The 68,739-nt window shown below is 39.8% G+C and overlaps 6 protein-coding genes and 2 long non-coding RNA genes across 27 annotated transcripts; 3 read left to right on the forward strand and 5 right to left on the reverse strand.

Annotated features, from left to right (window-relative positions):
* The first annotated feature begins 544 nt into the window (after positions 1-544).
* On the forward strand, positions 545-10,447 carry LOC103703905 (heterogeneous nuclear ribonucleoprotein 1-like). 3 transcript variants are annotated; one of them, XR_003385003.4, is made up of 3 exons: positions 605-1,024; positions 8,039-9,366; positions 10,020-10,447. XR_003385003.4 is itself a non-coding variant. In XM_008786951.6 (2 exons), the coding sequence occupies exons 1-2, from the start codon at positions 803-805 to the stop codon at positions 9,221-9,223; spliced, it is 1,407 nt and encodes a 468-aa protein (XP_008785173.3). In that variant the 5' UTR covers positions 545-802; the 3' UTR covers positions 9,224-9,651. The 3 variants fall into 3 exon arrangements, 1 of the variants encoding a protein (XP_008785173.3); XR_003385004.4 differs by having other exon boundaries at positions 8,039-9,361; XM_008786951.6 differs by lacking the exon at positions 10,020-10,447 and having other exon boundaries at positions 545-1,024; positions 8,039-9,651.
* A 1,705-nt stretch (positions 10,448-12,152) lies between these two features.
* LOC103703999 (protein unc-13 homolog) lies at positions 12,153-16,126 on the reverse strand. The gene is made up of 5 exons (XM_008787113.6): positions 15,632-16,126; positions 14,127-14,987; positions 13,570-14,031; positions 13,286-13,472; positions 12,153-13,188 (listed from the first exon to the last, which is right to left on the reverse strand). Exons 1-5 carry the CDS (start codon positions 16,124-16,126, stop codon positions 12,215-12,217), a joined length of 2,979 nt encoding a protein of 992 aa, XP_008785335.6. The 3' UTR covers positions 12,153-12,214.
* Positions 16,127-16,447: 321 nt separating this feature from the next.
* Positions 16,448-17,150, forward strand: LOC148703273 (uncharacterized). The gene is made up of 2 exons (XR_015988318.2): positions 16,448-16,582; positions 16,663-17,150. It is a non-coding gene; the product is annotated as an uncharacterized LOC148703273 (long non-coding RNA).
* Positions 17,151-18,636: 1,486 nt separating this feature from the next.
* Positions 18,637-21,075, reverse strand: LOC103704000 (uncharacterized). The gene is made up of 3 exons (XM_089923698.1): positions 20,829-21,075; positions 20,629-20,738; positions 18,637-20,425 (listed from the first exon to the last, which is right to left on the reverse strand). The coding sequence occupies exons 1-3, from the start codon at positions 20,910-20,912 to the stop codon at positions 19,576-19,578; spliced, it is 1,044 nt and encodes a 347-aa protein (XP_089779824.1). The 5' UTR covers positions 20,913-21,075; the 3' UTR covers positions 18,637-19,575.
* Positions 21,076-21,873: 798 nt separating this feature from the next.
* On the reverse strand, positions 21,874-23,073 carry LOC148703274 (uncharacterized). The gene is made up of 2 exons (XR_015988317.2): positions 22,537-23,073; positions 21,874-22,117 (listed from the first exon to the last, which is right to left on the reverse strand). It is a non-coding gene; the product is annotated as an uncharacterized LOC148703274 (long non-coding RNA).
* A 1,517-nt stretch (positions 23,074-24,590) lies between these two features.
* Positions 24,591-29,133, forward strand: CYN (cyanase). Of its 3 annotated transcripts, none has more exons than XM_088724078.2 (4): positions 24,591-24,951; positions 27,296-27,367; positions 27,748-27,856; positions 28,698-29,133. In XM_088724078.2, exons 1-4 carry the CDS (start codon positions 24,671-24,673, stop codon positions 28,824-28,826), a joined length of 591 nt encoding a protein of 196 aa, XP_088580204.2. In that variant the 5' UTR covers positions 24,591-24,670; the 3' UTR covers positions 28,827-29,133. The 3 variants fall into 3 exon arrangements, with proteins under 3 accessions (XP_088580204.2, XP_008785175.4, XP_008785176.2); XM_008786953.5 differs by having other exon boundaries at positions 28,707-29,133; XM_008786954.6 differs by lacking the exon at positions 28,698-29,133 and adding an exon at positions 28,431-28,643 and having other exon boundaries at positions 24,593-24,951.
* A 540-nt stretch (positions 29,134-29,673) lies between these two features.
* Positions 29,674-48,918, reverse strand: LOC103703907 (protein NPGR2-like). Of its 16 annotated transcripts, XR_015988322.2 has the most exons (12): positions 48,586-48,917; positions 47,221-47,539; positions 45,024-45,273; positions 41,739-42,955; positions 41,320-41,470; positions 36,673-37,018; positions 33,928-34,221; positions 33,806-33,849; positions 33,567-33,697; positions 30,756-30,825; positions 30,316-30,648; positions 29,674-30,228 (listed from the first exon to the last, which is right to left on the reverse strand). XR_015988322.2 is itself a non-coding variant. In XM_088724077.2 (7 exons), exons 2-7 carry the CDS (start codon positions 47,410-47,412, stop codon positions 36,702-36,704), a joined length of 2,040 nt encoding a protein of 679 aa, XP_088580203.2. In that variant the 5' UTR covers positions 47,413-47,539; positions 48,586-48,918; the 3' UTR covers positions 36,605-36,701. The 16 variants fall into 16 exon arrangements, 11 of the variants coding, with proteins under 11 accessions (XP_088580203.2, XP_026659175.4, XP_038982352.3 ...); XR_016395635.1 differs by lacking the exon at positions 33,567-33,697 and having other exon boundaries at positions 30,316-30,825; positions 36,673-36,808; positions 36,896-37,018; positions 48,586-48,918; XR_016395634.1 differs by lacking the exon at positions 33,567-33,697 and having other exon boundaries at positions 30,316-30,825; positions 33,928-34,206; positions 47,221-48,234.
* Positions 48,919-53,294: 4,376 nt separating this feature from the next.
* Positions 53,295-57,407, reverse strand: LOC103703908 (cyclin-dependent kinase inhibitor 5-like). The gene is made up of 3 exons (XM_008786959.6): positions 56,687-57,407; positions 54,086-54,289; positions 53,295-53,748 (listed from the first exon to the last, which is right to left on the reverse strand). Exons 1-3 carry the CDS (start codon positions 57,085-57,087, stop codon positions 53,679-53,681), a joined length of 675 nt encoding a protein of 224 aa, XP_008785181.4. The 5' UTR covers positions 57,088-57,407; the 3' UTR covers positions 53,295-53,678.
* Positions 57,408-68,739: the final 11,332 nt, after the last annotated feature.

A 68,739-nucleotide genomic window follows, 5' to 3' on the forward strand; every position in this document is an offset into this window, starting at 1 on the left:
ACTTGTTGATGAATTCATCTTGGCTTCTCAAGTTTCCACCTATTTCAATATCAATACAACAAACTTCTTGCAAGCATGCAAGGCAAGAATGGATTCAAGCTAGCCTAGGCCGGCTTCCGGTCAGCTTTTGAGATCGGCTCTAGGGATTTCGAATCAGGCTCAAAGTTGGGTTATAGAGCCCAAATCAAAATTAGGCCAAATCCAACCCAAATTGAGGCCGGTAACAAAGCTTGATCCAACCCGGCCCATGTTCCAGCTCTACTTCCCGTTCAATGTTAATTTATATTTAACCCAAGCTTAAAATTAAGCTTGAATAAAGCTTCAATCCAAGCTTGAATCAAGCTTGACTCAAGTTTAAATCATGTCCCTGACGATTTGAAATTTGGCTCGACTTGAGGTCGAACTAATGATGAACAAATCAATTAAGCTGGCTCGTCTACACCCAATCTCCAACTCCACACGTGCAACAAGCTGAAACCCGCACGTCCCGACCCTTTTAGGAAAACCCTATATCAGATCTCCGCGGTCCATTCCACTCCAACTCCCTCATCAGAAACACCATCGCCGTCCAATCCCTCCAAGTCCACCATTCGTTATCCTTCCTTTCTCTGTCCTCGCCTCTCCCTCTTATTCCCTCTCTCTCCTCTCAGATATTTCTGTCCCCCGTTGCCGTCATCGCCAGCTCGCCCCCAAAACCCTAATCCCCTTCCCTTCTCCATCCCTATTCTCGGAAGAAGAAACGAAATCCCCTTCGATTTCGATCTCTCTATAGAGAGGAGAAGGGAGCAGAGAAGAGGGAGCGATGGATTCGGATCAGGGGAAGCTGTTCATCGGGGGGATATCGTGGGAGACGACGGAGGAGAAGATGAAGGAGTACTTCTCCAAGTACGGGGAGGTGCTGCAGACGGTGATCATGAGGGACAAGATGACGGGCCGGCCCCGGGGTTTCGGCTTCGTCGTCTTTGCCGATCCTTCCATCCTCGACCGCGTCCTCCAGGACAGTCACACCATCGACGGCCGGACGGTGAGCTCTCCAGCCCTTCCGTTCCTTCTCTCCGATCCGATCTAGAAGCTCTGGGATTTTGTTTGAAGATTTAAGTTCGGTTCTTGGGGATGGTGGTTTTTCTTGATTTTAAAACGATGACGACGTCTGATGCGGCCATGATTTAGAAACAAATGATTTTCTGGATTTCTTTGGGGTTTTTATGTGGATTTGGTTCTTTGTTTCATGGATTATGCTGTTCTAGGGTTTTTGAGCAGTAAAACACCTGATCTGGTGTTGGTTTAATGGACTTTTTATGGCTTCCTTTGATTTTTCTTTTTTCTGAGTTGATCTTTTAATAAAAAAAGAAATTTCGTTGATTTCTATGTATTTGGAAGATAGCTCCATCGTTGTTCGGTAATTCTATCTTTGCGTTCTCTGGTTGGAGTTAGCAGTTGTTCTTGTCGCTTTAATGGTAATGGCCACCTCGATTTTCGTTTACCCCAATCGAGAAGTCGTCAGGAGTATTTTGTAGTGTTTGGAATTCTGTGATTTTGCGGGTATTTTTCCTTGACTCAATGAACGGAAAGACTTGATTACTTTTGAGTTCCAGTGGTTTCTTTTAATTACTTAAGTTGAACTCTCATTTTAGACTAATTCATTTGTTTGTGAGTTTTTTTTAATAATAGTGGATCTCCCCCCTCTCTTTCTCCCCGTTGATTGTTAAACTGGACTTTTTCCAATGAAAACTAGATATATGCTTCTAACCGTTTGGGTTGTAAATTCTCTTCTTCTTGCTGTCATTGGCTTTATTGCTGCATTATATTAGCAACAGAGATATCACTTGCAGGTCATCTAATCTATGTTTGATGGTGACTAACGTAGTAGGTCGACTTGGTTCCGAGAGTTTATTGCTTCCATTTAAGTTTTATGAATTACATTTAATATTTACTGGTACTTATGACTGTATGCTATTTTCTTTTAATGGTGGTCTTTGGTGAGTTATGGTGGCATCCTTGGAAAGTTGGTTCTTGAGCCTCTTCTATTTATTCAAATGCCTGTTATGAATAATTATATTGGAATTTTGGTAGTGTTTCCTGTGTTTGTTTATATTGTTTATCCATGGAATAATTGTCTTCCTTAAGATGTTGTTATCATCATTACTTTTGTTTATATTGCTAGATGTCTCACCTACAGTGAGATTTTGTAGTAGAAGTATGAGGAGCTGGCACTGAGTTTTGTAGTTTTTGAAATTCTTACATGGAGTAGACTGGTGTTGACATTAGGTATTGGCTGAATTTGGAAGAATAATTAATATCATGACTAGATATTCAAGTTTGGAATCAAGCTTCAGTTGTTCTACATCAGTCTAATTGCAATAGCAATTGGATGTTTAGGTTCAAAATTGGCCTGTAGAGTGGCCCCTAATCTAGCCTCCAAGTCATACGTAAAATTGACGTTTTAAATATGATTAAATCGAATCGACTACCACAAAAATTGTGCATACAATGTGGCATGTGTGACATTCTTTGATTTTACCCATTCTTGTACTAGAGTGGTTATGTCTTTGTAGCTAATATATGTAGCCTTGCTTTTGGTTTACCAATAGATGGTCCCTAAGCTTGCATGTTCTAGATGAGCAATTTAGCTAAATTTGGGCACCTAAACCGTGAAATGAAACCAAACATTTAACACTCCAAATGAGCATCATGATCATTTTAAACTAATTATGTAGTTCTTGCTTCTGTTTCCAAATGTGCTATATATTGAACCCCAAACCCGTCATCCTAAAAATTCCCTACATGAAATGGCTCAAATATCTTCACTGCTAAAGCTTTGCAAACATCATAGTTGTCCCTTCCTCTTCTCTTTATGCATACACAAATATATACTCACCTCTTACCTTTTTATTTCTTGATCTTCTGCAGCCTCCTCTTCTTCCAGTCTCTTTTTGCCTGATCACTCCATAATTTATCATTGCAATAGTGAAGTTGGTGCATTAACTATAAAATCCTCTTTTCCACTAGATAAAGTAAAGGAGAAATCTGGACCCTATGTAGGAGAGTCTAATAAGGGAATGGATTCATATCAACGAACTGGTTCGAAGGGATGTATGTGAGATTCACAGGATGATAGGAAATTATGTTGGAAAGAAGAGAAGTATTGTTATTAATGATTTTGTGAGAGACAGGATAATGGGGGAAGGGGGGCTGTGTGGGCAAGGCTATCATCAAGGCTAGAAAAGCAAGTGATTTGGGCAGATTGCTAAATGACTCAAATGATTGTCTTTTAAATTTAAAGAAAGACTAGTAAACATTCCTTGGTGTTCTATAGGGACCGTAGGCGATCAAGGGCCTGCCTGGCACGTAAGCATAAGGCTAGTGCACAGAGGACAAGATGATGGCTGCTTTAGCAGTAGCATTTATGGCACTCAAAAACAATGACAACTGGAAGCACATCTCTTGCACATGGTGGGGGCCATAGTAAGAGTCACTGCAGTGACTTTACTGATGGTATGAACAAAAATGAGGGCGAGGGGAAACTGATGGGAGAAGCAAGGATTGAAAGAGAGCACCAGAGCACCATCTTAGCACCTTACCCACCTCAAGGCAAGATAGCTTCATCAAAGTGCTGAAAGAGATTACCTAACATGCACCTCTTGGGGTGCTAAGCTACAAAAGGCTTGCACCTTCATGATTATGTGTTGTGTGTGTCTGTTCTGTGCTGTGGTGATTATGTGTTGTTTGCACTGATGTATCGTGTATGTCTACTGTGATATGTGTGTTTTAGTCTGACTGCTGGTGCGTATGGCTAAATTATTGTGGATTTGTATGCACGGTATGCTTCTTTGTGTTATGCTTCTTGTCAAATATGTTTGGCACCATGAATTCATTATATATGTGCATGTATGTACTTAGAATTGTAGATGCTCATTCACATAAGTACATGCTTGCATAGACATAAACATGTTTTGGGTCTGTTGTGTGCTGTGATCACTGTTTGTTGGTGTGTTGTGCATGTGCATGTACTGTGGTGTTTATGTGTGCATTCTTGTCTTTCAGTGCGTATGGCTGAAATTATGTATGTGGATTTACGTGTGTGTGATGCTTCTTTGTGTTATTTTTATTGTTAAACATTTTGACATCATGAATTTATTACCCACACATTTCTACACACCTATAGCCATAAACATAGTCACACATATAAGCATACGTGCATGCATTTGCATAAATACGTAAATACATGTGTATATGAGATAACATTGGGTGGGGAACAGATGCGTGGCACTTAAAGCATTGGGGAGAAGAAAGGAAAAGAACCAGGATAAAAACTGTAAAGTATGAATGATGAGGCTTGAGTAAATAATAATAAATCAAAAATTGAAGCTTAACAAGTAATTGTATTTGAGTTTATGACTGGCCTACTCTTGGTGCTCACATAAGTACCTGCCTAAGGACAGAAGCGGGGCCACTTACGGCATTGGCTGCTTGGATAGGTTGCCTGTCCAAGTCAAGGCACAAAGAGGCAGTTGCACTTAAGGCGATTTCCTGAGCTTTTGCTCAAGCTATTTCCTGGAACAAATATAATCTTCTGAAACAATAAAGGAAAAGAAAGAAACTGAAAACAAAGAAGAATATTAGAAGAGCTAACGAAATTAAGTAGAACACAGTTTGAGGAATAATTGCGGGGAAGAATTAAAAAAAAAAACTTGAAAAAATGGAGACAAATTTGAAGCAAAATAAAATAAAAACGGAATGAAGCAGGAAACAAACAGATAAAAGCTAAGAGAAGAACAAGAAAAAAGTAAAATAGGAAGAAGAGATTGAAGAAGAATAGAGTAAGAGGCATAAGAAACAGAAGTAGAGAAAATGTTGGAAAAAAGAAAGTAAAGGATTTCAAGTATATTATTAGAAGTGGAATTGTAACAACCCAGGACCTCACCCAAAATGGCTAGCCGGAAGTTATTATTTGGGTTCCTTGATCCTGTATAAGTTCCCAAGATCTACCCAGCGAATAACCGATGTAGGACTAAACACACGCCCGTACGGGTCCTTACATACTCCCCCCGTTCAAGCCCTGACGTCCTCGTCAGGCTAAGGGTTTATATCTATTCAAATCTAATCACAAACACCACGATTGGCCCGTGGTCAGCCCTAATAGATCCGTGCTGCAATGTCCCCTAGTCCACATAGGTTATGGGCCGGGTCCACTCTGATACCATTTGTAACAACCCAGGACCTCACCCAAAATGGCTAGCCGGAAGTTATTATTTGGGTTCCTTGATCCTGTATAAGTACCCAAGATCTATCCAGCGAATAACCGATGTAGGACTAAACACACGCCCGTACGGATCCTTACAGGAATAAGGGACATGGATCAGGCAGAGAAGAGGACAAGATATAGGGAAGAAGAAGAGAATGAAAGGGGAAGATAACTTGCACATGAAGGGATCTAAGTAGGAGCAAAGTGTCATTAAGATGCTTAATGTGAATGAAGGGGATGGAGTAAAAACTCAAAAGGGGAAGTGGAAAAAGAGGACAACTAGACAGGATATATAGATCAGCCGGGTACCATAAGTCATTAAGTCCTGATACATAGGATTGGGTTTTTGGGAAGGGTGTGTGCTTTTGTGTGTGTGCGTGGGTGATTTATCTTTTTTTCCCCCTTTTCATGTATATGTGTTCTTTCTTTGGGTCGGTGGGTGGGTTAAGATGGGTGAGCACCATAACCTAGCTTCCTGAATGGCCCCCATGGTGAATCTGCTTCCTAGTCATAAGAAGAAACTAAGCAATTTTCGGATGCCTGAAGTATAGGGCTGAAAACAGATCAGATATGGATCTGGTATCAATATATCCATATCTATTTAAGCTGAAGACTACAAATATGGATACCGATATTTCGGATACTAAAATTCATATCCATCTTTATTTTAAACGTATACTAATATAATTGGATATTTATAGTAAATGCAGAAGTGAATCGGATGGTTAAGTTAAAGATATGTTAATATTGTCATTTTTTTGTTAAAGTTCATGAGTGTTATATAAGACAAAAATAAGATTGTGAAGAAGACCAAATACTATGATATAGATTTGATAGCTATCTATCCATATCTATATCTGGCTTTCTTTAATGGATATGAATACCGATATAGATATTTTCTAGATGCTGAAAATTGTATCCATATCCTAATAGATTTAGACACTGTAACAAATATGGACAGATCATCCAGTCCATTTTTACCGCTAGTGAAGTGTTATTCACCGACTTTATAAATTCAGGCCAAGAAGGTTGCCGACGAGTAGGTTTCTAGGTGTCTGTTGGTGATAATCCTGCCATATGTTTGAATATGTCGTTCTCATGAATCCCTCTGTTCTCCAAGCAAACGCTTATGAAGATAATAGCTTTCTGCTTGATAGTGAATATCAATCCCATTTCTCAACTTAGTCTTTTTTGTGATCTGTTGATTTTTTTTTATATTATTTTTTCTTTGAGAGAGAGGGCTGGGGCATATGTGATATTGTAATTATCTAGGTCTGAATATTTAGGGATGCACCACCTAAAACTTGAACCCGTTATCAGTGCTTGTCACATAGAGGGGTCTGACCAGGGCAAGCTCTATGTACAATTTGGTATTGTTCCTAGTTAATTGGTCTTAATGTGTGAGGATGGCTTGAAGTGCCTTACCTAAATGGGATTTTTATTGTTTTATCATTGATATTGTCATATGGAATTGTGATTTACTTGAGTTTCTGGGCTTCAAATTATTTATTTTTGTAAATTTTCCCCTCCATGTGCGCTTCCCCCCCTTTTTTGTGTATATGTCTGTGGGGAAGGGTGGTCAGTTGTGGCAGTTCCATAGTTTGTGCCTATTTCTTGACATTGTTATCTTAATAAAATGGTTGGCTCTTTGATTGAGCTCACCACTAAAATTTTTACTGTGGACAGAAATTTTTCATCCTGCTGGTATCATAGAGCCACTTTAAGGTTGGCTCTTTGATGATATTTTTTAGCGGTCAATGAAATCGAAATGACTCATTATATGTCCCACATTGGTATATTTGTATGTTAACCTTTTTTTTATTTATTTTGGGCACACATTGACTTCAAGTTGAATTTGAGTGATATGGAGTAGAATATATTCTTTTATGAGCTTTTTTTTATAGTTATACTCTAACTTTATGAGGATTTTTTTTTATGGTTGTTTGGCTTCAGGGATGACTTGTTAGAAATGTTCTGATCTTAGTTAGTTGTTTATGAAATCAGATGGTGGCATGACATTTCAGGCAATCATACCTTTTTCTCCACCCTTTTAGTGATAAGTATTTGCTATACTTTGTAAATGTTCATGCATTGATAGGTAAGGTAACATTTACACGTATTGAAACTTCTACTGGAAGCATGAAGAGTTGACTATGTGCACGTTATGCTCAACATTATGTGTTTTGTTTGTGAAATGTCAATTTGTGGAATAGATAACTTCATTTGTTTTCCTTTATCATTTTACCATTGGTGACATTTCTGTAACTTGTTTACAAGTATTTGGTATATTTTGTAATTTACCCCATATCATATGAGTATGGGTTGTTGATAAGTAATTTTTTAGAAGAGACTCTTCCATGATGCATGGCTTATGATTGCTCTCAGCAAAGATAACACATTTTGGTGCATTACATGCGCTAACTAAATATAGCAGTATTTTCTGTTACACACCATGGGAACATTGGTTCCCAATGTGCTTGTTTCGTCATCCTAATTAACAGGTTTATGGGCTCTTCCTTCTTTTACATAATAAAAAGAAAGCCTTTTATATTCAGAGATATGCTAAAAGCTTATAAGGTGATTTTTTTTTTCAGGGGCTCATGAATTCCTTTATCATTGATATTTCATTTTATTTTTGCAAGTTATTCTCTCATGGTTTATTTTGGTAGTGTTTTTCTAACTCATGATTTACATATGCTAGAGCGTCGTTGCAAATTTCTTGCATGGTTTTAGATTTGTTGCATGTTGCATGTGTATCTCTTTAACTTATGCTTGCTAGTACCTTATTTTCAGGTGGAAGCAAAAAGGGCTCTCTCAAGAGAGGAACAGCAGGCATCCAAATCTGGAAACCCTGCTGTTGGCAGAACTGGAGGAGGACATGTTAGTGGCGGTAACTTTAGGACTAAGAAGATATTTGTAGGAGGGTTGCCCCCAACTTTGACAGAAGAAGCATTTCGTCAGTACTTTCAGGGTTATGGAGATGTGACTGATGTTGTGGTTATGTATGACCAAAACACCCAGCGCCCCCGAGGGTTTGGTTTTATCTCTTTCAGTTCAGAAGATGCTGTTGATCGAGTGCTCCACAAGACTTTCCATGAGCTCAATGGCAAACTTGTGGAGGTCAAGCGGGCACTCCCAAAGGATGCAAACCCTAGTGGCGGCGGCGGCGGCGGCGGCGGCGGCCGTCCAAATGCTGGAGGGCCCTATCAAACCAACAGTGCTTCTGGTGTCAATATGAGTTCCTATGATGCTAGAGCTGATACTGGTAGGTATATGCAACCAGCAGCAGCTGGTGGTGGTTACCCAGCATATGGTTCAACAGGCTATGGTACACCTGGATATGGGTATGGAGCAGCAAATAATGGTGTAGGATATGGAGGTTATGGTGTTGGAGGCTATGGAAGTGCTACAGCAGGATATGGAGGACCTGCTGGAGCCTATGGAAATCCAAATGCCCCAGCTGCCGGTTATGCAGGCGGTCCACCAGGTGCACCTCGAAGCCCTTGGAGCAGCCAAGCTCCATCTGCTTATGGCTCAGCAAGCTATGGTGCAAATTCAGGCTACGGGGCGCCGGCTTCATGGAATGCAGCAGGTGGTGGGGGGGCTGCTGCCCCACCCACTGGTCAGTCTCCTAGTGGGACTGGGTACGGGAATCAGGGATATGGGTATGGCGGATACGGTGGGGCTGAAGTCTCTTACGGCAGTCAAGGTGGCTATGGGGCTGTCGGTGCACGTGGCAGTGGTGGCCCACCTACCAATCCCACTGGTGGCCTGGGAGAACAAGGGGCTGGTTCTGGCTACATGGGTGGCGGCTATGGTGATGCAAGTGGTGGCTCTGGTTATCCAAATTCTTGGAGGGCTGATCCTTCTCAAGGAATTGGTTATGGAACTAGCCAAGTGAATGGGCCTCCTGGTGGGCCAGCTGGTTATGGTGGTGCCTATGGTGGTGCTCAGTCAAGGCAGGCTCAGCAGCAGTAATCATGATGGTGGGATCATAATTCCACTTGGGAATTCAGGCTCAAGAGTTGGTTCTTGAATTTTGTCACGTGGCCTGCATCACTTGGTTTTCTTGCCTGCTGTGAGGACTGGCTGTTGCCGAGGAAAGCAGTTTTCTGGGTCTGGTTGGAATGCTTAAATCCTAAGTAGTTTAGTAGTAATCTCTTTCTAGAATATAATAAGTAGCTGTTATGAGTAGTATACACCTTGCACTACTGCTTGCTTTTAAGTTTCCTATATTACATTTGTCGGCGTGTAGGTGTTTCCTTAAGCACTTATTTGGAGTTGATTTCCCTAGCTTTTCCTCTGGTCTTAAAGCTAGAGTAGCTTGTCTTAGACTTTCTATTGCTGTCTTTCATGGTTTCGAACTTGGTAGTTATTTATGTTAATTGTAATGGCATTAATCCTCAGAATCTGGCTATAGATATCTTGGCAATCTCTTTTGGTTTTGATTGAAACTTAGAACTATTTCACATATACTCTTGGGGCATGATATGGACAGTAGAGATGTAGACTGCCTTCAGTAGCTTATCGATATGCGACTGCTCTATGTTGTGATAATGATGTAGACTCCATAGCTTCTTTTATACGTGATAAGACTTCTACAAATGACTTTTTCTTAGCACTGCCATATGAACTAGAGATTTAAGATGTAGTGAGTAATGGAGGCTACTTTAAGGATGGAGTAAGAGCTAGAGAATTTGCCATTCATAGTAGTAGTTGAGACATTTGGCAAAGCATAATCATTTCTTTCCTCCTGCATTTTCCCTTTGTACAGGGGCTGCCGCTCTTGTTCTCTTTCCTCTCCACCAACATTGAAGCCTTTCACCAGGTGAGGTTATAAAGCACTGAGGAACCTCTAAGTCGAGCGCAGGAGGATGCTCCCAAATCTGCTAATTTGTTTTTATTCATCACATTGGAAGTGGCTCTTGACTAAATCGATTGTTGAAGGGTGTTGCCTTGCATGCCACAGCAGGTGGTTTTTTGAAATGGATGATCCCATCTCTTTCATTACCTGTTCGGCGGCCTCATTCATTTTTGCTGCTTTATACTGCAATATTTCTTTGAAGATTATCTTAGGGTAGGTCAATGAGACTTGTGAAATAAATGATTGAAATTTAATTATGCAAATCTTGTCTTAGTAGGCTTGAAAACCTGGAAACTTTTTCAGTTTTCATATACTCACAAAAGAGAGGTGGTTCGTGAGGTCTGGCTATATTTGTGTTTGTATATTTCTCACGTGCATCATTCTACTGAAATATGTAGTAGTATTAAGCATCTATGTAATTGGTAGGAGATGTGCGTGTTTCTGCGCGTAGGTCACGCATCCTTATGCTTGGAGTAACAGCATTGGTTAAAACTGATGGCAAGCATTTGTATAGGAGGTCTCATCTTGCAAGTTGAAATCTTGCACAAACTTCTGATATGCATTGATTAGGACTAGCTTCCATTCCTTCACTGGAGTTTTGTCTAGACTAGCTTCTTGGTAAGTCTTCTTTGTGAGGAGTGCTTCTTAGTAAGAAAGTTGATACTATTTAAGAAAATGGGATTTATTGCTACTGGCATTGTCACAATAGGAGTGATGTCGCCATTTTGTCACAATCGGGTGGCTGACAACTATCTTGCAGTCTTGTTTTTAGATATTGAAAACAGTCTTAGGATATGAAGTTTTAGTTATCTCACTATTTCACTTGACCGATACTTGGGTCTGTTTGGACCGTATAATCTTTAGAATTTTCTGTTGAGACATAATAAATGATTCTTGTCTGTGCTCGTGGAGTCAAGATTTCAGAGTAATGTTGTTCCATGTACCTAATTGTTGGACTCCAGCTCCGTGGACAAATTTTCTTCCTGCTGCCTGTCCAAAAGTCCTTTCCAACCTATTTGTATCGGTCATTGCCCTTTTTGTGTATAGGCCCCAGGCTTGCGGACTAATTTTTTGTCCTGCTGTTTATCCAAGTCTTTTGCAACCTATTTGTATCTCGCACTGCTCTTTTTTGACTTTAAGAATGTTCATGACGGTGTCTAGCCTGCCCGGTAGTGCACCACCATTCGGGCTCTGGTACCTCTTAATTCACCTTCATTTAGAGTCATCTTTGGAAGGGAACAAGTTGCTGATCAATGAGCTTTGGTCCTATCATTGAATTTTGAACTTTTAATGCTCATTGCAAGTGCTTTCTGAAATATGTGCCCTGGAAGTAAATCAGAAAATGAATTTGTTGTGGACATTACTCCTACCTTAATTTGCAGTATCCTCTGAAAAATGTCTTTGCAGTAAATCAAAGCATAAATTGGCTCTGAGCACATCATTCCTATATTGGTTCCTGGAATCTGGTCCTCTTTAGGCAATAGCACGCCATGATTGATGCTATAAGTAATGCTAGTCAACCTGAAAGGATTTTTTCCGGGTACTGTAAATTTGAGACGGAGCAGGCGTTCCAATATGTTTCCTCTCTTCCTGATCGTATAAAAGTTCTTGCGAGTGCTATGGCGTCAATCGCACGTCTCTTCTTGCTAGCTCCATGAGCTCGATGATGTCTTGATCAATGTTGTGGTGTGGTGGTCTAGCGTTGCCATCAAATCTTGCCCCGACCAGTACGCGTAGTGGTGATCGTGAGTTGTTAATGGAAGCAGGCTTTAAAACACTGATCTCTGGGAAGTATCGTGTGTTCATATTTATCTTCAATATTCGTGATTAATTTTCAACTTTTCCTTCTGTTCCCCCATTAAAATTTCCTTTCAAGCGGTTCATGTTTTATATTTTTCACCAAGCAGAGCGTTAGATTTTTTTCTTATCCAAAGGTTCTCGCAGGCAAGTCATAGAGAAAGGAGAAAAAAAAGAAAGAAAAATTAGATTCTATGTCCCATTACATGCACATTCACAGCACCCTCTCTCTCTCTCTCTCTCTCTCTCTCTCTAAAATTCGTCACACTTGGACGTGAATCTTAGCAATAGCTGCAGCTCTCACTCGTTCACCGTCTCTTTGGGAGCTGAAACGTTGTCTTCAAGAAGCGGTTGGCAGCGTCGTCGTCCCTATGGCACAACACCCTCAGTATTGTGTTGGGGTCGGTCCGGTTCCACCTCCCCGTCGTCGGGGGCATCGGCAACTTGTGGCCCGCCCCCCCGAGGCCGCTCGCTTCGCACGCAGCGATGCTGAAATCCTCAATCAGCCGCTCTGTTGAGAGGCCCATCAGCCCCACTATCCCCTCCGCAACCTCTGCCTCCCTATCCACGGCGTCGTCCGCCACCAGCCCCTCGCCGCACATACAAAACGATTTCTTCAAACTCCGCAGGTCCTCCAGTATCATCTCATGGTCGGACCGAATGAAGGCCCGCTCGCTCCCGCCGGCGAGCAGCACCATGAGGAATGCCTCGAACGCCGCTCTCAGTACCTCCCTCACTGCGATCGGCTGTGCCCGATCGATGAGGATGGAGATGAGGAGGGTGAGGTTCTGTTTCAGGATGCGGAGCCCCGGGCGAATCCTCGCATCGGCGACGTCGCCCAGGTAGAGGCCATCGTAGAAGGATCGGTGAGAGTCCAGGAAGATAAGGCGGTAGGCAGCCACCTCGGACACATGCTGGATGGCTGACTGGACGGAGGAGCGGGCGAGGTCGAAGTGGTAGGAGGGGGCGAGGCGGCGGTTGCTGTTGGCGGCGCGGCCGCTGGGAGATGGACCGCGGCCACGGGAGAAGAAGGATAGCGACTTGTCGAGTGAGTGGAGGTGGGCGAGGACATAGTGGAGGGTGTTGAGACGGATGTACAGCCGCTGCGTGCCACGGCTCGTTGACGGCTTTGGCTCCTGGCCTTCCGCATTCATGCTCGCCTTCGGGAGGTCGACGCCCGCATTGCAGGGGCTCGACGCCTTCTTCCATAGCCTGACCACTGTGGAATCCTGGCTGCATCTTGTTAGCGGGGGGAGTGGGGGAACGTAGGTTTGCTTGGTCCCTAGCGGCAGCAGCGGAAACAGATTAAAGAGATCGAACTATACTTGCTTCTAATTTTAATCTTTATTTCATCCTTCAGTCTAGAGGAAGCTTCTTACCGCACGACGCTACGAAGGAAACGTAGTCCTGAAAGAGAGTCTCCAGTCCATCAGCAAGGTCTTGGACCATGTCATCCCTGGCTCCTACTGGAATCTCAAAGAACTCATCCACTGTCACCTTGGCTAGCTTCATCAGATCCACAGCAGACTGGGCGTAGGGTTCGCTTTTGGACCTCGGGATCCAGCTCTGCGATACAGTAGATTGCACAAGTTAAACATTGGACAAATATTGTCGTGTTACAGTTTCACCCTGTACAAGGAATTATTGGATGCGAACAGTTCACCTCCGTTTCTTTAGCTCTCTTAAGGCACTCCTTTCCAATCCTTAGCCTCTCGTCTATCCAAGCCTTGAGGAGGTTCACAACAACGGTGTCCACTTCGTATGGGATCATCTCCCTCACGATCCCCTTCCCACCATCTTCGCAGTCCTCGGAATCCTCGACAACCATCTGAACTAGGAACTTCTCCAGCTTTCCAGCAGATTGGAGCACCCGAACCAAATCGTTTGTCAGGCAAGTGACCTTGGCCAAGTACTGCTTCAGCACGATACCATAGCAGTTGTGGATGGTCACCACCGCAGCGGCGGTCGGATTTGAATGCCATTTCCTTAGGACCGGGCTAAAAGTTTCCCTCTCGGCGACCGCTAGTTCTTCCGAATCTTTGGCCAGCCCTATCAAAATTTCACTCGGATCTTGTTCTTCTTCCACGATCATGCTGTCTGCAGCCCCAGCTCCATTCTCGAATATCTGTCATCGCATTAAAGAGCTTCGATTTGAGTCAATACATACATATATAGTGCGAGACAGCTTCAAAGTAGTTTATATTAATGCAGAACTCGCACCTTAGTGAATGCATTTCTCATGGAAGATCTTACGTAGTAATCCACCCGGTTTCCCGACGTGGTCGTGCCCACGGCCCCCATACTTGGAAGATCTTCAGCTATGATCCTCGTCGTTGAGAGTGCCAAAGAAAGTATGTTCTCCATGTTGCCCAAAGTTCCCTTGTCGAACTTTTCGTGATAATCTAACAACCGCTTCTCCGTCCATCCCTGGATCGCCGTCAGCACACTCGACAAGACCTTCAAATAGTTAGGCTCACGGTCGGACCTCTTTGCATCGTTGGCCACCTCGACGAGCATTGCTAACGCTGCACAGATCAGGTCCGGTTCGATTTCCCCGGTGATGAGATACTGTTGGAATATCACCCAGGTGAAGCACGCATTGTGGATCATCCTATTGATCCCCAATGTGGACCATGTCTTCTTCATCAGCTCGATAAGCTCATCGACCTCATCCAGGACCACGGTCTCTTCTCGGAGGTCGAAGATGGAGTGGAGGAGAGCTAAGTAGAGGTAGACGTTGATGGGGTAGCCATCGGCCCAATGGCACGCTTCGGCGGAGGAACCATTGGTGCTGCGCCATGCTAAGGCGACGACGGAGTTGCAAAGGCTGCGCATGGCTTCGGAGTTCTTGCTGGTGTCGATGGGCTTTTGCTCGCCTGAACGGATCACTTCCTGGAAACGGAGCGCGGAGGAGTTGAGCCGGTCCAGGGGGATCGGGGGGTATAAGAGGAGGCCAGCTTCTAGGATCTTGAGTTGACGCCTCTGCCATCGGTGGTACTCTTGCATGTCATTGAATTCAGACGGTTTTAACTGGCGGAGGAGCTCTAGAGGAAGAATGATCGTCTCTACTCTTCTACCAACCTATTAACACCAACAAAAAATTTGAGGACAATATTAGCGCACACAGAAACACACACACTAATGAAGAGGCATTAACGCTCCTCTTCTCAATGATCTTTCAGATGTATGAAGTATTAGCTGCAGAAGAGCACTTTCTAATTAATCTCTACATATTGATAATATTACTATTATATATTGTACTATGGATTTGCCTTCACGCAAATTAGCAGATTTCTGAAATGTTAAGAAAGATTATTCATTTTTTCCTGAAATTTGACAAAATATCACTCAAAAAAAAAAAAAAATCAATGTCAAGTAGTTTCTCTGTTGCTTCCCCATTATCTTATGCTTCGTGTATCCATTAATTTGCATGTCTTATACAATTTTGTTGTTGTTGTTGTTGTTGTTGGAAAAGATGAAAATTTTATGGGTTGGATTTTTATGATAGCAATTTCTTGCAGTACGCACATATGGAAACTTAATTGATTATTTTCTTTTTTTAAAAGATTAATTATTATTCTTTATGGTAATTCTTCATTCAAGTTTTTTTTATTCTTAAATCGAGACAATATAAATTTAGAAGATTTTGTAGAATTATTTAATAAATTTTATGGCCTGCTGCCAACCTGATGTTGAATCCGGATGACGAGAAGAAAATCTGTTACCTGGCCGACGAGGGTCCTCATGAGGGTCTTCCGCAGCCGGTTGTCGCTCTGATCGGTCACCCGCATCTGCTGCCGCATGATCTCTGCCGATGTCATCGGCCTTCTCAGCTTTCCCGGCGAGTTCGGCCCGCCGTTCCCGGCCGTCCCGCCCGACGGGTTCATCGTCCGCATGGGCGGCGGGCGCCTCGCCTTCAGCCCCAGCGCCTTCTTTATCCTGCTGTTCACCACCATCATCCCCGTCCCACCCTTCGGCCCGCCGCTCGTCGGCGACCCGTCCCCGCCGCCCTCCAGCGAGTAGTAATTGAGCCCGCTCCGGCTGCCACCGAAGCCGGGGGACGAGCGGCACGACATGAAGAAGAGCTCGTAGGCGGTCTCGCGGAGGTCGGACCACCGTAGGGTCTCGAGCCGCCCGAATGGGCTCTCCAGCTCGCCGTCGAAGTCGATGCTGCTCTCCGACCGGCAGGCCGAGGATGTGGAGTGGTTGCGGCGCATCATGGTGTCGCCGGCCGCTGCGGCAGCTCAGGCCACGGCCGTCGGGAGAAGAGAGAAGGAGGGAGAGAGAGAGAGGGAGGAAAATATCAAACGGGAGGGGAGAGATAGACAAGGGAGGGTGGTTTCCGCGGCACGCTATACTTTTTTTGTCCGGGGAGGGGGATTGGATGTGAGGAGGAGAGAGAGGAGGGAAGGTTGGAAAGGGGTTCGATGGGTGGCAACCCGTTTGTTTTATTGCCAACGGTTAAGGTGGGCATCGATGAGGTCGACGAACGAGGAACGAGGGGCCAACTAAGCAAGAGAAAATCTATGCAGAGACAAAGAGACCGTGGAGAGGAGGGTGGTGCCCCGCTGAGTTGGCCGCTTCTCCATCACTTCTCGCTGCATTCGCAGTGCCGGTTCTAACTTTGGTGCCGTTCCAGGAGGCTCCGTTCAAAAGCTTAGCCAAACGAATGGCAGGTATGCTTTTCTATTTACAGGAGGCCATTGGTCACTGTTTCATTCTTTCCTTTCTTTGTTGCTTCATGGATTAGTTTCAGATTTACTTGCAGTCGGAACAACATTCGTTAGATCTCGGTTCTCCTCAGAATTGTAATATAAAGGAAGGTTTTTCCCTCGTATGAAGGGTGTGTGCACAAGGTCTTCTGATGCATGGAGCTTTTGTGCATTAGATCCAGAGAAGGCAAGAACTCTCCCATCCTATCTACGTCGTAGCCATTACTTTCCTCAAAATATCTATATAAGCATTTTATGGAACCATGTGAATTGCTTGCGCTTTCTTGTGTTCTCTTTTTTTGTTCTTTGATTTTGTTATATTTGATACATTAATTCAAATGTTTTGGTGTTGTCACAAGGGCCCTTTTAGCTGAAGGCCACAACTGCACTGCAGAACAGCTCAACCTATCTTGTAATTAATCCTCTATCATGCTATGCTTTGATAGAGTAACCTCAAACACTGACAAAAATTTCGGGTAGTGGAAAAACGCCTTTGAAATTATTCAGTTCATAAAATTACAAGCCCTTGACATATTGAGGTTACGCTGTCACGATGCAGCTAGAATGCTACCTTGATGCATGTGGTTGTTTTAACATAGAGAATCGCCTTTGTGATGTCTCCTTATTTTTGTTTCAGACTAAGAGTTTCTTGCAAAAATTGCCTCTTATAGTGTCTTCCTTCTGTAACAAGGAGAACTAGAAAATTATTTATCTTAAAAACTCAGCGTATCAGGAGACATCAGAAAGAGGCCAATTCTGTTATCGGTAATTAAGCACGACTCAAATGGGCATGACCTAGATAAATTGCCTTTGATTCAAGAGTTGCTTCAACACAAAGGGAATATGTGCAAGTGTGGACAGTATGAAAAACTTTGAGATGATCAACTTACGCCAATGGCTTTCTTGTTATGATGTGCATAAACTCTTTTGGAGATCACATGATTCGTCGCTCACTCATTATCACCTGATCTAGGAGCTGAGGTAGATGAAGATTTGATAATGTTTTGTTGCTGGAAATTGGACCCGGGGGCAGTCTTCGGTCGAGGAGAGCGAGCGGCGATGAGTTCTCACGGTGGGGCGGCGATCCGTCGGCGAGCGGCGTCCTCCGTCTGGGGCAGTCGGAGAGAAGGGGCGGCAGGTCCTCCTGGCGAAGCGGCGATCCGTCAGTTGGCGGCGTCCTCCGTCCGGGTGCCTGCACACAAACCGGTGGCCGGGTTTTCCGGCGCCGGCCCTCCGACGCTCAAGTCAGGGAGGGGGCAAATAGTGTAGAAAGGGAGATAAATAATGTCTGTAGAGTGTATCAATCTTCCAACCCCCTCCTGAGAGGCCACGGCTCCCTTTTATAGGCGGGGGTCGGTTTACCTGCGATGTAACAGGGCGAGGCCGTAGTACGGCTCGGCATGTTGTTCAGGTCGGCGCATGGTCAGGCGAATCATTGCTCTGATGTCGGCGGTGAGGGCGTCGTATAACCAGAACTAGCACGCTGTCAGACGAATTATTGCATTGGTGTCGGAGGTATGGCCGAGATCGGAGACTTATCATAGTTGACTAGACTCTGCTGGGCTGATTTGCCGTGGAGAGCTGAGAGTCCGTAGATGACAGGAGCCATGCGCATTTATGGTGGAGTAAGCCGGAGATCCGCATTTATTATGGAGTAAGCCGGAGATCCGCATTTATTGTGGAGTAAGCCGGAGATCCGCATTTATTGTGGAGTAAGCCGGAGATCCGCATTTATTGTGGAGTAAGCCGGAAGGTTACAGCGACCATGCGCAATAAATGTCAGGGTACGGTCCTCGGCCGGACCTCTGAGGCGCACGGCCGTAGTAGGTGGCTGACAAGAGTAGACCTCGAACATCGGGGTTTTTCTTAGGTCGGAGGTCTCGAGGTCGGGCGTTCCGAAGTCGGACGCCGACTTCGGCCGTCCGGGGTCGGAAGTTATACGGCTTCTTAGGGGTATTTATGTCATTTTGGGAAAAAATCTTATTCCCCCCAACATGTTTAATTCCTGATATTGCAGAAAGTTGTGTATCAATGTCATTTACTTTGATCCTTCCATATAAGACCAATTGTTTAAGATATTTCATAACTCATTCTGGGATCTCTTCAGTTTCCTCCTTTTCTTTTCCTGCAAGGTCTTTAAGGTACTTGATTTTGTCATGTAAGCACCTTCTGGAATTCAAATTCAAGCTAAGAATCTAATTACGTAAGAAGGATCAGACCGGAAGGGTTGCTCCATAAAGAAAATCAAATATATCACATCCATGTGGAACACAGTTTAGTATGATATTAGGAGAACCGCAAATTTGGCACCCTTTTACGGTCCTCAAATTACACGCCCTAAAATTGGACATCTAGCTCAACTTGTTACAGACATTTATGCATACCATTTATCAAGTTAAGAATAGATCATTAGAAATGGTGCCTATGAAAAGGAAAAAACAAAATCGACTGATACATACCTCAAGAATGTGCACGATTTCAGTAATTGTTTGTTTCTCACACAGTCATGAATGAAGACTTAATGCCTTATTGACAATACAATGGCATCATAACCCATCAGACAGTGATAGAATATACAGTAGAAAAGTTGAATTCACACTGAACTTGTAGTTGAAGGATGGCTCAGGCGAGCTCTAGAGACAACTTTGCCAAGAGTTCTTCGACAAGTGGAAAGCATTACGCCATAAGCTGATGAGGAAAGGGGACAAAAAACTATGGTACTCACACAACAGTTCAACTCACATACTAGAATCCAGTCATCCACCATGAGCACAGCAGCTTGTGCAAGCATAAGCAGCACCTTTGATGAGAAAAGACGATAGTGCTCGCAATTCATATTTAGAACTATTGTTTTCTGCTACTTTAACATGCCTCTCTCTGTATGTGCTTGTGGTATTTGGAATCCCTTTGATTGTCTAGCCAGATTGGCAAGAAGAACCTGAATCACTTCTCTGGTTTTAATTTAGAAAAGCTAAAATAGATCCCTCCTCTTGACCAACTGACGATTCGGAGAAATGAGAATTGCTTTGCTGGGGCCTTTCCGTATCTGAATTATCCAATGAGACCAGCCAGTTAGAAAGGCTAGCATCCACAGGAATATCATGTTTAGCAGGGCAATTGGGTCTTGGATTTGAGCTAGCGAGCTTTCGGAACTCCCCGATCTCAAATGCAGGCTCAGGATTGACAGTTATCTTGTTCTCTGCATCCGAGTTGATATTTTCCTTCTTTTGATTCTTCGACGGAGCTGCGCACAGCTTAACTTGCCTCCACTGAGTGAGATTTTCTACAGGATTCAGAGCAGGATGGACATACCGGCTCCTGCCGCGTATACCTCTGGCCAGAAGGGGTGGCTGCCTATCAGGAGGGGAGACACACTTGGATTTTGGACTGTTAACTTCCTGGATGCATTGCTGTTCTTTCTCCATTGGTAGCGAAAGAAACGAAGCATTAGACTCTTCCTCATTTCCCTCTATTTCGACAGCATTATTATCTTCCTCATCTAAATCAGAGTCCTCATAATCCTCCTCCTCGTCTTCTTCTTCCTCCCCATAGTCAATATCATCATCAACATCACTACCCTCACAATTTTGATACCTATGGTTCAAGAGAGAAGCTCCCGACTTCGGAAGAGATTTATCTTCACCTTCCTCAGGCTTTCTTTCTTCTGTTATCACTTCATCCTCTTTCTTATCCTCTGATGAATGCTTTGGATCTTCGTCTATTAAGACCGCTTCGTACGTTTGGACAATCAAATCAAATGTTACTTTCTTCTTGCTGCTGCCACATCTCCCCTGCTCATGATTCTCTCTACAAATACAGAAGATAAAATATTAAATCCTAGCTGAACTGAAAGGGCAGGAACAGATCAAAGCCACATTGAGGATTAAGTGACAAAATTACCAGGCATATAGAACGCAGCAGCTGGAACCACACGCATTGAGAATAGTACCAATAAAGCACAAACATTAGTAAATTAGAAAAGAAGTTCGAAGGAACAATGAAAATAATACCTCGACTCCGGAGTTGAATCCACTGCTTCTGAGACGAGTTTCTTTGGAGAAAGATTCGGTGCGAGTTGCTTCGAAGAGGGGCTCCGCAGAGGTTTGCAACTCTCGCATACCTAAGAAGTGCACAGTAAGGTAGAAGGACTGACGGAGATTGTATGAAATGAAACAAAAACAAAGGGTTAAAACTCTGGAGAAAAACCTACCCGATCTACTGGTAGTGATTTATTCGCTTGTCTTCGTCTCTTTCCATCCTTGGCACCCCCAAAGCAGGCCAGGAAGCACCCCATGAGCAAGGAAAATAAACACAGCTCTCTCCCCTTACCTTCTGCTTGGAATGAATTGGAGAGAGCCAAGGTGCTTCCTCACCGGGGGGGAAATGGAGGATGGGATCAAAGAGAATAGGAGAAGGAAACAGAGAAGACAGGAAGAAAGCTTGGGAGGTTTTGCTTGGAGGAGAGACTTAAATTGTGGAGGACAAAACGGTGACTAGAGCGTTGAAGGGTTTCCAATGAGCTTGGAGAATTCGACCGTTGGGCAGAGCAATGTTGGGAAGGCGCGTGGAGTTACCGTGGCTACGTGCATCTCCCTATCAAAATTTGCCACGTGTCGTTTTAAATTTTATATGATTCGTGTCGTGTTTTGGGTATCGTTTGGAGGCGTAGGGAAAATGGTGGAGACGTGATCCGCGTCTGCGGGCCGGTTATTCGGTCCAAGACAGCAGCCGAGGACGTGTCAGCTTCTGATTAGTTTAGAAGCGGATTCCAGATCCAATAAGGAATTGCCACGTCGGCCCACGATAACGATTTTTTTTCTGTCGACGACTGCGTTCGGCTAGGAATTGTCATGGATTTTTTTCAATCCTTTATCAAAAAAGAGAGAAACCCGCTCATATTAAAATTATCTAGATCTAAATTCTACGAGCTTTTCTTTCGTCACAGGAAGGTAAGATTATTTATACGTTCAAATAAATCTGAGTTCAGCAAGAATCTCTCAAATATTATTTATTAGCCACGATTCTTTTTTATATTTTTTTTCTAAAAATTAAGAATTCATTTTTGGCCGTTCTTCCTCACTAGTTATAGTGGAAATTTCTTTCAAGGGCAACTATTACACAAGCCATATCATATTCATATATTACACTATCTTGAAGCCATACTCACAAATATCACTTTTTTTCGCGGCGCAAACTGCTTTCCAAACAAATATCACTTTATTGTACCCAAAAAAAAAAGAAAACCAATAGTGACGTATAGAATCTAATCATATTCATGTAAATGCGAGAATGACATCTAAAGAGAACCGGCAGGGTGGTTCATGTCGGAAAATTTGCTCCCATAGACAACCAGCAACTTCAAACATGACCAGGTGTTAAATTTTCTGCCATTTCTAAAGACAGCTGAAGCTGTAGCAATATTGTGTAAAAAATATATATATATACATGACTGTACATATACAGGAATCCAGATATCCATCCTCCAAGTCGCTTGAATCACTGCAAGTACCAAGAAAAATATACAATGGATGAGAAGACTATCAAGAACATGCCCATTTAGTTCTATATAACAAGGTCAGAATATTAAAAAAGTACTCTTAATTCTTTTTTGATGATTCCTTTCGAGTTCCAATAAATATATATATTAAAAATAATAAAATAAAACTCAAATCTATTTAAATTTAATTATAAGTATTATAATTAACTCACATTTGATAAGACTAAGAATCTTAACCAAAAAAAATAGTTGAAAAATATTATTTAAACCTTTTTAGTTTTATAAAAATATTAATTTTTTTTTAGTGAATAATCAATGTAGACTAAACACACCCCCATAAGAATTCGGGAATGATGGAAAAAAAAAAAAACCTATGATAAAAGAAACTGAAAAAAATGGACGGGCTTGGATGAGGACTAACCTGGGATGGAATTCCAAAACTTGGACGAGTTTGTTCCCATCGCAGTCGTTCCACAGGACTTTCCTCTTCCCAGATCTCTTCCCCTTTCCGGCCATCCCTCCCTTGGCAGCCGGCGGCAGAAGAGTTCTCGTCTCGTCTTCCTGCCGTTTCCTATTATTTAATACATCAACAGGCCCCTCAACAATAGGGGGCTTGCCCCTGCCGTCGGTTTTGTGGCTCCCACGGCGCCAATCCATTCTTCTTCACCGGAAACCTGAAAAGCTTCGTCTACTGCTCGATTTCCTCGAGAGATCCCATACCCAGACCGATAAAACGATCAAAGGGGGAATTTTTCCCTTCTTCCGGATAGGAAAGCTGGATAGGGATCGCTTTATTGCCAAAAAAAATCTGCAGAAAAAGCAGGAATTCGAGCGACGAATGGATCGAACAGGAAAGAAATATCCCCAAACTAGGAATAACAAGTAAAAAACCGACTGGGGACTAGAAGAAGAGAATAATTTAGAAAAAGAAGAGGGAGGAGCGGCGGGCGGCAACGGCAGGCCGACTCGAGTTTCGGACAAACCGAACGATCTTTTCGTTGGCGTTCCCGCAGTTATAGGCGGCGAGGCTGGCTATCTTGCGCTGTCCATTGGTAACGGTTTGACAAAAGCACCATATGTTGCTAGCCGTTGGATCCGCGACCCATTTCCGCATGATAGGATTATGGGATTGTCAGTCGTGATATGTTTGGCTCGGAGTTCACAGACACCTCGGCCCCAATAATGCGGCAGCTCCACATACGGTATTCTTTATCTGGGAGCCTCTACCTCCGAATTTTTTCAAGATCAATTTTGATGGCTCAGTCTTGGATGGAGGTAGGAGAGGTGGGGCTGAATTCATTATCAGAGGACCGAGTTCTTGTGCAGTGGCGGCGGGAGGCTGTCAGATTTTTGATACCTCGGTTTCTAAGACAGAACTGCGGGCGGCCTGGATGGATATGTGCTACGCGTGGCGAATGCTTCAGGCGAGTTCAATTTTATAGAGATCATCCCCTGCTCCGCGACATTTGGGAGATGGGGAGGGAGGATGTCACATTTCAAGCTCTGCATGTATATCGTGAGGCCAATAGGGCGGCCAACTGGATGGAGCTTATGTAGCGAGCCACTCAGGAGGTACCCTATGGCCTGGAGAGAAAGAGATGCCCAGAGCATTTCGGAACCTTTTGCTTTCTGATTTTCTTGGATGTATTCGTACATGTGATGTATGAAATACCCGTTCTAGCACAAAAAAAAAAAATTTCCATGTATATTCTCCTAAAATTTTTTTTCCATACATTTATAAAATACTATTTTTTACACAAATGCTCGTAATATAACGATTTTTTAACAAAAATCATATTTATTTTAATTAAAAATAAATTAGGATTTTAAAATTATTTTTTTATTTTTTATCTTGATCGTCTTATAAATATTTTTTTTTGCATATCTACCCATTATGGATATTTTAGTCATTTTAATTTGAAACCGTTAATTTTCTAACGACGTTAGATGGTGTGGATACATACGCAAAAATAAAAAAAAAATAGCAAAACAAGTGCTTTACAAAGGTATACATGCAAATATTATTTTTAGAAGGATATTCATATAAAATTTGATATTTAGAAAGATATTCATAAAAAAAAAATTATTGTAAAAAAAATTACTTGGCAGTTTACTGATAATTTATATAAAATTTAGTATTTCTTGTGTCCAAGTCTAACGTATGGTTAGCTCAACCTGGCATGACCGGAGGGAATTTTTTTTGTTGAAATTCTTACAATTATTAGTTAAAAAATTAGGAGATTTTTGGGAAAAAAACCGCAAAATTAGACAGATAATTCTGTAACCCCACAAAAAAATCATGAACAATACTAATTAGTCATCTCAAACGTAAAAAGCTACCAAGCTGATGTGTCACTCTTCTCTTCCCCCTGAAAGCGAATAGGAGAATTCCTTGTCATACGTGTAATGCCTTTGTGGGATCCCTTGCGTTGCCTTCTTATTTCTGCTTGCTTATCCTTTTATATATCAGAGTATAAACGAAATGGAGAGCTCCGTGTCGGTGGTAATCTTGTTCTTGTGCTGCTACGCTGTTCCGGACGGAGGAAGGGAAAGCGATGGATGCAGGACGGGCGATGGCCGACGAGAAGGTGGTGGGGCGGCTGATGGCGGCGAAGAAGGCGTCGGGGAAGTCCAACTCCCAGATAGCGGCGGAGACGGGGCTCACCAACGTCTACGTCGCCCAGCTCCTCCGCCGCCAGGCCCAGCTAAAGCCCTCAACCGCCCTCGCCCTCCGCTCCGCCCTCCCAACCCTCACCGATGACCTCGTCTCCAAGATGATGGAACCGCCTTTCCGCTCCTACAACCCCAATCTCATCCAGGACCCCGCCATCTACCGGTACGTCACCCAATCCCCTCTCTTTTTCCCTCTTATTCATTGATTGCTTCTTTCTATGCTCTCCATTCTTGGATCATTCGGTGATTTGCTGGTCCTGCGAGGGCTTGAATTTAATTAGGTCTCCTGTTTCTTTCTCTTGTTCCGAATTTGGACCTCGCATGCCCGTTCAAAAGTATCTTCATCGTTTCTTTCTCCGATTCCCTTCCCCCCACCACATGTCTATCTCTATTTTTTTGGGAAGAAGAAACCCGTTGTATGGATTTAGGGTCTAACCAGTTGTTTAATTTTGTCACCCTACTTCTTCTTGATTTTGCCCTTTTTGAGGCTGCACACAGACACAAAAGATGGATTCTTTGGGAAGAGAACCCATTCTAGTGATCAAATCTCGGCGATACCAAATATTTTGGGTTTTCATACCTGGTCCTTCGCTCCTTGCGTAACCTTTCATTAGATGCGCTTGGTTATTAGCTTTGTTCACGTCTCTTTTGGTTGTTTTCTGGCTTCATCAAGTCCGCTCTTTTTGTCTTTCCCCTTGCATTCTCAATTTCCTAGTTAACATTTACACCTCGTTCTCCGTCTGTCTTCTTGCCTCTCTGAATGGCTTTAGGATTCCCTTCTCTCATGGGTTTTTAGTGTCTTTGTCCTGTCATTCTTACATTCATACCCATATTTGATCATTATTGGTTTGCATTGTATCGTAACAAAGTCGATGGACGGTAAGCAGAGTATTTGATGATGTGCATGGAGAGTTAGAAATAAGTAGTTCTCTGAAAATTCTTAGCCACAAGTGATGATGGAAGCTTTGAATAGTTTGGCATTTGGGGTTAGGTAGCTTTCAAGGTCTGTGTGCCCAAAGTTTAAGAAAGTGATTACGTACAGGATTGGTAGTGGCTGTTTTATTAACTTTGGGGAGGTTCAGTTGATGTGGGAGTTGGCTCCTTGTTTAATGTTTTTTAGACTTCAAATGTTGGCATTACAACGATTACAAGGAGCCATTTGAAAGTGTTTCAAAGAGGCTGTGCGCCTCTAGATGTTACATGGAGGCCCTAAGTTTGTGAAGTTTTGAGGAGTGGTTCTAAGAATGTGGTGTGATGCCTACTGTTTAATTATCTGGTGGTTGTCATTTCATATGTATATTAACTATTTCAAGTTTTCCAAGGATTTGGAAGATCGTTTTGCTGGTTCAGGATTACATAGTTTCCCACGACATTTTGTGAGGATGGTTGCTGTGGGCCGTCTTTAGGATCACTCAGTATAATCCCCTAAAATTGTCCTCTCATTTATCTGTGATTTAAGTTGTTTGCCAACTCCATGTTTGCATCCCTCTCAATTGCTTATAATAAGGGCATCTTTGGTCTTCCACAACTTTTTATGTTACTATTTATTAATGGTTTTGGTGCATGATGAAGTCCATATTGATGATTACTGGCAAAACTTCAGGGTCCTTCTTAAGTTCTTTCTTTTACCTAGGAAGCCATTTATCTTCTTTTTTTTAAGAAGAAGAAAAATAGTATCCTGGCTAGCTGCAAGCAATTCTTTGAACTCTTTTGAGAATCCTGGAAACTGTAACATAGATATGGAACTTCTTTTGCATCATGTTCAAACTGTTTCCCAGCCATTAAGATACTTAGCTGTGTATTTTTATCTTATGTCGCCTGGTCTATCTAGAAGAAGAGGAACATTCACCTGTCTAATTTCTTTGACAGCTATTTAGATGTATCAGAATTTGTCTGATATACTATTAATTACTGGTGATTTCAGCTCTTAACTGGTGGATTCTTAGATGCTTTTGGTGTTGCCTGTTGAGTTGCTGGTTTGAATCTGTCCTTTGGTATTTTCTTTGTGGTCGCTTACTGCCGGTTGATTGTTATACTCCCTATGCATATGTTGTCCGATCCATTGGTCATGCAGTAGCAACTATTTGTGCTGAAAAAGTTTTGGCATTCTTAGATGTTCAAAACTGCCTGCCTCGCGCTAGCTCTTTATTCTCCAGGAGTGCTGCTTTCAGGTGGCGGTTGCTCCTTTTTGTGAATTAATCTGTCTGGCACTAGTTTTTTAATGCTGTTCTGCATGTTTTCCTTGGTGCCGTAATTTGTGGTCCAGTCCTTTGTGTTAATGTTGGGTTCATTCCCTTGTCATTGAACATGTATGTCTCTTCCTTAAATTGATAAAAGTTGAAAACTCTTAAATCAATCAGATGGTCATTCTTTTCAGCTAATATTTTGCTACGGAAGAGTCGGTTCTAAAAACCATCTGGATATAACATTAATTTAATGTATTTTGCTACGGAACTGTTAAACAGTCGTTGCTAGTCTTTTCAGCTAATAATCTGTGGATCTTGCAGATTGAATGAAGCTGTTATGCATTATGGAGAGAGCATCAAAGAAATCATTAATGAGGACTTTGGTGATGGCATGTAAGTTGATGTACAATTTATGCTCTTCATTGCAATTTCAAAGACAATGGTAGTAACTATTGAATATTCTCAAAAAAATGATTTTAACTATTGAATGACCAAGATAAAGCCCTATCCGTATAAATATGAAATTATATATTACAACTGAACATCAAATCATAGGAAAATTATATGATATCATGATGTGAAAATCATAGCTTTTATATTTTTACAGACTGCAATGGCTCTGACAGCTTGGCTTGGTAGATGAAGATTCAATTTTATCGTTTTCTCTTAGAATATCTAATACGGGAGGGTCAGGTTTTGATTATGTTTCATCATAATGATTCACTACATAAAGAACGACGATTATTTGGGTGATAGTTTTACTTCTTTTTCAGTATGTCAGCTATAGACTTCCACTGTTCGGTTGACAAGGTTCAAGGTGTTGATGGGAAGGACCGTGTAGTTATTACATTTGATGGGAAGTATCTGCCTTACAGCGAACAGGTCAGTCCTCTTTTTTTTCATTCTCTCTCTCTCCCCTCCCTCTGTGTGTGTGTGCATCCCAGTGTGGCATCCCAGTCTCTACAAACATCCAACTGCAGTTTGTTGGCTGCTATGTCAGCTTAACCTACAAGATTAGTGTCATTGGAAGCTCAATCACAATGGTGATATTAGAACCTGGCTTCTCTCTAGTTTCAAAATGGAGAATGCGCTTTGCACATGCTCTTTATGTATAGTTTTAAAAGTACTCTTCTTAAATAAAAGAGCTGTGATAAAGGAAAAAAAAATGATAATTTTATATATTTTATTTCCATAGAAAATTAACCACCTAGAGAAAAAGGAAGAATAAACGTTTTCCTTTTATTGGTATATATTCATATATCTAGAAGTGCATGCAAAAAATACTTCAGATTAGTCCATGCTATTAATTTGTGAAAGACAGTTTTTTCTTTCACCGAGCTTTGTTTACTTCTTCGTATTTGATTAATTAGGTCCGAACTAGTATGCCAAATATTTTGGTTTGTATGAGGTTTTTCTGTTATAATACCAATGTTGATCCTTATTATTTCCCCTGCAGAGGTCTGAGCATATGGTCTCAAGGTTGAAGCATTGATAAATTTCTTAATCTAGTTTGTATGTTTGCCATTCATGTATGTCTGTCATTCATGTATGTCTGTGTATGATTTGGCAAATATGTGACTCTTTCCTTGGGATAGAGCCATTGCTGTGCCAACATGCGTGTATTATGATTCTGTAATTTGATGAGCAGAACTTTTCAGTTGTGGGAACATCTCGCAGGGCTTTTCTTTTCTTTTCTTTTCTTTTTTATTTGTTGTGCTGGAAGATCTTGCAGGTTAAAAGACTCCCGCGCCAAGTAGAACGCCTGATCCACCGAGCCACTTCCCCATCAGTGGTTTTTGTCAAATTATGGATGGCAGCAGCAATGGCAAGGGGGCAGCGCATGGTTTTCTGAGGGTTAATCTCCATAAAATAGGTCAAGACACAAGGTTTGCTGCTTGATACCAAATCCTATACTGGTATCATTTTATTACAGTATTAGTATCGGTACCATATGAGACTACGTATCAATTCAGTATCAGTACAATCAGTATGGCAAATCTTATTTTGAGAGGCTGTAATTGGCTTTGCGCCTTCTAGGGATGACTTTGGGACCAAAGTAGTGGGTTGGCTAAGCCGCTTCAGGTGTGTTAAGTCTGCAGATATCTTCTAATTTTTTTAAAAAATAATAATAATAAAGAAGGCCTGAGGGTCTCTGATGATATATATCATTTATTATTTATCTATATTTGCGAGCTTGATCAAGCTGACTGCAAGTTACCTCACATTTTAGGTTCAAGCTTGGCCTGTCCGCCAATCGCATGAGCTCTTCGTGAGCTCAGATTAGCTGCTGATGAATGGATTGTGGAATGAGAAAGGTAAATGGGGGCGGCGGGGGGGGGGGGATAAATCCAGGCAAGTGATTGTGCGATGCATCGACTTGAGCCCGGACGAACTCCCTCTTGAGTGACTCCCACCCTCCCACCATCCTAGAGAGGTTTCAGTGGCTCACGGAAAAGATCAAGACCTGGAAGGCGCAGGGAACGAGGCATGAGAGATGGACCAAGCCAAAGAGAACATCCAAATTTGAGAGCCTTGGGGTCAGTCGAAGGTACCAAAATGCATCCCTTTTTACGGCCATACCGTAGCTTTCACAATATGTGCGATTTGTAGATGCCTTAAGCCCAGACCTGCATGTCTTTTACTTCCCTAGGCTTAAAGAGCAGGTGGAGAGAACAACTGGAAATACCATCTTTTAGAGCAGCTACCTCCCTAGGTTGTTCTTTCTGAAACCCCGCTACCACCCTGGTCGCCTATGGCGCCACCAGTCTTATCGTGCAATTAGCTACACTTTAAACCACTCAGATCTTTCTGAAATACCACTCAGATAGCTATACCTTAAACCAATAATGGCCTCCCACTTCAGATCTTTGGGTGGGTCAAGCATGTTTCATCTATGACTGAAAAATCCCGTCAATGAGGATAAAAAAGGACAACCGAGAGAAATCATTGCCTGCGTCCGGCCTCGCATTGCCTATGCTTCCATGGGACTTTCTTTGTCCTTGTACAGCAAATCGCAACCATTCCAGCCGACGGAAGCACGAACCATAAAAAATTCACCATACTTCACAATGACATTGGGTAGATGTGAAATGCTGCATGAATAGATTCTTCTAGGGAGGCAGTAGCCGGTGTAGCTCATCATGGAAGAAAAATAAATATGGCTTGAATGTTCGCCAAAGTTATCGCCAAAATCCTCTTAGTGGAAAATATTTTGGCTGTGAAGGTACCACCAACGTGTCCAGGTCTGGAATTACCTTTAAAATTAGTGAAACCATCAACCCTTCAAATTAAGAAGTGAAACCATCCATCCTTTATATACAACAAATGAAGTGAGGAATTACCTTTAAAATTCAAAATTAACGGACCATAACATGCAGGAATGGATCTCCTCCAAATTCTTAATCTGGCCGTCAGTATCAACCACGTCCATGATGTCAGATTCAACTTTAACGAACTGATATCTATTCCAAACGAGCCTGAGACCACTCGTGAGAAAATTGCTGAATGATTCTCAGTATCACAGATACATCGCCATCAGCTCTTCTTAGCAAGTACAACACTCCAAATGCTTAATGGTTCATCCTTTCTTCTTAATAATAACTGCCTCAAATATCGAATCGAGAGAAAATATAACTACCAAGTCACCCAGCTGGCAATGCTTTTGAACTCAGATCCTGATTGACAGATGATGAAATGGAATCCATATGGATTAACACCTAAAAAGCACCATGAGGAAACGGACAGAACTTACGAAAGTTTCAGCACAGGAAGGGGTACCCACAAATAAAATAAACTAATAATGTGATGTTTTCATCTTCTGTACTATAATAAGTTGCCTCCGTACACTTTGCCTGCAAAGATTCACAAAGGAGACCTGAAATCTTAGCAACAAAGTTCTGCAATTAAGAAAAAGTTTGATGAGGAGACACGGACATATGTAATAAACAAATGCAGAAATAGGGGATACGGATATTAAGAAAAAAAGGAACATGAGAATCATTTGGTACAAGGATAAAAACAAAGTGGATCAAGGATAAAAACAAAGTGGATCCAAAATAAATCAAAATCATGCAAAGTTGTTCAATGTGAAGGTATTCAAAAACAAAACTGCAATAGATTACAACAAAATTTTTAAAAAAAGTTCATAAAAAAAAATCTAATTTTTTCTTGATATGATATTTATGTTGTTCTTCTGAAATGTCTCGATAGCATATCCCACTTTCCCAGTAGTTTCTACAGGCTATCAATCAAGATAGCTTCAAACAACAAGAAAACCACCTTTTATTGAAAAAAAAGGTTTTTTCTTTGATATTATTTACTAAAATAAATGGGAACTTACTTCTTAGACTTCTCTTGCCATCTACCCACTTTTGTAAACTCTATACAAGCATTACCAAGCAGAGAAAATGAGGGGAAAAAAAAGAGGCGAAAGAAAGAAAATATCAAAGTTACTCATGTTCTCTTGCACTTAAAAATTGCAGAGAATGTAGAGAATGTGGACATGAGAGGTTTCACTGATAAATGTACCACTTGCCTTTGTTATTCTCTCAACATTAATATCTTTTAATGGAAAACTAGTAGGGCAGTTGGAAAAATTTTGGCTCATTATTGTTTCTTTATTCTTGTCCCTAATTTTTCTTTCCAGTATCAAACAATAAAAAAGATGATTTCACTCTAACTTTTGGTTTCACTTTCTCCGAAACCAAACAGAGCCCCAGTGATTGGCATGCCAATAGTTATCTCACAGAGCCAAATTTTATATTCTAAATGAACATTATGGAACTCAATTACAGCAAATGTCTATCAGAAGAGTCTATACCATACGGACGAGGAAGTTAAACCAGCAAAATATCTCCTGATATTTGTGGTAATTATCGATACTGAAAAAGCTTAAATTTAAGTGACCTGAACATAAAACTTGACAAAGCATTAAACCTGACCTACATCCACGGGCAAATATACATAAAATGAACGGAACCATGTTTATGCAATTCCAGTAACAGAAGCATAAAGGGAATATATAGCATCATCCTAGATTTACATTTTGGATCAATCACTGACTCATTCACTCGCTCACTAACTTGCATCTGCCATGGCATTTTCAACCTCCCAAGTGCCACATGATGGGCCCTGGTTACTTGCAATGCGCCTTGACTCAAAGCAATGGCCTCAGTGGTCCAAACCTGCGACATAGCTAGGATACAAATGACCTAGCAGGTGGTTGAGTTGGATTAGTTAGGATCAAAATGGACCTATTTGGTAGTTCCTCTTTCCTTTTCTAGTCGAAGATAAAAACCTTTAATAATTTTTCGGTTTCTTAATTCTTGTCTCCCACCCTTTTTTTCTACCCAATTCAGCAAGTCCCAAATGACTTTCCCTATAATTCATTCCACCGCTCTTGTAGGATGAGTGGCGTTTTAGCAGAACATAATGCTATCTTCCTGATGCCCTCGCTCAGAATGTGAATACAGAATTTGCCATTGACGGACAATGACCTTTGATCCCATGGTTCCCATCTGACACAAATAAGAATCAAAGTTTTTTTAAGTCATGGAGAGCGTCCCAGCCATCCCTTCCGGTTCCTGTGAGAAAATAGGACTTGGATGGGGAAGGATTCCAAAACCCATCCACATAGGAAAAAGAAAAAAAAAAAGATAAAAAGAAAGGAAAGAAGAAGTAAAGGAAAGAAAAAGAAAAGAAGGAAAGAAGAAAAAAAGGACAAAAAGAAGGGAAGGAAAGAAGAAAAGGCGAAAAAGGAAAGAAGACTAATGAAAGAAAGAAAGAAAGAAAGAAAGAAAGAAAGCGAGAAGGGAAAAAAGGAAAGAAGGAAGAAAGGAAAGAAAGAGTAAGAAAAAGAAAAGAAAGAAAGGACGGAAGGTAAAAAAGGAAAAGAAGAAAAAGAAAAGAAAGGAATGAAGGAAAAAATAAAGAAAGAAAGGAAGGAAGAAAAAAGAGAAAAAGAAACAAAAAAAATAAAGAAAGGAAAGAAGGGGAGAAAAAAGGAAAGAAAAAAGGGGAGGGTTGGAGTGCTCGACTGGGAAGGCCACCGGGATAGGGCGGGACAGCAACCTATCTCGTTTTGTGGAGAAACCGAGACACCCCATCCCTCAGGATTTAAAACCTAACGGTCACTTTTACTTATGGTGCTTGTTTATGGCCATACCGTAACATGGTTGTGGTTCCCAATCTGCGGAGTTGTTTGAAGTGATTTTTGGTAGTTTGAGGCTGCATAGCTGCCGCTTAATCCTGACAAATGGGTTCAAAATTTTGTTTTAAATGTCCTAACTACTTTTTTGGTATGACAAACTGACGTGAACAATCAGTGCAGAAACAGAACTTTTCCCTGCTTCTCATCTTTTTGTTATCTTTGTTCTCTTCTCGCTTCCACTTTGCATGTGTGAATTTCTTATTTCTACATGACTGATACATTAATTTGACAAAACTTAGATAACTCCTATCTTCTTTCTTTCTTTCTTTCTTTCGATTCTTTTTTTTTTTGGAGAAAGGTCTTTTTTTCAAACAGGGTATCCTATACCAACTTACATAAACTGCAAATATCAAGGAATATTTAAAAATCAAATGCCCATTTTACCTTCTTCCTCGGATCAAAGTTCCTGTTATCAGCCCAATAAATGTTAACTCACACAGTGCCTTTGACAACAAGACATAATCGGGTCAAAGGCCTTGCTAGAACCTAATTATGAGTACACATCAAGAAGATACCTGCTTTAATATGATAATTGGATTAGGAAATTTAAGATATGCACATCAGTTATGGAAAAAATTCAGGTATACCAATACTTAGAAATAAGTAAGATAACAAATTCTCACCTAAAACTGCATGTAAATTGTTATCTCCTTCTTGGTACTTGAATCTGCAAGCAGGAGACATGGCAATTACCAATGCATAAAGAGATTGAAGCAGCATTTACTATTAGAAAAATAAGGTGCACCTTGTGTCTGATCTAGTTCCAAATCTGTAAATTCGTATTTGAAGATCCTTCATAGTACACACACCATGCAATCGACGCAGATGATGACTGGCACACATTTCCAGTTCAATTTCAATTGGTTCATGCTTCTAAGTCATTGTAAAGAATACTGGAGCGAACTTCATATCTTCCGAGGAAGTACAACAAAGATTTTATATCTCTTGCCTTCATAGACAAAGGGGCTTTATATGGTTTTTGTGAATGTAAAGCTCGCGAGCAAGTCTGCTTCCACATAGGATTCTGAAAAAGAGATTTCTGACAGCAGGTACATTAGCTCAGCTCAACCACTTTATAAAGAATCAACCAGCTGAATAGCTCAAAAATTATCTTAGTGGCCTTTCCTCCTGATTAATCAAAGTAGTCCTCTTTATGTATCTTCATGTTCTACCTACATGTTTTGAAGGGGCACATAGAACTATATATTTGCTGGGAAGTATTAAAGAAAAAGCTCCAAACATTGCTTGCGGAGAAGAAAAGAGTTTGGCAATCATCCACTATTAAAGCTGTGGAGATCTGTAGACAACCTTGCATATACCTAAAATGGCATGCCAGGTGATTCGACCTTTTATATCTTACTATCCTAAACAAAAGAAGAAGGTTAAGCCAATAAAAGTCGTTGTATTATCTGGACTTCCCAATGAACTAAACATTCGGCTATTAAATAATACATAGGCAAACCAACTTGATAAGATAATATGGTCCAATTATCCAAAAGCAATCAACCAGCAATAAACTTGGTATGTTTGCTTAAATAATATTTCTTCCTAAGATAATGGATTTTCTATATGCTAGATCCCACAAACCATCACAGAATATTGATTGAAACCACTGCCAATTGTTCATCTTGCAGAACAAAGACGTCCCTAAGCCCTAACATACAAGGAAATCATTGCCGAACCATTCAGATTAAGGTGGAAATTTACTGATTCTTTTTGCTCCACAAATAAAATACTGGCATTAGTTAGGCTGAATTAATGTCAAAAAAAAAGAAAGCTGAAATCTTTAATCTATAAGTTACTAACTTCCATCCTAACATGGCATTACTTATTTATCTTTTTGTTTATTTCATAGATCAATCCTCAGTTTAAGCCTTACACCTTCAAAGATTCTTATCACAAAGAAGGAAACGAGCACTTACATCACTAGCACAACCCACTTAGGGCAGGACTGAACTGAATCCTAGAGGACTAAGAACCCTCTGGAAAAATAACGAGCAGGTTAGAGTCTTGCAAGCAACAAAATGATTGTTTGAAAACACAGACAGAAGTAGATTGCATTGGGACACAAATGATTCCAAGATGATATTGAATTAAGATTTCCTATGACTTTTCCCCTGAAGAGTCCGTATTTCACATTTTCACTTTAGATTGTTCCTAAATAAAGATCCACTGTATGAAGGGCTAATTCTCTCTCCACAAAAATGCAGCCTTAAACTTTTCTTCTTTGAAAAAATTCGAGCTGCTTTGGGATACATTATGCCCACAGTTTTTTAGTGAAAATTGTGTACCTGACAAAATTCTAGTTGCCTTTCCAACTTTCATGGAAGCTGATACAATAATAAGATATCTGCACTTCACTGAGCACAAATAAACATCCTCCAAGTCCCTCTATCTCAAATATACTTTTTTTGGTCCTATTCAACTTGATAGCAAGCATGTGCGGCATATAAGGCTATAACTCAATTTAATAAGAGAGAGTATTTTTTCTAGCTGTAACAAGAAACATTCAGTGATGAAATGATGATGAGTCCAATGAAATTTTGATGGTTCCAAGAGATAAATGCGGGACTTGATGTTTATTCTAAAATGATATTATTTGAAATAGTAAATATATTAAATTTTACGACACTAAAGATGGGCACACCATGCCTGTGTTCAACTTTTTATCCAGGTTTATGACATCAAATAAAAGCATGACGAGCAAAAATATTCACATGTTAAGAATCAGGAATTAGCTTTTTCAAGATTAATGTAACTAGAAACTTCAGAAAACAACGGATCCATGTGACATGGAATGCATGCGCCACTTACAAAGCAGCAAAGACTATTTCTGGATATAAGCATGAGTATCTGCTAGTGAACATAAGCAAGCAAGAGTGTTTTTCACATGTAACATTAGGTTCCAGGTTGATCCTCTCCTCTCCAACAGATTTATCTACAATGGGCCATTCAAAAAAAAAAATCTTGAAAAAAGAATCTTTGTTCATATATGGATGCCAAGGGCTACTCTGTTTGCTAAGATAAAGAAAAAGAGTTATTGGTGCTTTAGAACTAGGAAGTGCCAAGTCCTACAGTTTAAAGATGTTGGTCTGATTGGTGCATTATGAAAGATGTGACCTATAATGTTATATTTCTCTTTAGATCACTTTGTTCCACCACAAATTATCAATAAAACCTTTGTTTCGCAAAAAATTATCAACAAAACTACTCCATATCCTTAATTGAGAACCTATGTTCTTTGAACTCATCACCTTTAGTTCAGTTCTCCTTTCTGAATCAAACTTCAACTATAGCTTATTTAAATAAGAATATCTTGTTTGTTAACCCTCAAAAATGCCTAATTATTCCAGAAAATACAAACAACTATGAACATTGAAGTCACACCATGTTTACGTTTGACAGTTTTTCCAGAGCCACAATTTCTGAACTGCAATATGATAGTATTTTATAGAAATGAATGTATCCTTGTAGGCGTACAATAGCTTACAGAGTAAAATTCCTCCATTAGAAAAGAAGTCATCTGAATGGTTCAACTGGTGCAGTCTCCTCAAGAAGAGCAGCAGCCTGAAAACACTCAGCGGCCTCGAGTACTGATCTGCCACCCTCAGATTTATAAAGCAGACCTAGATTAAACCAAGCAATATGGTTAGTTCTGTCCAGCCACAGTGCATCAGTCAAGAAACTTCTCACGACAGCCATTGGCCAATCACCAATCTTTCTCAGAACAGTCGCTGTAGAGATCAAGCTTGCAACATGTGTGGGCTCTAAATCTAGCGCTTTGGTATAAGCTCCTAGAGCTTCTTTGTGCAGGCCTTTTCCTTCATACAGCTTCCCTGAAATATTAACAATTGGATTAGAATAAGTACGGCGAAGGCTTCGCATCACATGGAAAACCTGTACTTACTAATAATTGATGATTTTGCACAAAAGCAAAGAAGAAAGTGAAAAGAAGGAAAATTAAAAAGTTTTTGATAAGCAGGATCAATGAGGTGAGCAAAAGTAAAGGATAAAAAGAGATATTATGGAACCAAAAAGTCTGCTCATAGCATAGTAATGTGCAACGTACTTCTTTTATTGCACAACCATACCGTTCATATATTTTAAGCAAATAACCATAATTCAGCTGTATTATGTAGTTTTTGTTTTGTTTAAGAAAAACACCTAATTGGGATTATTGCCACAAATCAATCCCACTCATGGCCCTCATATAATCCAAGTAAAATAGCAGCACATACGGGAACAAGCACATACAGATCGATATCATGTATATGAATTTCCAAGTTTTCAATGGGATATAATATTTTTCAATCAAATATGAACCAAATATAGCCTTACCCCAACTTTGCTCTTCTGGTGTCACCAGCAATCAGGTGAGCATGTGATAGCAGGCAAGCAAACAAGTCCAGGGTTTAAGATTTTTATAATACTTTCTGACAGATGAATTTTATATTATTGATTAGAGGTCATGAACAAAAACATTGTCAAAAATTTAGTGGAATGAGCACAAATGTGGTCTATGCAAGGCATCTCACCATCCCGAGCGTCGAGACAAGACGAGTCAGAAAATGGACAAAGACAGGATGGGACACCCACTTTCCTGAGTGTTGGAACAAGGCATATGTTGTTCCATAGAAAAACCATGATGGCCCATGGTATTTACAACCCTACAGATTTTAAATAACATGCGTACAGAAAAAGTTTTCTCATCGAACATGAATATGTGCTTCCGGGTGTTTAATGTGACCAAACGTTTCTCCGTCAAGTATGAACCAAGTATAAACCTACTCAGCTTTGCTCCTCCGATCCCACCAGCAATCAAGAAAGTATGTGAAAGCATAGAGGAAGAGAAGCACAAAATTTAGGTGACGTTTGGCAGCACTTTCATTTTTTCTGTTTTCAAAAATAAGAAAATAAAAATTCTATTTCTACTTTTTTCTAAATTTTTAAAAACATAAAAATGTTTGGTATAGCTAATTATTTTTGAAAACATAAACATGGCAGAGGCAACGGTGGTCATGGCGGAGGCGACAGTGGTCTCTTAGAGGCAGTGACAACAAACGTAGTGATGGATGCAGCGACAACAATGGGTTAGTGGCGAAGGCAGCAACAATAGCTATGACAGTATAGCAGAGGCCCCAATACTGGTGGTAATCGTTGCGGCGGCAATGGTGTGGTAGAGGTAATGACAATGGTGGCAGTGGAGGCAGAGTCGATGACAGCAATAGTGGTAGCAGCGATGTCAATAACGGCGATAAAAAACATGAGTTTCTTATTTTTAAAAATATTGAAAGCAAAGATTTCTAACTTTCATTTTTTGGGGAAATAATGAAAATAATTTTTGAAAAATAGAAAATAGAAACAATAGCACCAATCTTTTTTTTGCTCAGTTTTGGTGTTTTTGCCTTTTAAAAGAAAAAAACAAAAAGTAGAAGTGATGCAAAATGGGCCCTTGATATTTTTATATTATCATTTAAAAGTCGTGAACACCAGCACTATCATTTCAATAAACAAGTTATGCAGCAATAAATTATTAATTTCAGCAATTAAACCCAGCTCAGGGTGCTAAGTATAGTGAAAAATTAAGCATTGAATTATTCCTGCCTCTTAAAAAAGTGAAATGCAGCGGCACTTTATATGAAAGTTAGTAATTACATGTTAAATCACTCAAAACACACAAAACAATTCACTTTGTAATGGCATAAATATCAAAGCATGGTATATTATCAGAAAGAAGCAGCTCGAAAAGCTTCTTTTGTACAATTAAAATTAAATACATAATCACAAAGGTTGATGTCAACTTTGTTCAATATACATAGTTTTCTTGCAATTTTACTTCAACATGTTAAACATAAAATCTAATCCTTTGAGATATTCTATTAACTTGCTTGCCCATTCTGCTCCCATAGAACATTTTGTGAATAGATTGACATAAAATCTTATCACATGATTTGCAAACATAGATAAGCCAAACTTTGATCTCCATTTAGTCTTTAAAGAACTATTGCAGCTTATAGTTCCTTGCAGATATTACAAAGAAACAGATTTGTGTCACTCATGTTTCTGCAAGAATCCTGACATCCTATAAATGATGGCAACTCTAACAGGACCATATCACTCAAGAAGGCCTACTAAATTTTATAGTTATTTGATACCAAAGAAGTCCTATGGTTTATTTGCATATAACCCCTCCTTTTATATGTTCGTTGTATATAAAGACCCCCCCCCCCCTTTTTAACATATTTGCATATTTACACCTCTCTTATATCAAAAACACCATAGAAGGACCCCAAGCTAACTTTGCATTAGCCATAACTGAACATTTCGGCTCTGCTTGGTAGCTAAAAAGTACCAGAGTATTATCCAATACTCGGGTATCTTTGGGGTTCCCTCGGAAAATATTCAGAACAGGTGTTCAGATGGGAGTTTTGAAGTTTCAAAAACCTCTAGAATGGCTAATTCTAGAATATTTTGAAATCCACTATGACTCCATCATAGTGGAGTACTTTGGATTTAGAGCGTTCACCAAGGCTCCTCCCCACCCTCTCCCCCATCCCGTAAACCCCCGCCCCCACGCCGCCCCTCTCTAGGCCTGTCGGCAGAGGCCAGGCAGCCGCGGAAGAGGGATCACAAAAATAAAAGGGGCCTTCTGGCCCCTGTTTTGAACGAAACAAGGGGCCAGAAGCGGAGCCCCTCCTCCACGGCAGCTCCCCGACCTCCTTTGTGCGGCGGCTCACCGGCCTCTGCCTCCTCCACGTGGCAGCTCCCCAGCCCTCCGCTGGCTCTCCGCCAGCATCCCCTTCTCTCTCTCTTTTCTCTCTCCCATTCTCCCTCTCCTCCACCCCTTCTACTACGTCAGTACAGGCCCGGCACGGCGTACACCTATACTGACCCGCGCCGCCGAACAATCAGTCTGAGGCCCGATACCGGCACAGCAGACACAGTCCCCATCTTTTAGTTTACTCCATCGCCTCTAACCTCCACCCCACCTCACTGTTGGCAGGCCTCATTATCTCCCTTTTCGCCACCCACTATCTTTTACACTTGAATTTTATCTCTAGTCTTCTACCCTATACATCACATCAAGATAACCTCTTCCTACTAATTCCACAAAATTTTTCCCCATGTCATAGGTGTAGATGACTAGTATAATCTCCCAATCTCATCCAATTTTTTAATCAAATTTTCCATATTGTGTTGGAACTCGTAATGGATCCCAAACAAAGTTTTGATTTTGAAGCCAAATAAATAGATTGCTTCTCCCCAACAAGTTGGAATGAGTGTATTTTTTTCTTTTTCTTCTTTTTTTATTTTCTGTAAAAAGATGTTGTTTTGGGGCTTAGTCCTCGTTCTCTATATTTGTTTCATGATTGACATCGTGTTTCATTCATTAAAAGTATTTTGAAGATAATGAAGGAATAGGATTCATGTAGCAGACCCAACTAGTTTGGGTTTAAGGCTTAGATGAGTTGAGTTAAGTTGATTTTGAAGAGAAATTTTTCCTTAAAATTTTCCTACGAATTTCCAAACACCTAATAATATTGAATATTAGGATAATTTTTTCTTGGTTTAACTATCTGGTGCATCCCCAAATGACTAGAGCTTTTTCACCTTCATATTTTGTTTCAAAGTATCCAAACAGGTCTTTATTTTATTTCTTCCAATGCCTCTCCTCACTCAGCCCTTAGGAGCTTCTAGCTACTGAACTAGTCGTGCTCCTCGATGCCACCACTGCCACTCAAGTTGAGATTTCAATTATTGCTGAAAACTGAGATGAAAACAATCAGGAGCATAAGAAGCTCAGTACATAGAAGCTCTAAAGGGCTGAATGAGGAGAGAGATGAGAGAAAATGTAGCACATATGCAATTATAGGTGGCAGAGAGTTTACTTGAAGTCCTATTAGAGAATTTCCAGGGTAAGGGAGGTCTTAATTTGCAAATATGTAAGAGAATATTTTTTTATATATGCAATAATTTTAGGTTTTTATGAAAAAAACTTTTTAGTTTAATTGTTTTTATGTAGAACTCAAAATTCAATAATTCATCTGATCACAGCCTATACAGAAGTGAGCAACTTGAGCTAGCATACAGCTCATGTAAATGATGCAAGAAAGGAATTAAGAAGTAAACTAGGTACCTGTAGCATGCCACCCTAATGCAGACAATGGACTAATGCCCTTTAATTTTGAAAGACAAACTTCAGCATCCCTCCACTGCGACATACTTATGTAGACATTAGCCAGATCAAGCCACGTCTCCATTTCCAAATTTCTGTCACATTTTCCACCCTGTCACCAGTGATATGAAAAGTAAGCATAAAAGAAAACATTTCAAATATTTAAAGAAAAAAGGCATTACATTAAGACACACAGAACAGTTACATACTGAGAATTTTGTTTAAGTATCAAAAACAATATCATGTAAAATAATTTTAGCTAAATGAAATTGGAGTAAATTTTATTAGATAAAAAAAGCTACTTAGCCACAAATATCAGTTAGTATTTATAAAATATGTTCATAACAGGGTCCAGAGGAAGAACTGTGGTATTGTACAACCTTTGAAGACTTTATCGCAATACTAGAGCTTTTGGCCTGTAGGTGAATAATGGAAAGAATGTGAGCGTACGTGTCAATTGAATTCTTCAGTTGCCCCTGTGCAATCTGAATTTTAGCTTTAGTTTTCAATAGCTCTCCCTGGCTCCATTTGCCAGTCTGATCCAAAGCAGCGTTCACTATAGTCTCAGCATCAACAAACCTTTTTTGAGCAGACAATATTTGAATTAAAAGAATCCATTCCTTGACATTTGATCCAGCTTCGAATTTCAAAAGCTGCTTTGCATAATGAAGTGCTGCATCCAACTTCCTCTGCTCAGCATTTTCTAGGCTGAGATTAAATAAAATCCTATGATCTTTTCCAAGCATCATTTGTTCAGCCTTCTCCAAAGCCGCAAGTGCCTCAGCCTGCCGAGAAACTCTATCTGAATCGGAGGTAGAAGATCTAGCTTGAGCTGAAATAGAAATACCAAGTAGACAGTTGGCAACACTGTCCATTTGATCACAACCTCTATGCAAATTAGAAAGTGCCCTGCGTGCAAAAGAAACACCTTCTTCTGCATAAGCAGAGTTCTCCCCACAAACCTTTGAAGCTAGCAATAATGCTTTAACACAGTTTGGGTCCTCCCTGGCTCTCAGTAGCTTTTTCAGTAGGTTCAAAGCAGTTAAATTATCACCTTCCCCTAAGTAACATAATGCAAGTGTATAATAGCATTCTTTCCTCTCCAAGACATCAGGTAATAACTCGTCAATCTGATTTGCAAGAGAATTTAACTGGCCAGATACCGATAGAGCAAAAATGAGGTGATCAATGGCAGATGGGTCCCACTCAACCTTCTTAAGAGAAAACTTCCTCAGGAGAATCATCAATAGAAGAATAGCCTCTTCTGTATTGTTTCTAGGTATAAAAGAACCATCCATTTGGGAACGGAGGTCAGGAGGACTTGCATCACAACCTCCATAAAGAAGAAAAATAGCAAATTCTTTTTGTATCTTTGCAACAGTCTCAGAATCAAGGTTCCAGTGACTAAGAAGGGCCCTCCGGAATGATGAGATGGCTTCATGCGAGAAGCCAGCCAGTTTCCATAGCTCTGGGAGCAACTCAACTGCCTTGCACACAGTCTCCTGTAATTTACAATCAGCAGTAAAGTTTTCAGGTAAGGCTTCAGGCAATGCAGTTTCTACAGTATCCAGAATAATGTTGCATGTTTGAGCAGCTTCTGCAAAACCAGAATAGAATAAGATTAGCCATATTACACACTGCAATATTTAATTCTCAAGTTTGAACAAGCAGACTCACATACAGTGCTGCAACTCCATCTACCCATCAGATTATCTAGGATATGCCTTTACTCTTTCCTATTAATCGGAATATAAAACATTCATACAATGGCAGCATGAGAAACTAAGGTCCAAGGTCTGCCATACCAGTACCGGTCAATGTACCGATGGCGGCCCGGACCCGCACGGTATCGGCTCGTACCGGTCCCATACCGGTCCGTTGAATGGCCGGATTTTGGGGTTCCGCATACTGGTCCCGTACTAGTTCTCCAATGATAAGCTTCTGGTACCGGATTCCACGCTGATCCGGTACTGGTCCCAAGCTAGACCGGTTCGTACCGGTCCGGTCCGGTACATCGGACCTTGCAAGGTCGATATTTTTATTTAGCATAAAAAGCTAGGACTGACTTTTATAGTCATATACTTGAAGGGGTTCTAAATAGGTCCAACGATTTTTACTATTTTAATAAATACACCCTTTGCACATATCCACGAAATGGATTGCACTTATCAGCTTATAAGTCCCATGCTTCTATAGCAGTGCCTTCAATTAGAAGAGTGAACAAATTTAAAGGCAAGGTAGAGATGATACTACCAAAACTACTCAAGTAGTGGCAAAGACTAGAAGATTTTTTTAACGTAACCAACAAAAACTCCAGTATATTTTATGGCTACCGATTCCAACCAAATGATTGCTTTTGTTAGCATTCCGGAAGACATGCACCTCATATACTTCATTTTTGTTTTGATTTTTTTTTTAAAGAACCCTATACTCCTTTACTCCAACTTTCCAGTTTAGCATTCCAATGTTCTCATTGAAAAAATCCATGCCATTCAGAATTTCAGAAGTAATCAAGGGCAACATTTAGTGGATTTACTGTCAACCCTTAGTGTAGGTCCACCACAATTAGAAACTCGGTGGTCTTACCACAACTCCTCATAAATTTCATTGCTCCCTTGTACGTGTCAGGGTATCAATAAAAGAATCTCATACATTATAACCATCAAATTAACCATTTCAGAACTCTATGATATACTTCCTCTAAGACAAAAATCCTATGGGTATTTCAGTCAATTGCCCAAGAAATGATACATCTCAAATGATTAACCTTCCTAGAACAGACCCAAATTAGTCCTCAATAATAATGTCACTTCCTTGGTTTTTACATCACCCTAACATACAACGGCACATGTTTTGAGAAACCTATATTGCCTTCATTCTAATGATATGATAAAAAATAAATAAATATTTAAATCAATAACACATAAACAGGATATGTGCATATAGCATAAAATAGACAGATCATACTCCAACAATCCAACTATATATTAGGAGTTAAGAATGAAAACAGCAATATGGTACTTTGATTGCAAAGCTCTGTAGCTTAAAAACATCAAACTAAGAGAGAAAGAGACCTTTTTGTAATTCTAATCAGTGGATAGAGTACTTAACATTGTATTACCTTCTTCTTATAACAAAAGAAGGTAACCTATATAGGAATAGATACCCAACCTGCTGATGACTTGCCCAACCAAAACATAAGAGTGGAAATGGAAATGCATATCAAGAGTAGAAAGAGTGAAAAGGATCAGTTAAATCTAGATAAAAACTGGAGAACCTAATAGGAAAACAGAACATAACAAGGGACTTGAAGAAATGTAAAACCTTAAAGACTAAAACTAATAATTAGATTTAACGAGGATTTAGATCATTGAAGTATTAAAAAGATAGATGAAAAGTGTATGAAATGGCCAAAGTGACTTGGGTCCACTGATTGCCACCTCTCTACTCAGTGGCATGCATTAGAAAGAGGTTCTGGTTCCTAGTTTCATTAATGGAAGTGATATATATCATATTAGTGATCCTGTTGGCTAACCCTCATTGATTTGAAAAAACAATGGTTAAGGAACTTCAGATACAGATTAATTCAGAATATGAACACAACGAAAAATAACTTAAACACATATAATGCACATTAACCTGTTCAATTATTCATGAGCATATACCTTTAAACCTGCCAAGATCTTGCAGTGCTCTTGCTTTAAGGTATATTGCTTCAACAAGCAGACTAACAGCATGTATGGACATCGGTGGCGCATCCCAGTGTGAACGAGACTTGCAACATTTTGTTCTTTTAGAAATGGATATTTTCATCTTAGGGGCTATTGCAGCAATGTCTATTCCATTAAATACACAAAGTGCAGCTTCTATATTTCCTCTTTGATATTCTAACCTTCCAAGCAATGCCCTCGCTTCCTGCAAAATATCATGTTTGTTAAGTTCCACCAGCAGGGTCACGTTTATATGATGTGAATGGTGCGATCCTATTAAACACCATCACCTGCATGGTCGTGGTGTACATATTTTATACATATAAAAGGATCTGAAAAGGAGTTCTATCTAGAATCTGTTTTGTCTCATTGTTCAATATTTAAATACTGACATAAACAAGTGATCTATATATGCAGACTGAAGTACAAGAAAGGGCCCTATCTCTGCAAGCTTGGTAGTAAAACCAGAGTTTCTAGGCAATAACATTAACCAAAAACAAAAAATAATCAAAAAAAAATGGGAAAACCACCGTGAACTGATGTGCCCATGTTTAAATTTAGAGAGAGCTAATTTGGCAGAACTCCATCCTAATTTTACCAGTATAACCAGAACAAGTCAAAGATACAACTGCAAGACTGGCTGAAGCTAGGGGTAGCAATGGACCAGGTTGGGTTGGGTTCAATTCAGGTCAAACAAAGGTTGAGCCAAAAAAAAAAAAAACTTAACCCACAACCGACCCATTTATGATCATGTTGACAAGAATAAAACCATACCAAGCCCATTATTTATGTTGACCCATGCTCAACTCAGTGACCCAATTATACCTCCACTTGTTGGTCATATACTTCAAAAAAAAAAAAAAAAAAACTATATAGGACCAAGAAGAGGGGATCTAGGGTTGGATATCCAAATATGAGAGAGGGAGAAGACATGAAAAATAAAGGCAGAGAAGAAAATGTGATAGATCTTGAACAAGTATTCTGCTTCAACACCAACACCCCCCCCCCCCCCCCGCGCCCCCTCTCCTCCTTTTCCCCTGCGGTGTGTGCATGTGCGTGTGTCTATGTTCTTTCTCTTAGCAGTCAAGTGCAAGCCCGCATGACATAAATTAATTTTAAAATTCACCCTCTTATCAAACATTCATAAATAATATCATTACTATTACGCCATTTATTTCAAAAATAATTAGCAATTTAATGTTTTACAGAAGCAATTACCAACAAAATACCATAGCCATTTTAATACCACAAATATTCCTCTTCATTTCCTTATTGGAAGTTAATTCATTTAACCTAAATCTTTTTGAGTCAAAATCTAAATTTTGTCTTCACTATCCTACTCTAAGATTCCAAAGTAGAATAGGATTTCTTACTTAAATGTGACCAAAAGAACTTTATATACACCAGATTAAGACTCATGACAAATTGAAAAGAGAATAAGTAAGCTTCTTCTTCTCACAATCTTCTCTATTTCCATCCTTCCCACTCAATCCCTATTTTCCAACAGGAAACTATTCCAAGATTTCACGTTAGATACATGAAATGATGGATATTGATGATGATGCAAATATATGGGGCCATCATAAAAGGACGTGACCTTAGAATTAAAAGTTAAAAAAATTCTATCATGCAAGAAAAAACTAAATTTTAATCATAGTTCCCTTGAGTAATGATTCTACAAACTCCACTAGAAATAGAAACTCTTTGTGAAAGCACAATAGAAAGGACAAGTTTCGTTTCAGTAACTGAAATATATGTCTTAAAAAATATTTTTGCGCAATCAAGACAAGGACAATAGCAGTTATGCATCTTTGAGTACAGTTTTGTAGCTAAAGATGAATGATGGTAAAAACAAATTGATGCTAAAAGAAATGTATACAACGACCACTAATGAAAAGCCATAGTTTTCTGAGGACTTATCAAAGCAATGCATGTAGAGACTCCCAAATGTTATGAGAGTTTTGCTTTTTAAGACAGCTCAGTATGTGGACAAAACTCCAGCAGCAACCATATAAAGTAGCATAAATAAATTCTGAAAGTAACAAAAGGGTCATGGTTACAGCACAAAGAGTTGTTCAGAATGAGTTGCACCTTCACTACAAAGTTACATAATTACCAAGGTAAAAAGAGAAGACCACAAAGAAAGACCAACCTCATAGTTCAGACATATGCCGTCACGAAGAGAATATTCAGCTTCTTCAATGTTGCCAGTGTCAAGCCTCTGCTCACCCTCACCATTTTGAGAAGAATACCCACTGGCTGAGCAGTCCTTGGTGGCCACAGACTCAGACGACCGAATCAATTCATTCACTCTCAATTGTTCCCCGGAAAACAAGCACTTCATTTTGTTTCGTGGAACCAATCTATTGAAGATTGCTTAGCCCTTGTTCCGTGTCCTACCATGCATGCTGCTTAATCATAAACAGGACTCTCTTCACCATCATATCTCAGCTGTCTAATATTAGAAATGCCTCCATAACATGCAGAAAAAAGATCAGCTAACATAACAATCAGAGAATTCAATATGAAAACAAAGCTCAATCGTGTTCAATTTAAACTAGAAAACAATTGCTGAAAACTAAGACCTTTAGATATCATATCCAAATGAACAAGGACTAACAAGGAAGTTACTAAGTTTTAGTGTTCAACACTAAAACGACTAAAAGAGATCACTGAATTATGGTTACTGCAGAGTTTACCCTCTCACGAAACATACCGCTCCACTCTTAGAGGGGAAAAAAACAAGGAAAAAGAAAGAAAATATTTTTCCTAGTACAGCGAAACTCCAAGCCCAATCAGGTTCTCACAAAATGAGAAAACCAAAATCATCGAATTCAAAACTCCTGCTGATCACAAGCAGAGGTGCATGGACTAACAATAAAATTACCAAATTCGTTCCCCTCAAAGGTGCACCATAAGCTCAACAAATCCCCCACAAAAATACTCCTCCATGCACCAAAAAGCAAAAAACCAATGATCAGTATTGCAAAGCATGCCCAGACCCGCATAATTTTAAGAAGAAAAAAATAAGGCGATGAAGAAAGAAAGAAGAAGAGGCAGAAAATCATACCAGAAATAAACAATTTAACCCCACCAATATAAAATTCTGCTTGGAATAGATTTTAAAAGAGATGACAGCATTGCTTCCCAAACTCCACCAAAATACCTTCATTTATTTCACAAGGAAAAAAAATCACCAAAAAACCATCCAAAAGCGTAACCTTAAAACCCATGAATTTCAACCCTAAAACTCGGAATCCAGGAACCCGAGAAACGCTTCAAAACTACAAACCCGTTTCAAACCCTCCACCACCCCCCCCCCCCCCCACCCCTCTCTCAAGACTTCCAAACTCCATCCCTTGCAAAGCCTAAACCCATGACAACGATCCAATCCAGCCGAAATGAGAAATCTCCTCCACACTCTCAAACCTGCCGGAATTAATGCCGACTCCAAAACCCACGAATTAAAGAGACAGCGGACACCCCGACACATCCAAGGACATTGAATAGGCCGTACCTTTACCACATGACGCTGTTGCAGGCCACCAATGCAGTTCTTCAATTTCGTCCATCCAAACCAACCCACCGAGAAAATTCAATCTCTGGATTTCTTTGATCCCAAAAAAATCTTGCAAAAAAAAAAAAAAATAGCGATTTCTTACCGCAAAAAAGAACTAAAAAACGATTCCTTTGCTAAATAATCCATCAATTATGAGATTTAGGGGGAAAAATATGGGCGAAAAGCGAAGGGGGCGTAGAATCAAACAGCAAGAACCAAGAAAATTATAAGGGAATAAAGGAGGAATTGGGACAAATTTAGGGACGGAGTGGGGGTACGGCGAAAACTTTAAAATTAAAGAAATTGAAAGAAATAACAACTGCGGGTGGGCCCCGCTTCGAAAGTCGGCAATCCATACCGCACGCAGCATTTGGGTGGTGCATGTTCCGGCGTTCGGAACTCCGTGAAATGCGTTTCTCGTGAGAATACTTCCGATTCCCTTAAATAATACGTAATTCAAAATTTTGACTTTTTATACAAGTCCTACGTTGAATAATTAACTAAATATAAACCTACTTAAATATAATTTTTTATCTTAGACTCCTAAATATTTTTATTTTTAAAGTTTTTATCTTTATTTTTTTTATACGGACACGTATTGAGCACTATGTAAGTATCCGGATTAAAAAAAATAAAAAAAGAGGAGAGGTTTTCGATTTATCTTGCAAATTTTCAATGTGCCATTGATTTTTCTTTGTTAGATTCTACTCTAAAAAAATATATATTTGAACAAACTTAATTTATTTATTCAATAGGTGCAGAAAGCTATTACTTAAATATTCAATCAAAGCAAAAGATTCTTATGCTTGCAACTAGAAAAGCAGTAGTAACTTTCTTGACATCGTTTTAGAGCCAGAGAAGAAAGTTACTACTCCTTTTCTAGTTGCAAGCATAAGAATCTTTTACTTTGCAGCTGTCATGATGATATCGCCATCCATTACCTAAAAAATATTTCTAGTTTATTGCTCAAATATTCACCCTGGTTGGATAATTATCTCTTCCAATTTGAAGCCAATTGTAGTCAATGCTAGGAAAACTCAAGCTTCTTGCTTCCTTCCAATGCCTCACAGTCATGGCACTTCTAATTTATGCTCTCCAAAGAGCCTCTTCATCTTGAGACCATGGCAAGATATCACAGTCACTGATGTCTTTGAGAGCCTTGGTCCTTTGTAAATATATCTCACTACCACAAACCAAGTGGGCTTGAAATTGCTAAGAAACCCCTACAAACAAATCCTCTTCGTTCACTCCTTTCCATTCCCATCGCCATCTATCGAGTTTCCTCACTATAGTGGTACCTATTTCGACTATTCTTGCTTCCTTTAGGTAAGCTCCTCAAGTTCACCTGCATCAAGTCCATATCCTTCTAGCTCTCAGGGCCTTTAAATCTCCTTACCATTTATCTGTTCCATCATGCTTCTCACTACAAGCTTCTCATCTAACCTCCCATCATATAGGATATGGTGTAGGTGCCCTGAAACTCTTGTACTGTTTGGGAGTTATAAAAGAATTGATTGAAGAGGATGAATGGAAGCAAATAAGGAGAAGATGAAGATCATAATTCGTAATTGAGTGAAAGATCAAACAAAAGGCTTAAAGAAATTATTGAATGATGTACCCAGAAGAAATAAAAAAAATTGTCAAACCTAGAATGAAAACTCATAATGCTAGTGCTTGCTTTGCGCCCCATGCATATCACAAAAAAAGACACTCAAGATCTTAAATTAAACCTAAAAGCTACCATATCAAATAATTTAAATTTTAGCCATTGATCCTAAACTTTGCCCATGAGCTTTAGGAATTTTGATCCATAAAATGTAAAATTGTATTTAAGACTCACATTTCTGCTCAGAGCAACAGGTCATCAAAGTACTCAAACCAGAGTCAGAGTTACTAGGAGGAGGCTTGTAATGGTATATCTTCAAGCAGGCTTGTAATGGTATCTTTCAAGCAAGTGCATCCGCCTAAGATGTAAAAATTAGATTGAGAAAGCACAACTTTTGATGATTGATGCTGCAATGACTAGCATTGGTGGCAAATTTAAACAAGGTACACTGTCATGGTTCCAGGTCTTATACTGGTGTCACTCTGTCATTGTATCAGTATGTCCAATATGAGGGTCAGTTGGACATACCAAGTATTGGTACGCCCTCCATACTATATACTAGTACCGAATTTGTACAGTACGTATTGTTCCATACTACCGGTTTGGTACGGTATGATGTACTATGAATTTAAATACCAATGCCTCTTTCATCTAGACTATGATTTGTAATCTCATCTTCATGTCAACGAAGTCTTTTGCAAAGCTATCCTTCTGCTCTCTGTATCTTGAGTCTTTCCCTAAATAAATGCCGGGTGGTTGATCCTCCCTTATTATCCAAAAAAAAGCAGTATCTTGATTCTGGAACAGGGTTTTCTTTTTACACCAGATGCTACTCCAAAATCTGAATTGTCATACCTTTCCTTTCACCTTGTAGTACTAGCATATTAGCTACATGAATTAATCAACCTAATACTCTACTCTACCGGTTGTTCTTTACCCATTTATACACATTTTTCAAGCTTGATACTAGAGTATTAACCTTTCATGGCAATGACTTGTTGCTGTTATAATCAATTTGTGATGCCAATCTTAGTTTTTGTGGTGTTATAGTTTCCAAAGAGAGGCATGTGACATGAAGAGGAATCATTCATGTACTTGTTTCAGTATAATGATAATGTATCATATAACTAGTATATAATGATGGTGCAGAAAATGAGAGGAAAATTCAGATCATTCAGTTGAAGCAAAATCAAAGAATCCATCGAGTTAAATTAAAAGTTCTGAACATAAGCTACTTTCGTAACCATCAAAGGAAACGATATGGAGTCAGGCTTATATCAATGAATTGAAGGAAGTAATCTTCTGTTATAGCCTTTTTTTATTCATGGAAGAAGTGGTTAGGGATGTCAAGACCTCTTTAATACAACAATAAAAGGATGGAGCAGCATGCTTCCAAATTCAGCTGAAGTTACCCAGCTCAGCAGAGCTTAGGACTGGCTAATACAGTGTTGGAAGGTCTAGGGTAGCGAAATGGCTAACCAAGTTAGCTTCTATGGTATTTCAATCATTGGGTTATTGTGGGATACACAATAGAGAGTAGCCCTTCCTCAACAATGGGCCCTCAGGTCTAGACACAAGCAATTCCACACAAACTGATGAACACCATGTGTGGTCACCAGGTACTCAAATCCATCAACCTCATATTCCATCAGGACTGAAATCCATCTGAGGCTACTGAAGGAAGATAGCTTGGAGATTGGAGATCGCAAATCAGACAGATATTAGAAGGTTACTTTATAAAAGGAACCAAGAGTGTCAAATATTCAGAGAAAGAAATAGATAAAGGGTTAAGTCAGAAGGCAGCTTCAAGGAGAGGTTTTTTTATTAGTAATGCAATATCCACCTTGTCCTCAGATTGCCTGGAGAAGGGAACATGCATGCAGCAAAGACCATAATTGTGTTGATCATGCCAAAGTTCAAGCCATCCAGACATGTACTGAAGCTCCAATTGCTAGCTTCGGGTTTAAGGTTTGGAGTTTGAGGTTTGGGGTACATTTGCAGGGCGAACCAGAAGATGGATTGAAGTGAGCATGTTCAATATTCTCCATCACGGCCACCATATCAGTTGGTTTAACAAGGCGAAAGCAATTCACAGATGGGCAACCCATCAAACTTTTGCCCATGCGGTTTCTTCTGCAGTAGAAGGAGGGCAAAGGCTCGAGAGTTGGCAACGAGGAGAGCACTGCATCTAAATAATAAGCGATCAAACATCTAACAGCATCATCTGGAAAGAAAACTCGGACAAGATACAGGTGAGATCAAATATATAATAGATCAAAAATCTGTTAATCCAAATCCGACGTTAAATATAGATATCCGAACCTAGCTATTTTATTAAACAAGTAATCCAGCTCAACCTACAACGGGTTGAAACAAATAAAACGAGTTAAACAGTTAAACATTGCCATCGCAAGCCAAACAGGCCTTGAAAAACACCAAGCAAACTGAGAACTTGATCCATTTCTTGCTTGGCAGACACTGTTTCGTATGGTCGCCAGGAGGTAATCCACCAACCACTCCACCTCCTGGAAATAAAAGCTGTACCCATGTTTTTCTTTCCTGCACTTGGGAGTCTTGGATTCCAGCATGAATAGGAAAATGGGCAGTATCCAGTGTGGGTATTGTCTTGAATGGACAGTGTTTCAGAAGGCAACCTGCAGCTTTTAATCTCAAGCAACAAAAAAGCAGACGCACCTCAAAACACACCTTGATAGCCTAAATTTACCAGCAGTGAAAAAAGAAAGCTGCTTCCACTTACCGCCTGCACAAACACTACCGAATAAATCCACAGAATCATCAAACAGTAAAGAGTACGTGGGAGCAATCTCATCAAGCAAAAGATGTTTCACCAGCTACAATCGAAACAAAAAAAAAAGGCCCCTCAACCCTATGGCAGAAACAAGTAGCTACGGTAGAAACAAAGAGCACCTTAAAAGTCCGGCAGAAACAAGGCATTCACCCAAGCCACTAAGCATCATATGGAGAACCATATCCACATCAAACTATTTAAAAGGGAAAGATGAATCCAAAATGAGAGGAGATATTTCAGAGGTGGAAGACATAAGCAAATGGGTCATTTTATTTCCCAATGAGCTTTTCAGGTTCATCAGCAGCAGTATAGACAAAAATACAGGATCAGATGCAGCATGGTATACCCCTACCCAACAAAAGAGCCTAATACATAACACCAGTACTATCAAGGAAAATTATAAAATAAGATTGACACCTACTCCACCCCTCTACATGATCTGTTAGAGTGCAGTGAGTTTGAACCTAGATGTAACACCAGCTCCGTATGGGTTACAGACCATTGGACTACAAACTATCTTTGGGTCTTCTGGAAATTTACAACATATTAAGAAAGAAGCGGCGGCGATAGCCAATGAGCAGAGATCAATGGAGAAGCTGCAGGAAATGAAGCAGCACCAGACCGAAGATCTGCCATCTACGAGTCCAGTTTCACCCATTCATACCGGCCAGGGAGCGGGCGGTCATTCGCAGGATCAAAGTTGTACCTACAAAAGGGATTGAGAAATCAAAACAAATATTGTAACTCACTGATTAATATCTTCATTTATCTTCCAAAACTGCTATCTCTGCTCAAAAGTATTGCCAACACTTATTTAAGGCTTATAGGACATGCTGATGCTTATGCAAATAAGCTTTTGCCAAAAAACTCACTCATCAGCCTGTCCTTTTGATTCAGATTCTGCACTCATCATACAGGATAGCAAGGAGCTTATTTAAGAATTATATCAAGAGAAAAAGTAGAATACGGAAGCATGTATACTTCTCTGTAGCTTATTTCAGAATTATATCAAGAGAAAAAGTAGAATACGGAAGCATGTATACTTCTCCGTAAATATTCGTTGTTGGAGTTGCTCGGCCCCAGCAAAAAATTCTTCCATCTCATGGGTGGTAGGGATGCTCCTGCACACTGAATTTTGCATTCTCCGGTTGGTGGCAGTTGAGTTGGTAGGTCTGGTTGTAGAACCAGGAGTCCCAATGGTTTCCGAATCCTTTATCAAACTGCAAGGCGTGGTCTCCCTGACACTCCTGCAACCAAATTGTAGCACAAAAAACCCTTATCACACCACTACTGTGTGGATGTTCTCATGAAAAATCTACATTTTTTCACAATTTCTGGATACAGGTTTTGAAATATAAAGAGAAGAAAGATGGGGGGAGAAAAGCTTTGCTTATCATAAGAATACACTTTGGCCTCAAGAAACTTGAACATAAGCAGAATTATGGACAATTTGAACTCGCAAACGTATCTTCTCCATAGTTTAAAGACAGCTAAATCAGCCTCAATAATTAGGTTTAACGATGACTATGGACCAGAATAAAGTTTCAAAGTTTTAACAGAGAGAACTAGAGAAGAATAACCTATGGTAAAAGTTTTCCCCAGGTTCATGCACCTGTGACTGCGGAAGGACACACAAGCCACTGCGAACTTCAAGTCACATGGGTAAGCCAGAGAATCAAATACAAGAAATCTACGTAAAGACTCTGCACATTAAATCAAATCAGACAAGCCCCTAAATGAACAAACAGATACTGGTTCATGCTCCTGACAATGGTTGTCTGTCAACAGTGAAGAGTGCCACAAAAATTCAAATTAACAATCACACATGCTTGGACCTGCTCATTAATCAGCAATATGATATCACTTCAAAACAAAAAAAATCTCACAAGCAGAACAGGAAAAAAGAAATCTTTAAGCTACAAGCATGATCACGATCACCATAGGTAAGGAAGAGCATTGGCAACCTACAAGAAACTTGAGCAATCAGAATGTTCGCAACAAATGAAGATTGTTGAGTCTGCTCTTATTGTTTTCCTTAACCTGTTCTTTGTTGGAGCTTATCACGAATCACAGCACACGCAACACACCCAGCAACGTGCAGCCAAGGGATGGTCCCAGCGTCACTACAATTTTAAGCAAAACAAGATATGAACAGAGAAGGCCATAGAAAGGTATTGGATGCGGACACTTTGTACAGATGCATTAATGCTTTCAGCTTTACTGTTCCCCAGTCTGTGAAGATTAAGCAGCCAACTTTCGTCTAAGGTCGCACAAAGTAACAAAATAGCCCTCCAAGTTGGGTGAGTTAACAAGGCCCACTAAATCCATTGTGTTTTCTACGGTTATTGGCCAATATACGGAATGACCCACAACCGGCATGCCTTCCCCTGACTTCAAGCATGAGGAAGGAGGAATCATAGAACTATAATAGCATCCGAAATATCTGAAAGCCACTCAAGTTTCTCCGAGAAGAGAAGCAAAATATTTGGTTTTAGTTCGGTAAACCAAGTTATATAGACATAGAAGTTCCATAAGACTGCTTGCTGCTTGATAGACGCTCTCAAACACCTCATAAACAGGGGAAAGTCTCATCAAGTTCATGCCATGTCAAAAATAGAAAAATCACTTGCAGGCATGAATGATCAAGAGGGAGGCCCCTTCAACACTCGAGTCAGAGAGCATGAAGAGAATCTCCTTTTATAATAAATCCAGTAATAATAGAAGAGCATGACCGAAGATGGCCCTAGCCTACAGAGAAGTTATATGCATGCCGTAATCATGTTCCAGAAACTAGACAACAGAACAAACCCAACGACAGTGAAAGAAGTAAATAAACCAAAAATCAGGGACTTCTGCAGCGACACATACATAGTACCAAGGCTTCAGCAACACGAATATGACCACATTAAAGATAAGATTTTGCGGTATTTAACTTAAGGAACAGGTCTGAGAATCAAAAGGAGAAAAGGGAGAGAGAAAAACTAATTATTTTTTTTTGTGGAATAGAAGTTTTCCTACTATAAAAGATAACTTTTGGCGAGAGAGAATATAAAGTTATATTATGTCCGAAGGTCTCAGCAGCTAGCAAGTGAAAAAGCATAGGAAAAAAAATCTTTTTTAATAAACATAATAAAGCATAGCAACAAAAAGAGAATACACTGCATGAACTCAAGAAAAGTTTAAAAGATCAAAACCCTAACGGCCTAACCAAAAACAGGGATTTTTGAACCTCCAAGCAAGAAAGAGATATAGATGAATTTTTTTTCTTGGGAGCTCTTTAACAGAGAGTAGCGTGAAGCTAAAGCACGACTAAGCTTTCAAAAACCCATGATTTTTAGCATCCAATGAGACTCTCTTTTATATATATATATCCCTATTATCTCACAAAACCCTGAACACCAAAAATACTAAAAACAGGGGATAATAAAAATGGGAGAAAAATAAGACGGAGCCATTTCTGTAGTATCTACCCTTTTCCACTATGATTAAAAACAAGAAGAAACAAAACAAATGATTTCTTGACAAAATATATAAACTTTGAAGAAGAACTCATCCCCAGCAACCGGGCAAGAGACAGAAACCCTAGATTAGCCAGAAACCGTAGAGAAGCCGAGTTTAGAAGCAAAGATGAGAACCCAACCCACCTGTCCCTGGCTTCAACCTCGAGAACGTTCTCCCCGAAAGAGACCTCGGCATCCAGCGAGGCCACCGGGCCCTCCACTGGCGCCGCCGCCGACCCCTTCTTGGAGTTGGAGTTGGGGTCGCTCCTCAACGACGCCGAGCCGGAATTCGTCTCCCTGGCACCGGTTCGATGTGTAGGGTTATTAGGCTTGGCGGTGTCCTCCTTGGGGGCCGGGGGCAGGGGCTTCTCGAGGCGGCGGCTGCGGAGTTCGAGATAGGAGGAGGAGTCCGGGGGGGAGGGTTTCTGGAGTCGCTGGAGGGCGAGGGTGCGGGCGCGGGTGCGGACGCCGAGCGAGGACTGGGCCGAGACCTCCATCACCGCCACCTCCCCCGAGACCTTCGCCTTCCTCATGTACTTTCCCATGCCAATATATCTATCTACGGCCAAGCTTTCATACCATACGACGGCTTTCAGAGAAAGAGAGAGAGAGAGAGATAGAAAGGCGGGGGTTTCCACTTGTATTTGTAGTGGGGGACTGACGAGGAGAGGGAGAGAGGCACGTGTACTTTGAATGTATCGTGAGGGAAGATATTTTGGGGAGAGATTGAGTGGTGGCAAGGCTCCTAACAGCCAAGGAGATAAAAGAGAGAACTTCTTTTGCCTCTTTTGATTTTAGGTTTTCCAATATTCACTGCTTGTGGAAATGTGTCATGGGTGAAGGGGAGTGAGCAATTAGAAATCAGCAATCTTCTTATTTTTAAAAATATGATCAAGTGATGGTGGAAGTAACTTTATTTGTGGAGTGATGAAAAGGCTTTGGTAGGTCAAAAGTTGATTGTTTGGATAGATGTCATTATAAGATTTTCTTTTGCTTTACGGTAAAGTAATAGTGATGGAAGAATAAAATAAAAGATAAAATAAATCTTTACGAATATTTTATATTTTTGTTTATTGTACCATTAGAGTTGCTATAGAATAAAATTCTACAAATTTAGTATGAAATTGTTAGAATTTTTAAAAATCAAAATATGGACCCATTTCATGCGCACAAAAAAAATTTATGCAGAAGGATACGGTGTGATGTATGGGGCTGAATGATTATTACGTTAGCAAGTTATAATAAGTAGATTTGAGCAATCTTTCATAAGCATGTAACAAGTATTGTTGATTATTTTTCTTTAGAAATTCACGCACTCAATATATACAGTTTGTGGTTTGTCAACAAAAGATCAAAACTCTTTGAGATTCGTGTAGTTGGCACATGAGAACTATTGATAATCTTGAAGGTGCTAATATTTAAATAATTTATGTATTGATGTTTGATAGCACGACAGTTACACTTTGTAACCTAAGGATTTGGATCTCTTTAAAATCTTAAAAGTATTGAGACTTAGATATTCATGCAGTCAATGACTGATAATTATACTTCATGACCAAAGAGGAAAAATTTATTGAATACCATAAAAGTTCTAATATTCGGATATTTATGTCAAGATAGCCATACTTTGTAATCCAAAGGTCTGAATCTATTTAGTAATCTTAAAAGTGTTGCAATTTAGATATTAATCCAGTAAATGTTTGACACTTGCTAGCTTCTTTAAAATGGAAAGATCGTTTCCTTTTCAAATATTTCATTTCTAGGACCAATTTTGATACACGTCAATCTTAAAAATTTATGTCCTAAGCATGAAGTAAATTAGAGCAAACAAGGCATCTAAGTTTGAAATTTTTTTCCTTATCTCAACATGTTGTTGACTTAGAGAGAGCATTCGAGGATATATGTTTATGTTTTGATATCATAATTAGGGATGGAAAAAATTTGACCTCCTATTTCTATGTACAAGAAAATATTTATCCTAATTCGGCCTAGGGGCAAAGGTTAGATATTTTCCTGTTGTTGCATTAAAATCTCGAAAGACGAATCCTTCATCATGGATGTAGATTTAATTTGCACCTTTGTTGTTGTTGTTGTTGTATTAGATTTTTTTAAAAATCAATTATAAAGATATACCAAGTAATCAATATTTTTATTAATGAATTATTAAAAAATAATAGCAAGAACCGAGTATGTGATCAGATATATAATTTTGTTTGGTTGCAGTATAGCTTGATGCATGATATCTAATAAATTTTGAGCATAAGAATGTCGACGTAAGTTTGAACAAAACTACTCGTCCAAAATTAATTTGATCAAACAGTTTTATTCAGATTAAGAAAGTTAAACTAAAAGGATTTTGTTTTGAAAATAATCCTACTACTTATTTGTGCAATAAACAGGGATAGATTGGGCCAGGATTTTTTCAGGAAACACCCAAACAGATGATAATTCTTGGAAGATGGAAGGATGCTGAAGTCTTGCGTCCATGAAATATTTTTAGTTGGTTTTCTTGATGTGCCAATTTATCGTTATCATGTATTTATCTTCTCACAAAAGATAAAGGCAATTTGCCGAGATTAACATAACGAGACGGAGAGAAATTGGGCAGAGGAGGACATGCGACTTGACCTTCAAGACATTGGATCCTCTTCTCTAATGGACAGGTGGAAAGATACGCTGGGTTTTAGTGCTAGCGGCGGTGGGAGCCTCCCTCTCCCAGTAAGTCTAAAGTTCAAATTTCTTGGCGGAATGAATGCTGGGTTTGGTGACCTCCAGGTTGCGGTCTCCATGGTGCTCTTATATTTACTGGCTCGTTACACTTGCCTTGGATTTATTACTTCTCCTCTCAACATAGATGAATAATCTTATAGACTATGTTAAATGATACTGTAGACCATCCCCCATTTTATTAAGTATGCAATAATGCAAGGGAGGAGTGAGAAAAGGTAATATATATATATATATATATATATCATCTATGGACTCTTTGGAGAAGACCATGTCGCCCCACAAGATTTTGGCTACTTTCATACTTATGAGAGGGAGATAGCTATCCAAATTTAAGATATAACTTGTTGAAAATGATCTACATTACAAAGATGCTTAAAAACTAAAATGTTATATATTTTGATAATATCTAATCTATGCATCAAGTCTATAAAAAATGAGCGGTCTTAATTACATTAGAATGGTAAAACATAGAAAGAAATTTTCTTTATACATTACATTTGATTTTATTAGTTTTTGACGATGAAGTCGTAGTAAAGAAAAGTATCATGGTATGAAAACCATCCATTTTGATGTCTATTTAATAATTAAATTAGAGATTATCAAAACATATAAATATTAAGTTTTTAGGTATTTTTGTAATTTAGATCATATTCAGCCGTCTGGATTTTGAATTTAGCTAGGCATCATTGGTTTGAATCCTTAAATCTTTTCTCGAGTATTTAGAGATCTTCGACATATTGGTGCGCCTTGAATAGAATAATTCAAATGGTGCAATTGCTAAGCTATATATAAGTCACTGCTATGTAAGCTTCAAAGGAGCATACGTACACAAAATGGCTAATTTTTTTTCATTATGAGAAAGTTGAGTGCAATTATTGTACAAATTGTAGCTTTCTATTCCATGCAAGGATGTGGAAAGTATAACCGTTTAGTTTAAGCAGAGTTCCCTTGTCCTCTAGGAGACTCTTTTAGATTGATGCTTGTCCTTAAAGGTGGTAGATACACATCATTAGCATGAAGAGAAGGCCATTTAATAAAGACCTTGCTCAAATATCTTATCTTAAACATCTTCAAGCTGCAAGTGTTGAATCATATCTAGCTTGTAAGATGGGGAAGTATGTATCTGGCCTAAACCCTGAAGTGAGGTTAGAAGGACCTCATCAGAGCAATCATGTTTGATGCATTGCTCTACTTGTGTGGCCTAGAGATCACTCTCTTGTACGCCAATTGAAGTCTGACACATCATCATACAAAATTGCATCCTATTTATACGACATACATGAATGAATCCAGTAAAAAGTGACTTTAATTACCGTGCTTCTACTCTCTAATAGCCCATCTTATTCAAATGCAATAATGACATAATGTGTTACTAGAAGGATTCCAGCTCCATGTCCAGAAACTTAACCATTTGGGTGATGAGGGACGACCAGCATTGGTCAAGAAACAATATTCCTAGCTATCCAATAAGTGTGAACTATGAATCAGAAGCGAAGAAACCCTAATTTGGTAGGCCGATTGGGTAATATGAATGCCTTGACTGGTCATCCTCTCTATCTCTTTTCTTCTTGCTCCATTATTTTATTGTGTACAAAGCCCTGTTGACCATATCTTATCCTATTACTTTTCAGATTCTAGTTGTAACTTTCAAGCGAAAGAATAATTGATCGTGACGTCAGCTATTAGATCACATCTTGCACAACTCTCAAAGCAGATATTGCAAGATCAAACGGTCGACATGGCAAAAGAGGATGGATCATTCTTTCATGCGAAAGATACCACCCGAACCTTACTTATATCCTTGACAAATTTTATGCATGTTGGATAAAGGACTCATCATCTTGTTTACCAAAGACAATAATTGGACCCATTTTTCTGACTTCAAGAAGTTCCATTATCTTTATGAAAACGTTGGGCGATTCACATCGCATCAAGATGTCTTTTTCCTCGAGGAAACATTAACATGGCATTGAATCTATCGGCATGGTGGCGAAGACATCAATAACTTGTTATCGATTAAATAATTGTTTGTCGATCTTTCAAGCAATAATGATGGCATGCTTGAAATAAGAAACTCGCATTAAAAGATTTTAACGGAAGGTTTGAAAGCTAGTTTTAGCATAACCGGATCTAATTAGATGCACCTTTTCTTTAATTTTGAGATTTGGGAGTTTGCAGACCCAAATCTAGAGGTATCACCATTTATATCCCGGTTGTGTAATCCCACAGCTTATTTGATGTGGGTGTCTCCAGCCTTCGTCAAATCAGGACGCGTTGTGGAATTTTAAAAGCTCCCCTGCTCGCATATTCAGGGAAACTCATTAAACTCCCTGGCAACCCGTGCACGGAGAGACCTCTTTGGCCCTTCATTTCTCCCCATAAGTTATTTTTGGTCAGAAACACACGCACGCACAGCTCTGTTTCGTCGCATTTATTTCACCAGCAGGCTTTCAACTCCCCTTTATAGTCTCAGCTCTCGAAGTCATCGTCCAAAGACTTTTGCCAAGAATCCTATGTTTTCCAGCCCTGAAAAGAACCATCCATGCGGACTATCTTTGCGTACGTTTATGGAATACAATGAAGAATACCTACCAGTACATCTTTTAAGATCTATGATCATGAAGGGAGAGTCGAGATATACATACAACAACTAGGATCTTTTGCATGGGCCATGCATGCGTGCGTTTGTTTATGGATTACAATGAAGAATATCTAACAGTACATCTTTTAAGGTGAGTTCATGTATACATACAACAACTAGGATCTTGTGCATGGGCTCTATCACAAAATATTGTACATTTTTGAATGACTTTGTGTTCAAAAGATGGATAACCATCAAACAATACACGATATGTATGGCATTGCATGTGTAGAAGAAAAAACTAGGAATCAGTCCAGTTGTTGCTGTCCTATTTTCATGATAATGCCTTTGTATGCATGCAAACTTAATCATGCTTTCGTGTGACATAAAGCTAAAACTCTAGGACATGGGTTGAAATACAACTCCAAAACCTAAATTTGATATATTATTATTCTAATCTAATGCACCTTTTCTCTTAGGCCCATATATACATATATTATTATTATTTTCGCATTTTATGACCATCCACTTATCCGCTGTTTATTTCTACATTAATATAATTAAAGCGAAAAATGAAACGCCAAAGACAAAACCTATTTCCTATCTTTAAGTTCCAAAGATAAGACAAATCCATTTCCTTTTAAAAAATGAAATAAGAATGGTAATTCCCCCGTATTGGCCCCCGGGCCGCTGAGGCAACCGAATTTCCCGCCAAAAGTCCCCCAAAACCCAGTCGGCGCACGTGGCAACTTCCCGCCAACAGCCCGCGCCGCTTTCCGCACTCGTGCGAAACCCCGGGAGTTTCCCTCCAAAACCAAAGTGGGAACGTATCCACCGTCGCGGCGGCCCGCGGCCGAAAGGGCGAAAACCCTAAACCCTAACCCTAGTTCACGTGGCATAAGAAATAGAGGAGTGAATAGATTAATTGGTGGCGCGAGTTCCATCGCCATTCACCTCGAGTTCGTTGGGCCCTGCCCGCCGTACAAGTTGGCCGATGACGACGAGCCATTTGGCCGATCGTGCATGGCCCTTTCAAAAGTCCCGGTGGATTCCCTCCCTCCGAACCAATACTCGACAAATCATTGGGGTGGCGGGGTCCCGAACTCGCCTGCATCGCCTTTGTTAAGTCTTTTTGCAAGACAAAAAACATATGCTGGAACTGCGTTTGTTGTTGGGTTTATCCACTGATCTGAAACAAAATTTAGTATTTATTTTTTTCATTGATTTATGAGGTCAGTCATTCATAGAATCAATCTAATTTCAATTAAAAATATTTTTTCTTCAAATCAGCACTACAACAAAAATAAGATATTCCGACTTTTGTGCCCCGATGCAAAAAAAAAAGCGTCGACAATTTTATGAGTACGCCAAAATTTGCCGATACTTTTTAATAGCATCGGTATGAATGAAACTAAGACGACACTTTTAGCGTCGTCTAAACCAAATTTATAACATGACGTTTCTAAGCATTGTCGAAGGCCAAAAAAAAAAATAGCAGACGACGCTTAAAAGCGTCGTCAGAATCCTACTTACTAACTCACCACTTATTACTATTTTTTTTCTTAAACACTAAGTTAAGACGATGCTTTTAAGCATCGTCGGATGCCTTTTGGGCTATACAACAGTTGCAGACGACGCTTGAACATGTCGTCGAACACCGGACGACGCTTAAACACCCCACTCCACCACACTTTTCCCTCCAAAACCCACCCTATAAAATGCCAGGCAATGAAACCCTAGCCATAGTGGCCTCCAGCCACCTCAGCAGCCCGACGCTCCTCCGAAAAGTCACTTTCGTCTCTTCCCCCAACTTCTTCTCTATTTTGAATCCTCCCTCGATCAATTCTGCTGTAGCTCCAACTTCTTATCTTTAATGACGCTTTAAAGCATTGGTATAAAAAAATTCTACTCCCACCTACCCAACATTTTTGCGACGTTATTGAAAGCGTTGGCACCAAAATACTGATGCTTATAGACGTTGATATAGGTTTTAAAAAGCGTCGAAAAAAGCTATTTTTTTTTGTAGTGCAGTGGCCGCCTCTCCAACAAAACCAGCACCAAGTCTCAACTCTTAGCAAACTCAGGGATAACAGGTGTGCAATGCAGCTGTGAATCATAGAGGGTTTTGGATGGCTGGATGTGGAAATTTATCTAGTGCTAGCAACTACTACTTTTGGGATGTGGACAAGCAATTGTGAGGTCATTGCTAGACTTGTTTATTATTTGCACATACCATTAAATGTATTTGTTTAGTCTCCAAGTTAGGAAGCTGAATAAGAGTGGTTTGACATGGAGAAATGCTTCTCGATGCCATCTTTCTAGATTGATATGGTTAGGTATCTATCACTATAAAACTCAGAGATCATCAATTTACTCTGTTGGGCCAGGTGAAGTTGGAATTCTTGAAAACGACTTTTTCTTCTCCAGAAACACCTAAATTTGTTTCCCATTCAAGTGAGGAATCAAGCCATGCATCTTACATCATGCAGTATAATCAAAATTCTATTCTAATAGAGTTCTTTGTATGAACATTGCATACCAATGAAAGAAGGATCTTATTTTTTTTAAAAAAAATAAAAACATAAAACAACATTTGCCCTATAGAGAGAGAGAGAGAGAGAGAACAATACATGATATGATACTTTAATGATGGAACAATAATACAACATTAAATAAGAACCAAAATGCTGATGAAAATTAAAGCTATTGAAAAATATATTTATTTTTAATCAAAATTCAAGTAAGATTTTTTAATTTTCCGTTCTAGCCCTTGAAGAACAAAATGGATATTCATGCAATTATGGTCTAAAATAGGACATTTTCCATCCCATTCCATGCTATTCAAAAAAATGAACTTTGTGGGCCGCATGTTAGGAAATTTTCGTTGCGAACACTTTTCATCAATTTACAGAAAAGCTTGCCCCCCCCTCTCTCTCTCTCTCTCTCTCTCTCTCTCTCTCTCAAAAACACGCGCGCACAAAAAAAATATTTTAATTTTTTTTAAGCATTCATTTATCTTAACTTTTTTCTCTCCACATTATCACCAACCACAAAAAAGATAGCAGGGTTTGGCCATCATGGATTTAAGATTTGGTCCCCTTTTTGTGATGTGCCATGTATGATGTTTGTTCTTAGGTTGTGTTTTCTCTACTTTTTTTTGTTGAACCAAAGTGGATGTTCCATGATCTCGGGTTGGATGCATTTAGTGGGTCAGGTTTAATTTTTAGGTGCATGCAGTGCATGCCCACTTACATATTTCACAAAAAGCCAGCATTGGGTTCTTTGTTTGGATGATAGACATGGCCCACTTTGCTATCTTCAATTTAGTGCGCCTTCCACTGGACCGCCAACCAACGTACCATCCCTACAGGAGCGATGTGGGATAAGGGCAACGGGACAGCTTACGTGGGCATATCCAGAATCTTTTCAAATTAAAATAAAAGGAGAAACTATTCATCTGAATCCAGCTAAGTTTGCAAGGGCTGCCAACTGGCATTTGCCTGTCCCCTCTAATGTTTTTTTTTTTTTTGTCTCTCTCTCTCTCTCTCTCTCTCTTCTTTTTGCTCCTTAAAATTTAATCATAGCAATATAGCGTGGACCTCACATCCTCCTACAAAGTATAAATGTATAGATTTCAATGTGTTTTTCTGGGAGGATCCCCTCTAATGACCTTAATCTAATCTTTTTTTGGAGCTCATTCATGACTTTCTAATGCTCTCGACATATCTATGCCAAGTTTATTATTCTCTTCTTGCCACCTTTATTTATGGCTCAAAATTAATATTCAAATATACTTCAGTAACTTAAAAAAAAAAAATGTAGTGATGAGGCTGAGGGTATCCTCCGAACCCCAGAGCATAGTCCCCATCGGGCTTAAACAGCGGAAGCAACTACTTCTCTTCAGAGATATTGTCCGCTTGGGGGGGTTTATAGTCTCTTCCCCACGCATGGTTTTGCCCCACAAAAGGCACCTCTGAAGAGAAAGGGTTAGGCCCCCTCCATTTAAGAAACAGACCTCTCCGCTATCTAGTCAATGTGGGACTAAGTTCGGACCATTTATTCGTACAACATGTAGCTTAGACAATCACTCAACTGATGTGTTGAATTCCCATCATGCTTCTTGTATTTGCATTGTGAAGGAATGGTAGAAGGCCATTCATTCTATGTCCTACATAGCCTCCCCAACGGAGGGGTCTGTGCCGGGGTCAAGGGCTCTTAACAAAAGCACCATTGATGAGGCCGAGGGTATCTCCCGAATCCCAGAGCTCAGTCCCCACCGGGCTCAGACAGCGGAAACGACTGCTTCTCCTGAGATGTATTGTCCGCTTTGGGAGGGTTTCATAGTCTCATCCCCACGCACGGTTTTGCCCCACAAAAAGCTTCAACGTCACCCGAGAGCGTCGAAAGCCATGGAAGGCCTTAATCCTGCCTGATTGGTAGTACTCATAAGGTTCACATCTGAAGAGAAAGAGGTAGCCCCTCTCCATTTAAGGAACAGATCTCTCCGCTATCTAGTCAATGTGGGACTAAGTTCGGACCATTTATTCGTACAACATGTAGCTTAGACAATCACTCAACTGATGTGTTGAATTCCCATCATGCTTCTTGTATTTGCATTGTGAAGGAATGGTAGAAGGCCATTCATTCTATGTCCTACATAATTTTTTTTTCCAAAAAATACTAAAATTTTATTCTTAAGTAAAAGCTATTTTTCCATCCCTTTCTTTTGAAAACTCTAACCAAATATAAGGCATCCATTTTCTCATTGACCCCACTTTCTTCTCTCCTTTTCATGTGAACCAAATAAGTCCTAACTTACCATAACATTGCTCAATTGATATCATGGATTTCAAGAAAAGGAAGAACTTGCGTCCATACAAGAATATAAACCTGCATGTTGAGATGTTCCAGTTTAGAAACAACTCATGGATACCGGACATTATTCATATAGGAAATACTTACCACGTATATTGGAAATACTTACCACATATATCCTAGTCTTTTGAGCTGCTACACTTCTATTTACTCTTTGTAGCTTGATTCTTTTCTTCACCCATTTTCTGGTATAATTGGAGCATGAGAACTCGTCACGAGCATCATAAGCAAATTCTATGGCAACGCTTTCTTTCAAGCAAAATATTTTTTATGCACTATAGCTAGGTATTGTAACAACATAGGACCTTATCCAAAAAGACTAGTTGGAAACCAAATGTTTATGCAACGGGCAAAGAGCAGGGCTATCTTCTTACCAAAAGAGGTAGGAATTCGAAGAAAAAAACCATTGTAGAACCCGTTTAGATGGAGACCAGCACCAGGAGATGATCACCCTGGACTTGCTACTCTGCAAACAGTAGAGACTTATAAATATCCAATAGAAATAAGAGATGTTCACAGTGGAATTTTTACTTATGCATCATCCATGGACACAAGTTCTACGTAAACAATCCATAATTACAAGGCAAAAGCCCTTGACGTCTTATGCCATCTGTTGGATTTTAGTAGCTGATGCCTCATCAATTTACATGGCCTCCGTACTTACTCATTCTTAAAATATATATCATATCTAATTTGGTTCTTGTGCTGAGGAAAAGCAATAAGAAAAAACCAAAAAGGTAGGAGGAGCATGCTTATCGAACATTTTAGAGGAAAAAATTTAATTAGGTGAGGCATTAAAGCTATTCATGTTTCCTCTTATATGCTTTACAAGAGAAAATTTTTTTAAAAAATAAACATAAATATAAGGTCTGCATGTTGTTGCTTCAGTTTGCGAATAACTATGCATCATGAAACCCTATTTAAACTTTTAAATTATTTGTGAAATATTTGAGGAAAATAAAAACATAATTTGTAGGAAAATAAAAACATAAAAAAGAAAGAAAAAGAAGATTCCTCATGTATTTTTTTTGTGTCCTCTCGTGCTCCCTTCATTCTCTTGATGAGGTGGATGGAGCCTGTCTTCTCCTCTTTTCTATAAAAGGAAAAGAAAAAAGAAGATATTGCCACCATTATCAATGAACTTAACAGATTCCATGTTTGTTCTCCAGTGGCTAAATATGTCAAGCAGCTGAACTTGCATGCAACTAGATTTGCATCCACTGCAGTGACATCAAAGTGCATGCAGCTCTAATAATATCGAAGTTTAGCTTTCAGAGGACAGAGATTTTAACAAGCAAGATAATTATGGAAGTCTGACTACACTTAAAAAAATAGACGACTAACGTTATTTGGAAGATATGTCGAGAGAAAATATGCGATTAAAAATTAAGTTAAAGTAGAAGGATATTCTGCAGAAGATACCAGATTACGGGAACAACTTCCCCAGTTCACTCATCAGAGGAAGCAGAAGCAGTGTCCTACCTAATGCAGCTATGAAAACTGCTGACTTCCACAATTTCCAATCACATTCCTGCAGAATATGGCCATCAAATGCCCATAAAGATTCTTGAGAAGCAGCAAAGGAATCTCCAAAGCAACCACTTTCCAATGAACTCTCAGGGACGCGTGAGGTCATCTGCTACCCTGCGAAAGAAAGAGATGAAGGCCGAGTCCCTTTCAAGGGGGTCAGAGAAGGAACAGTAAGCCATGGATGGAACCAAAAAAACCATATATTCTTGCTTGGTTGTCCCTTGGGACACGGTGGAATGTATTATTGGGAGAGGACTTCACCACTTGGATTCTCATGCATGGAAAGAATATTGAGCTGCTTTGGATGGCATCCAAACCATAGTTAGTATTACAACTCAACTCAGAATTGCACTTAAAAAGATCATATTATTTGGATTTCTTGATCCTATATAAATATCCAAAATTTACCTAATGAGTAATCAATGCGGGACTAAACACATGTCCATACGCGCCATTACATACTCTTCCAGTTTAAGTCCTA

The sequence above is a fragment of the Phoenix dactylifera genome, chromosome 6, assembly GCF_051530095.1.
Source record: "Phoenix dactylifera cultivar Ajwa chromosome 6, Ajwa_hap1_PhDact_Kaust_v1.1, whole genome shotgun sequence".
Taxonomy (NCBI): domain Eukaryota; kingdom Viridiplantae; phylum Streptophyta; class Magnoliopsida; order Arecales; family Arecaceae; genus Phoenix; species Phoenix dactylifera.

What these genes read in the sequence shown, in the direction of transcription:
- LOC103703999 (XM_008787113.6), bottom strand. Translation starts at nt 16,126, where the DNA reads ATGATGCGCCGCAACCACTCCACATCCTCGGCCTGCCGGTCGGAGAGC. An exon ending in TGAGGACCCTCGTCGGCCAG is followed by an intron (nt 14,988 to 15,631) that starts GTAACAGATTTT and finishes TGGTGTTAATAG; the next exon opens with GTTGGTAGAAGAGTAGAGAC. An exon ending in TGAGAAATGCATTCACTAAG is followed by an intron (nt 14,032 to 14,126) that starts GTGCGAGTTCTG and finishes ATGCGATGACAG; the next exon opens with ATATTCGAGAATGGAGCTGG.
- CYN (XM_088724078.2), top strand. Translation starts at nt 24,671, where the DNA reads ATGGATGCAGGACGGGCGATGGCCGACGAGAAGGTGGTGGGGCGGCTG. An exon ending in CAGGACCCCGCCATCTACCG is followed by an intron (nt 24,952 to 27,295) that starts GTACGTCACCCA and finishes TGGATCTTGCAG; the next exon opens with ATTGAATGAAGCTGTTATGC. An exon ending in ATCTGCCTTACAGCGAACAG is followed by an intron (nt 27,857 to 28,697) that starts GTCAGTCCTCTT and finishes TTGTGCTGGAAG; the next exon opens with ATCTTGCAGGTTAAAAGACT.
- LOC103703908 (XM_008786959.6), bottom strand. Translation starts at nt 57,087, where the DNA reads ATGGGAAAGTACATGAGGAAGGCGAAGGTCTCGGGGGAGGTGGCGGTG. An exon ending in GAGGTTGAAGCCAGGGACAG is followed by an intron (nt 54,290 to 56,686) that starts GTGGGTTGGGTT and finishes ATTTGGTTGCAG; the next exon opens with GAGTGTCAGGGAGACCACGC. An exon ending in CAACGAATATTTACGGAGAA is followed by an intron (nt 53,749 to 54,085) that starts GTATACATGCTT and finishes TCCCTTTTGTAG; the next exon opens with GTACAACTTTGATCCTGCGA.
- LOC103703905 (XM_008786951.6), top strand. Translation starts at nt 803, where the DNA reads ATGGATTCGGATCAGGGGAAGCTGTTCATCGGGGGGATATCGTGGGAG. An exon ending in ACACCATCGACGGCCGGACG is followed by an intron (nt 1,025 to 8,038) that starts GTGAGCTCTCCA and finishes CCTTATTTTCAG; the next exon opens with GTGGAAGCAAAAAGGGCTCT.
- LOC103704000 (XM_089923698.1), bottom strand. Translation starts at nt 20,912, where the DNA reads ATGGGGTGCTTCCTGGCCTGCTTTGGGGGTGCCAAGGATGGAAAGAGA. An exon ending in AATCACTACCAGTAGATCGG is followed by an intron (nt 20,739 to 20,828) that starts GTAGGTTTTTCT and finishes TGCACTTCTTAG; the next exon opens with GTATGCGAGAGTTGCAAACC. An exon ending in GATTCAACTCCGGAGTCGAG is followed by an intron (nt 20,426 to 20,628) that starts GTATTATTTTCA and finishes CTGTATTTGTAG; the next exon opens with AGAGAATCATGAGCAGGGGA.
- LOC103703907 (XM_039126424.3), bottom strand. Translation starts at nt 47,412, where the DNA reads ATGAAGTGCTTGTTTTCCGGGGAACAATTGAGAGTGAATGAATTGATT. An exon ending in AGATCTTGGCAGGTTTAAAG is followed by an intron (nt 42,956 to 45,023) that starts GTATATGCTCAT and finishes CTGGTTTTGCAG; the next exon opens with AAGCTGCTCAAACATGCAAC. An exon ending in ATTAGGGTGGCATGCTACAG is followed by an intron (nt 37,019 to 41,319) that starts GTACCTAGTTTA and finishes TTAATATTTCAG; the next exon opens with GGAAGCTGTATGAAGGAAAA.